The sequence below is a fragment of the Heterodontus francisci genome, chromosome 14, assembly GCF_036365525.1.
Source record: "Heterodontus francisci isolate sHetFra1 chromosome 14, sHetFra1.hap1, whole genome shotgun sequence".
NCBI classification, from domain to species: Eukaryota; Metazoa; Chordata; class Chondrichthyes; order Heterodontiformes; family Heterodontidae; genus Heterodontus; species Heterodontus francisci.
In genome coordinates, this window is record NC_090384.1 from 35,635,345 (window position 1) to 35,707,433 (window position 72,089).

Consider the following 72,089-nt stretch of genomic DNA (forward strand, 5'->3'; position numbering starts at 1 on the left):
TATCAATCTATTAGTCATTCTTTGCTGTTTTTCATATTCTATCCAATGTTCTGACCTGCCTCCCATCTTTCTGCAATTATATGCTTTTTCTTTAAGTTTGATACTATCTTTAACTGTTTTACTTAACCACGGATGGTGGGTCCCACCCTTGGAATTTTTCTTTCTCGTTGAAATGTATCTATTCTGAGTATTCTGAAATGTCCCGTTAAATGTCTGCAACTGCATCTCTATTGATCTATCCCTTAACCTAATTTGCCAATTCACTTTTGCTAGCTCTGCTTTGATGTGCTCATAATTGCACTTATTTAGGTTTAAAAATTTAGTCTTGGACCCACCCTTCTCTCCCTCAAACTGAATGTAAAATTTAATCATATTATGATCGCTACTACCTAGGGGCACCTTAACTATGAGGTCATTAATTAATCCTATCTCGTTGCAGTTTACCAGGTCTAGTATAGCCTGCTCACTGGTTGTCTCCAGAATGTACTGTTCCAAGAAATTATCCCAAAAACATTCTATGTACTCCTCATCTAGGCTACCTCTACCCATCTGATTTTTCCAGTCTATATGTAAGTTAAAATCCCCCATAATTATCATCATACCTTTCTGACAAGCTGCCATTATTTCTTCCTTTATACCCCATCCTACAGTGTAGTTAATGTTAGGTGGCCTGTACACCACTCCCAAAAGTGACTTCTTGCCTTTATGATTTCTCATCTCTACCCAAACTGCTTCTACATCCTGGTTTCCTGAACTTAGGTCATCCCTGTCTATTGCGCTAATATCATCATTAATTAAGAGAGCTACCCCTCCACCTTTTCCTAGCTTTCTGTCCTTCCTAAATGCCATGCACCCTATCAGATCATACTTATTTATTTCTATTTGCGCTCTCAGTTCATCTGTTTTGTTTTGAATGCTACGTGCATTCAGATACAGAGCCTATAGTTTTGTCCTTTTATTATTATTGTAGCCTCCAGCCATATCTGTTAATTTACTCTTAGATTTGTATGCTCTGTCCCTTCCTGCCACAGTCTGTTTGTAATTTACAATATTAATACCTTTCTCTCTTGGCTTGTCCCTACGCCTTGATTTACCATATCTTCCCAAATTTGATCCCTTGTCCCCACTATTCAGTTTAAAACCCTCTCTACTTCCCTAGTTACGCGGCTCGCTAGAACACCAGCCCCAGCATTGTTCAGGTGTAGACCGTCTCAACGGTACAGCCGCCACTTGCCCCAGTACTGGTGCCAGTGTCCCACGAACTGGAACCCACTTCTACCACACCAGTCTTTGAGTCACGCATTAATTTCTCTAATCTTATTTGCCCTATGCCAATTTGCACTTGGCTCAGGTAATCTTCTTTGGCCTCCTTGTCTCGAGAGACAATGGGTAAGCGCCTGGAGATGGTCATTGGTTTGTGAAGCAGCACCTAGAGTGGCTATAAAGGCCAATTCTAGAGTGACAGACTCTTCCACAGGCACTGCAGATAAATTTGGTTGGCTCTCGCCATGCGCTTCTGTCTTTCTTCCTGCCAACGGCTATGTCTCTTCAACTCGCCACACTTTAGCCCCGCCTTTATGGCTGTCCGCCAGCTCTGGCGATCGCTGGCAACTGACTCCCACGACTTGTGATCAATGTCACAGGACTTCATGTCGTGTTTGCAGACGTCTTTAAAGTAGAGACATGGATGGCCGGTGAGTCTGATACCAGTGATGAGCTCACTGTACAATGTGTCCTTGGGGATCCTGCCATCTTCCATGCGGCTCACATGGCCAAGCCATCTCAAGCGCCGCTGGCTCAGTAGGGTGTATATGCTGGGGATGTTGGCCGCCTCGAAGACTTCTGTGTTGGAGATAAGGTCCTGCCACCTGATGCCAAAGATTCTCCGGAGGCAACGAAGATGGAATGAATTGAGACGTCGCTCTTGGCTGACATACATTGTCCAGGCCTCGCTGCCATAGAGCAAGGTACTGAGGACACAGGCTTGATACATTCGGACTTTTGTGTTCCGTGTCAGTGCGCCATTTTCCCACACTCTCTTGGCCAGTCTGGACATCGCAGTGGAAGCCTTTCCCATGCGCTTGTTGATTTCTGCATCGAGAGACAGGTTACTGGTGATAGTTGAGCCTAGGTAGGTGAACTCTTGAACCACTTCCAGAGTGCGGTCGCTGATATTGATGGATGGAGCATTTCTGGCGTCCTGTCCCATGATGTTCATTTTCTTGAGGCTGATGTTTGTGCCAAATTCCTTGCAGGCAGCCGCAATCCTTTCAATGAGTCTCTGCAGGCACTCTTCAGTGTGGGATGTTAAGGCAGCATCATCAGCAAAGAGGAGTTCACTGATGAGGACTTTCCATACTTTGGTCTTCGCTCTTAAACGGGCAAGGTTGAATAACCTGATCTTGTGTGGAGGAAAATTCCTTCTTCTGAAGACTTGAACGCATGTGAGAGCAGCAGGGAGAAGAAGATCCCAAACAGTGTAGGTGTGAGAACACAGCCCTGTTTCATGCCACTCAGGATAGGAAAGGAGTCTGATGAGGCGCCGCTATGTTGAATTGTGCCTTTCATATTGTCATGGAATGAGGTGATGATACTTAGTAGCTTAGTAATAATCCAGAGATTATTATCTCTGAGGTTCTGCTTCTTAATTTGATGCCTGGTTCCTCATACTGACTATGCAGAACCTCTTTATTAGTCCTGCCTATGTCATTGGTACCTACATGGACCAGGATGACTGGATCCTCCCCCTCCCACTGTAAGTTCCTCTCCAGCCCTGAACAGATGTCCTGTACCCTGGCACCGGGCAGGCAAGACAGCTGTCTGGACTGCAGAGAGCAGTGTCAATCCCCCTAACTATACTGTCCCCTACTAACACTACATTCCTTTTTGTTCCCGCCACTTCAATGGCTTCCTGTACCATGGCGTTTGCGGCTCTGCACCCATGTTCTAAGAGTTACCCCATGGTGCGAGACCTCCTCCACTACCTCCATCCGGGCCGCCTTGGTGAGGTGGGAAGGTTTTCGCACTCCATCTACAGAGAAGCGGACCTCCTGCCTTACCCTGACGGCCTGGAGGAGAACCTGCAGGGAGACATCACTAAATCATGGGGCAGGACACTGCCTGCTGGCTGCCATGCCAATCACTTTGGCTGTAGGGAAAATAAATCAAATGAAGTTGGTGGTGAGTTTCACAAAATAAGGGAGGAAAAAACATATTGATTTAAGTGAAAGCTTCAACTACGTTATTCTGAAGAAACATGAAAGGAAGGCTGCTGCTTCTTGAGGCTGCAAGCACAGAATGTTTTATATCTGTGGCTATCATGGTGCTTGGGGCAGTGCCGGCCAGTTCCACCAATGAAAGGCTGCCCCTGCCGCATGATCCCACGTGTTCCCCGTGCACGTTGCCACATGGCTAATTTACATACAAAATCGCATGGGAAACGGGATTTGCAGCGGGAGCAGAAGTTACAATAACTTCCAGTCCCACTGTCGGGAACGCCATGGCAATGATAAGATTCCATGCATAGAGTACAAAAGGAAGTAAGTTATGCTAAACTTTTATAAAATACCTGTTAGGCCTCAGCTGAAGTATTGTGGCCAATTCTGAGCTCCTCACTTTAGTACAGATGTCGAGGCTTTGGAGAGGGTGCAAAGGAGATTTACTGGAATGGTACCAGGAACGAAGAACTTCAGTTATATTAAGAGACGAAAGAAACTAAGGTTGTTCTCCTTAGAGCAGAGACAGTTAAGTGGGGGGAGGGGGTGGTTGATGGAGGGATTCAAAGTCATGAAGGGTTTTGATAGAGTAAAGCAGGAGAAACTGTTTCCAGTGACAGAGTGTTTGGTTACCAGAGGTCACAGATTTAAAGTCATTGGCAAAGCAACCAGAGGCGACAAGGGAAAGTTTTTTTACATAGTGCATTGTTATAATCTGGGATGCACTGCCTTAAAGGGTGGTGGAAGCAGATTCAACAATAATATTCACAAGGTAATGGGATAAATAATTGAAGGGGCAAAGTTTACTGGTCTCAGAGAGAGATACAGCACTGAAACAGACCCTTCAGCCCACTGAGTCTGTGCCAAGCAACAACCACCCATTTATATAAAAGCAAAATACTGCGGATGCTGGAAATCTGAAATAAAAACAAGAAATGCTAGAACCACTCAGCAGGTCTGGCAGCATCTGTGGAAAGAGAAGCAGAGTTAACGTTTCGGGTCAGTGACCCTTCTTCGGAACTGACAAATATTAAAAATGTCACAGGTTATAAGCAAGTGAGGTGGGGGTGGGGCAAGACATAACAAAGGAGAAGGTGTAGATTGGTGAAGGCCACATAGCTGACCAAAAGGTCATGGAGCAAAGGCAAACAATATGTTAATGGTGTGGTGAAGAACAGTGGGTAAGCAAACTGAACAAACTAAGATGAAATGAAATAAATGCAAAAAAAAGGTTGTAAAAAATGTAAAAAAGAAAAAAATGAAGAAAAAAGAACGAACTAAAAATGAAAGTAAAATGGGGGGCTGTCATGCTCTGAAACCACCCATTTATACTAATCCTACATTAACCCCATATTCCCTACCACATCCCCTCAATTCTCCTACCATCTAACGACACTAGGGGCAATTTATAATGGCCAATTTACCTATCAACCTTTGGCTGTGGGAGGAAACCGGAGCACCCAGCAGAAACCCACATGGTCACAGGGAGAAGTTGCAAACTCCGCTCAGGCAGTACCCAGAACCAAACCCAGGCCGCTGGAGCTGTGAGGCTGTGGTGTTAACCACTGTGCCGCTGTGGGGAAAGAATAGGGGAGTGGGACAAATTAGATAGCTCTTTCAAAGAGTCAAAACAGGCATGATAGGCCTAATAGTCTCCTTCTGTGTTGTATTGTTCTATGCTTCTATGAATAGAGTGAGTTTAATAGTCTTATTTTTTCATCTCTCATGGTTTGTAGAAGTATTGCCAGGTGATGGCGCTATGACATTGCAGTGGTGTCCGGAAGTGCTTGGCAGTGCTGATTTGTTTTTATATTGATCTTGAACTTGTTTTGAACAGAATAATTGTTGTGAACTGATATGAATGAGAGAAAGAATAAAAACTCTTATATCTTCTTTGGAGTAGCGAGAGATGATCTATATTTTCGTTACTTTTTGTATTAAGGATAAAATGATGGATCTGGCACCATTTAACTGAGTCTATTACACCACCTTTCTCATTTCCTATGAAACTGTTCCAGACTTTTTAGAAGTGATTTTCCAGTGTAAGAATACCGTTTTATTGAGAACATTCTGGAAATTATTTCATGTACCATCATTTCCAGCAGCATTAGTTTTGTGTATATGAAAAAGTGTCTGCTAGGACAATCCTGCCAAATAAACATTCTGGATAGAGAAATGTCTTGCAGTACTCTAGTCACTGATCGACTTTTAAACCTTTGTAGCTTTTTTACTTTTTTCATTAAGAAATTTCAACTTCCTACACAATGCACAATTGAATACTGACAAAAACAGAGGGGTGTGGCTTCCTTGCCAGGGCAATTTTAACAGAATGTGGGAACCACACAATAGGGCTTGGTGATTTGCCAAATGTTAAACCAAACTTTAGTGCTGGGCACATAATTCACTCACTCATAGGACGGACTCACTCTGTATTTTATTTATCATTAAACCACTGAGTTTCACTGTGTATCATGGTTATATCTCAGATTAAATTAATTACTTTCTTTAATGTTGACTTCAAAAGTTTATATATGGAGTAATGGACACCCAGAGTGGGAATACAGGCTGGGATCTGGTTTGGATAGTTCAGATATAGAGTAAGGAACACACAGGAGTGAGTTACAGGCTGGAATCTAATCAAGGAGTTCAGACGGTTTATATATAGAACAGCAGATACCTGAGAGTGAATTACAGCTGGAATCTAATCAAAAAGTTCACATAGTTTATATATAGAATAGCAGACACCTGAAAGTGAGTTACAGGCTGGAATCTAATCAAGGAGTCCAGATGGTTTATGCATAGAATAGTAGATACTTGACAGTGAGTTATAGGCTGGAATCTAATTGAGAAGTTCACATAGTTTATATGTAGAATAATGGAATAAAGAGTGAGTCACAGGCAGGAATCGAATGGAGGGGTTCAAATAACAAAACATGCAATTATATAGCACCTTTACCAAAACAAAATCCTTGGGCATTTCACAGAATCAGATCAAAATTATCATCAGACAAAAACTGACACTAAGCCAGAGCGACTTACTCAGATGGGGTAAATGAAAGCTTGATCAAAGTGCTAGGTTTTAAGAAGGGTTTTAAAGGAGAAGAGTGGGGTAAAGAGGCATGCAGAGGAAATTCCTAAATTTAGGGCCTAGACAACTGAAGGCACTGCCACCAATAATGGGGCCAAAGTGGTTTTGAGATGCACAAGAGACCAGATTTCCTGGAAGGTTGTAGGCCTAGATAAGGATTTAGAGATAGGGAGGTGCTAGGTAATGGAAGGATTCGAACACAAGAATGAAAATTTTGAGGCATTTGTGGACTGGCAGCCAATGTAGGTCAGCGAACATGGGGTGATGGGTGAACAAAACCTGGTGCAGGATAGGGGCATCAGAGTTTTGGATGCTCTGAGGTTTCTGGAGAGTGACAGATGGGAGGCTGGCTAGGTAAGTATTGAAACAGTCGGGTCTGGAGATACAAAGACATGGATGAGGGTTTCAGCTGGCAGTAAATATTTACTGGTTATTGCGGCTGATTGATTGGGGTTGGCACATGGGGAAGGAGTGGACAATGTATTAACACTGGGGCAACCAGTGTATCTTTATGGATCGATTAAAAAGAGACTTTGAAAGCATTAACTTCTTTGCAAAGTTCACATTTGAAAAGCAAGGTGAATAACATGATTAGACAAGGTTGTGCATCAGTAATAACTACCCAAAGTAGTCAGGTGCTACTGAGGAGGCAGAGAGAAGTTGTTTCTGAAATTTCTTGAGAAGAAGCAAAGCAAAACCTCAAGTGGGAAAGAGAGAGAGCAAGGAAGAGAAGGTCAAAAGGTGGGATCCAGCAGCAGATGGGCTGAGACAGCGGTGAAAATAGGCGATGTTGCAAAAGTGGAAGTCTGTGATCTTTGTGATGGAGATGGAAACTCAGCTCGGGGTCAAATAGCACGCCAGGGCTGTAAACAGTCTGGTTAAGCCTAAAACCATGTTCAGCTACAAGGGTGGAATTGGTTGGAAAGACCATGGTCAGAATTTTACCAGCCCCTTGGTGACAGGCTGGGAGGCAGGAAGGCTGGCAAAATGGCACAGGAAGGTGTCGAGGGTGGGGGCGTGCCTGACGTCTTCCTGCTACCATGCCATTTCGCCAGCAGCAGGAAAGCTGGTAGAGGTCCCAGAGGGCTCTGTGGAGGCTCTCCTTTTTGGCTACTCCATGGCCCATGAAAGGGCCCCCTAGCGGCAATGGCTGTCCCACGGTAATGGTGCCCCCTGCCCTTAGTGCACCCCCTCCGGTCATCAGGACCTGCCTGTCTGGCCCCAGCATCTTCAGACACCTCTTCGAGAGTGCACTGACATTGACGTGCCCTCATACTGCAAATGCAGTCCCAGCAATGGCCACCGCCAGCAGTGGTGCTGCTGAGTCGGCTGAGCTGCTGGCTCAATCAGACAGCCGACAGCTCTTAGGTGGGGGCGATCCGCCATCCTTAATAGGAACGACTGCCCCGGCAATGGCCATATGCCTCCCGGGTCCTGCCACTGGTTGAAGCAAGTTTGCAACCCGCTTCCGGCTCCAGCACCTTCATAAAATTCAGCCCCATGGCTTCAGTCTTCCCATCGATTAGGTGGAGGAAATTGTGGTTCGTCAAGGACTGTTGAACAAGCAGTCTGACAGCATGGTGAGGGAGGACTGGGTGCTGTTGGTGACCATGTGGAACCTGACCCCATGTCTTTAGATAATTAACATGGGCAACATGTAGATGAGAAAGGGAACAGTTTAAATATGGAATATTGAATGCCTGGGACTGAGTTACAGATTTGGGTCTAACTGAGGTGTTCAGTTGTTTTACATCTGGGCAGAATTTGGTTGTAGGTGTCCAGGTGTACCTTATCCATCACCATTGTATATCAGAAAATCACAGGCAGTGTACCCTTGATTTTCTAATATGCACTCATAGTAAGGCTCCCCATTACCAGTATATGTTCAGAAAATTACTGCCATCGAGTAAAGGATTCCTGAGTCAATTACAAGCTATAATCTAGTCATGAGATCGGATGGTGTATATGTTGAACAATGGATACCTGGGAGTAGGTTACAGGCTGGAATCTCATAAAGATATTCAAATGGTTTATATAGAATAATAATTATCTGGGAGTGAGCTATAGGCTGTAATCTAACCAAATGTTTCCAATGGTTTCTGTAGCAAAGCTTACAGGCTGACTCTAGGGTATCCAACAGTGAAATTTACAGGCAGATGAAGGAGAGAAACTAAGAAAGGGACAAAAAACATGTAGGTTTTGGGTAATCCACATTAACTTGCCAATTCACATTATTTAGGGCCTGCACATGAAGCATAGCTACTTGTGTGAGGTTATGGAGGGCTGTCATTAATTTGATCATAGTCCAATACCTTCAGGTGAAAAGAGGGAGAAAATAGGAAATTAAATTGTACAGCTATTTGAGCTCAATGTGATAATGTTACACCAGGTCCTAAGCTCTGGAATTCCCTCCCTAACCCTCTTCACCTTTCGACCATTCTGTCCTCCTTTAATTTGCTCCTTAAAACATACCTGATAATACATATTATATTCCTATTCTGTATAGAAATTAAGTACAATTTTGTCCCATAGGATTGTAATTTCTTTTGATGACAATGAAATCTAACAATATTGCACCCTTATCCTGTTGGTCGCTTCCTCTCCTACCCAATACGTGTTTTGCCTTTTTCTTGGTTTCTCTCCATCAGCCTATCAATCGCACTACCAATAAATCTGCCTGGATTATGTGTCTGGAGTAAGACTTGAACCCACAGCCTTCTGATTTAGAGGTGACAAGGCAACGGCTGAGACAGAGTTGACACTTGGAGAGCAGTACTCATACCATAAAGCCATATCACTCAGTATTAGCACATTTCATATCATTTTCTCATACGTATGTAAATTTATCAAAAGATTGTTTGCCAATTTTCCCACCATGTAAATATAACTCTTGTAAAAAGATGCTAGCCGGAATAAATCAGTGCTTTAAAAACACTTTGATGCGGAGTCTTCAGTGTAGCATGAAGTTTAAATCTGGTTCTTGATAAGGCCACTTCTTCGAAACTATAACATTTAATCTGCTACACCATTGTGTGTCATTTATTTCGACTCGCCCACCAACTGGGCTTGTGTGAAGAAAAACGTATATACATATTTTAAGACTGAGATTATGTTATAAAGGAAAGACTTGTTACCTATGAATGGTGAATCTGAATGTGCTCGGTGTGCATTTTCATAGCGTGGGGCAGACTCCAGTATTGCAAAAACGATCGGAATGCGATGTGGTCTCTGGCATTTACATAACTATTATCAAAACTTTATCAAAGCATTTTCCATCAAGCCAGTTCTGTTGTAAAACAACAGTCACTCGGGGCCAATTCCATCATTTTAGAAATGGCTTATTCCATATTCGGTGCTCTGAATTCCTGGGACAATTTTAAAAAAAAAGAAATTGATAGCCTACAGTGGCCGCCCCCACACAGGCATGAATAAAATATTTTAGCGTTTTATTAATGAATGACTGAACACTTTTCTTTGTATTATCAAGTTTCAAGCTCACTTTAAATGTTTAAATCTGTACAACAGCTTCGAACAGTGTATGAGATTGTTGTACTTAAAGGCGCACACCCGTCTCTCTGCCCGTTCTGTCTGGCCAGTTTAACCAGTGTACCACTTTCACTGATCCCTGATGATACCGTTAGTAGTCATGAGGAACCAGACAGGGGATTAGTTCTGTAAAACCTCAATCCCATCCCTGATAGAATTCGACTCACTGATTATGACATAAAACTAGGAGCATCCCTTTGGATTGATGAGCAAAAATCTACCTTCCAAAATAAATTACATTTCAAAAGGCGAGAGAAGGTAGCTTTTAACGTCAAAGGGATGTTAATCCGCTGTCGTCTACTCCCACCTAGAACTGTTGTTAAGTTCTGCTTTAAATTTATAGTGATGTGTGAATCACAGGACCTTTTGAGATTGGAAATGTTTCCATGTCTGCGGGTATATTTTCTTTGGAGACGGGTGGGGGTCATGCTCTGTTTATTAATAGGGAGTAGCCAGGTATTTTTAGAGCAATTACTATACATTGCAAAGTTGCTGAGTGACAAGTTGAACTTTGTTACAAGACCGCGGGAGACATTGCGGTTTTAAATGACACATTGCGTAAGCAACGATTTCACTACGTTTGAACTGAAGGCTATGGACTAGTAATGAAGTCTGCCCAAGCGAGCGTGTGCGGCTAGTTTGTCTTTATGTGAATTAAGTAATGTCGCTGAAGCTGCTGTCTCCAGACCCCACTGGGTCAGATCTGTTATGAATGATATTCACATTTTTTTTACCTTTTAAAAGGGGGGCGGCGCTCACTGGGTTATTTGATGTATTTTTTAATAACCTATGTAACTTTACAAATCCTGTTTCTTTATTTCCGGATTCTATGGGGTTGTTGGGAATATTGCATCAGGCATGGAAATGTTACATTCGGGTGCTGGAGGAGGTGGGGTTAGATTCAGTGTAATTCGCCTTCTGGAGACAGGACAAAGACTGCGGGCAACGAGCGGGCGGGCGGGGTGCAGCCAATACCCAGCACCCAAAAGCCACATCACAGCAAACGGGTGTGTTTCAAGAATTAAAAAAAGACTCCAAAACAGATGCAAATCTGCGTTCAATTTCTTTGCAGCCGGAACAGTCTGTAAAACGATGATGTGAAACTGTCTGGAGCAGACAACGGAGATCGCTAATGTGCCGTTGGGAGGGGCGGGGTGTTCTAATGTGATAAAAGCAAAATACTGCAGATACTGGAAATCTGAAATAAAAACGGAAAGTGCTGGAAATACTCAGCAGGTCAGGCAGCATCTGTGGAGAGAGAAGCCGAGTTAACGTTTCAGGTCTGTGACCTTTCATCAGAACTAAATAAAAAGGACATGGTAAAAAAAAATGATAAAACAAAATAAAATAATAATTAAAAAGGGTCAGTCATGCTCTGAAATCATTGAACTTTATGTTCAGTCCAGTGGGCTGTCGAATACCTAATAGGAAAATAAGGTGCTGTTCCTTCAGCTGGCGTTGATGTTCACTGCTGTTCTAATGTGATTTAAGAAGAGCTTCTCCGTGTAAGGTGGTATTTTTGTCAGAAAGTCGTCAGCTAATGGGACTGAATGTTGTCGGTTTTCCCAGCGGGAAGATGCAATGGTTGTAAACAACCCCTAAGGTTTGTTGACAAAGTCAATTTCACTACGAGAGGGTGGAGAAGGACCGCAGCGGCTGAATATGTGCAATACTAAAAAAAAATAGTTGGAACAGTATTTTTGTGAAACAGAGGAACGCGCTTTCCCGGATTTGTGTTTACTTTAGCTGAAGGTCCATCTGCAATCAGACCCCACAGGAATAAAGTATTGTTTTGTCTGTCGAAACTAAAACTATAATTAACTAGAAACCTCAAATATGTTTGTATTAGCCCTGAAACTCGTAAACATTCTTTAAAAGTCCATATTTGAATTAAAAGTTCTTTAGTGGGCTCCACCGGGAGAAATACGATTCACAATGGGGTAATATAAGGGTTAAAAAAAACCTGCACGTTATAATACATTACCAAGTAATATTTTGTAGAGTATATCAAATGTGCATAAGATTAAATTGGAAATGGATTTTTACGGGTTTTACAACCAGATTATTACAAGGCAAAAAGCAACACATGCAATCTCTTATAATTGGTTTGATAACCTGGTTTGCAGCTGCGAAGTTGTTATTGTTCCTGGTGTGTAGTGATAGAGGTTTAAAAGGCCTTGCACATTGTCCACACTCAGCAAGTCTTTGCTGTAGTGTAGTAGATCCTGGCGTAAACAAAGAGAGCGCGGGGGCTGCCAATCAAGCAGGCGCTCTCGCCCCTCCCCCGTTGCTTCTTGATGATTGACGGGTACTAGGACCAATCACATATGAGAAGGTGTCAGGCGAACAGCGAATCACCGGGAGGCAATGCGTATGGTGAATGAAGATGTTAGCCAATGAGAGGGGGAAGAGGGCGGGATCTGAGTGCGCTGGTGTCCAACCCTCCTGGGCTGGTTAAATAGCATCGAGGAGGTGCTGCAGAGAAACATCGCAAACGCGACACGGTAGAAGTCAGATTAGGATCGTCCTCCTCCTTATAAAAAAATATTGCCCCAGGGCTCTGCTTCTTGTTGCAGTCACTTACCACTCCCTAACTGTTTGCAGAAGGAGCCCCCGTTGCTTCTGCATTTTCCTCCGCTCGCCTCTGTTGGCATTCATCAGCGAGCGCAATGTCCAGCGTGCAGCAGCTCTCCAGCGGCTGCCTAGAGAGGATGGCGGCCAGGAGAACCTACCCTCTCCACGCCAGGACGGCCGTCTGCAGAAGCCTCTTCGGACCCATCGACCACGACGAGCTGCGCCGGGAGACGAAGAGCAAACTGCGGGAGATCAGCGAGAGGGACCGACGGAAGTGGAATTTCAACTTCGCCACAGACACCCCGCTGGAAGGAGGGGAGTACGAGTGGGAAGAAGGCGAGGACGCGCCCGCTTTCTACCGGGAGAGCATCCAGAGGGGAAAGGTCCGAGTGCAGTGCTTGGCCCAAGAAGCCTGTAACTCGGACACCGACAGCAGCGGTTCCGCCGGCCTGGACAGCAGGGATTCGCCCGACGTCGTCAACCGGTTGTTAGGACTGGAAAGCAAAGAGACGAACCAAGAAAACCGATCGGATAACTTGCACTCAGGAATTAAAGTGGCCAGAGCGCCCTGCTTTCTCAAACGGGGCTCCACGGCGCGTATCACAGGTGAGGAGGAATTCCCGCTCCGATCTCCAATAGTCCGTCTGTTTTTTTTTGTTAAGAACGTTTTTTTTAGTGTGTTTTGGTTTGGAATCTGTTGCGATTGCACTCTATCCTGGTTGTTATTGTCGAGTTGATTTTATTTAGTGTAGTGTAGTAGCGATATCTCCCTCTGAGAAATGCTTGCACAGCAACTTTGTGCCTTGAGGGGAAAACAAGAGACCTGCGCTTACAATGCGATCTAACACAGACTGTTAGAGAAGACCTCTCACTAACATTTAAAAAGTACTGAAAGGGTATCCCTTTTTAAATATGTTTAGGTAGACATTGTTTAATTATATTTGAATGAGATTTGAAGAATTTAATTGGTGAAAGTTAAATGTCAATTTTTTTTTTAATTGTGTATAGATTTTTTCGCCAAGCGAAAGAAGACGATGGGATCTAAAGCTTCCAGTGAGAACGGGTCTCTTTCTGGGGTGCCGGGGGAACAGACTCCACGCAAGAGAATACGATAAAAAAAAAAGGAAGGGGAAAACCAAGAAGGTCAAACTAAAAGTGAGTAGATCACACGTTAAGGGACTGGAACTCATGAATTGGGAGGCATAAAAAAACAAACGGCTGTTGTGGGGCATGAGAAATGGCTCGTAGTAGTCTGTAGTAAACAACTCGCTCCGTCTTTTACGTCAGGGTTTTGGGGCGAGGTTAGAGCTGTCATTGTCCCGTGACTAATATTTTGAGAACTGCAGTAACCGAGCAGATTAACGGCTATCAGCTCAAAGTCTCAAATCATCGGCATCTTTTTCCTAGTTTCACTGCTCACTGCTGTTATGTAGATTTGTAGGAAAGCTGGGGAATTAAAATGGGGTTAGCAGCAAGTTATCTACATTGTAATGACTTGTGGATTTAAGTTGTGACTTTTTAATTTGTAACCTGATTCGCAATCCGTGACATTCGGAATTTTACAAACTTTCTTTTCCAAGCTGTTGTGAAATCGTCAATAACTCCCCAGGACACGGTGACGTCAGCCGGGGTGGGGGAGGGGTCGATGCCGACGTCACGGTGCGGTCAGATTGAGCTGACTCACCACTGGTGTGGGGGAGATCTGGTTTAGTCATATCATGAACAAATACTATTGTTTGTTTCAGGATCTGGCCGCTAATGGTGTTCTTTTTCCTCTCTTTCCTCCTCCACCCACCATCACAATCCTACAGATATTTGCACTCCACTCTTTTTTATTTTGGTTAATGAAAGAAGTGGCTGACAGCGACGATCACCATCTTGACTACTCCTAAGACTGAGCAAAAGAGAAAGGACACTCATCCGAAATTCAGAAGAACGAAGGATTGACCATCTTTCGAATATATGGAATGAACACACAGTAAATGTAGCAAACCAACCTCCAGTGGTCAAAGTGCCACTGCAGCAGTGTTAAGGAGCACAGCGTGCAATTTAAACCTAAACAGTTGTATTGTGTATCTACACTGGCCAAAAGTGTAATGATTCACAATGAATATATTACGGGGAAAATAAGTTCTAAATAGTGCTCTGCTGATGTCTCTCAGTACAACTCGAGCTGTATATTTGTAAAATATAAAAGCTTATACTAACTTATATTTCCTATTTATGTTAAGAATGGTTTTGATAGTTGTGGCACCCATAAGCTCCCTTTGTTGTGGGACAAAAGGGCACTCTTGCTTTATTTACAAAATATGTAAATATGTTTTTATTTTTTTAGTTTGTGTGCCTTGCGTTCACATCCTGTTTGTAGCTAAAATGTTTAGTATACTTGAAGGTGAGCATAGGGTTCCTTTTTTTTCGTTTCTGAGCCGTTCATGTACCACTGCCACTTTTGTGTGTTGGTAAAATTTGGAAAGACAAAAAACATTTTTTTCAGCTGAATAAATGAATACCGTTTAATTATATACAGTTCTGAGTCTCGTTTATCATCTTCCCCCTATTCTGAATGGTCTGTGACACAGTTAAGCTATGCAATGTCGTAGCAACATCTCAAACCATTTTCCAACACTATCCGTTGCCTCTTTGTTGATGGTGGATGCGCTCCGGTTATATGCTGAGGTATTTATAGCCCAGATTTATCACTTTGCGATACCGTGTTTATAGAAGTTATTCTCAATCCTCCCACTGGAATGACCGTGCAGTCTTGTGTAAACTAGAATTTTTAACAAATCATTGTGCCTTCAAAAGTACTTGCGTTAAGCAATTTGCCGAAATCAGCTAAATATGGCAAAACATACCATATTTGGCAAATAAAGTTGAGGGTGTGAATTGTTATTTTTTGTAACTCGACACTTAAGACGTTTTAAAGAGGCAAGGCTGAATGAGAATTCAGTTAACAAGCATTTAGTGCCAGAGCTGGACCCCAAATGAACCAGGCTACCTATCCAAAAACATGACAAATGATAGAACGATCTCCCTTCACCACCAGCTGAACCCCACTGACTAACGGGTCATACGCCTGCTTCGACCAACGGTGATTCCCCCAATCGTTACACTATATCTGCGCTGATTTCTTTTAAACACCTGCTTCTATTTGTTACGAGGCAAAAGCTGACCGAATTCCCGCCTTCTCCCTTTAATTCCTCAACAATAAAATGTACGGGGGCAGGGGGTGGGTGGTAGTCAGTCTTTTGAGATTGATAGTCTCTGTGTAACTTTCTCTTAACACGAATCAGGAAGGCAGCGCCTCCATTGTCCCCCTGTGGGTGAGTTAAGAAACGTGTCTCGGAGAGAATTCCCCTCAGTAAGTTATTCATTTTAATGTAATTCAATGACAACGAAAGAAATAACATTCGAATTCTGTTCAATGTGCGTTTTAAATGGGTTGAATAGAGACAATACTCAGTTCTTTTAAAATGACAACTGACTTTTTTCTTTGAGTTATATATGTTGAGGGGGGAGGGGGCCGTTTTTTCTGTCCAGTTGCCAATAATACAAAATAACAGATTGGCTTTCATCAGCCAATGTTCAGCACGACAGTCTAATCACTTGGGAGTCGTGAGTGGGTAGGGAGAAAGAAGGCTTCATACAACTAACTAAAATGTTTTAAGCTCTCCAGCCTCCGAGCATTGGTAGGGCTTCTCACTTTTAACCATCGGCCCATTACATAGCGGGACTTGCTGTCAGCCTCTTGATTTCTGGTCTTCGCCTAATTCTTGTCTACCTGAGGCGGGAATCGTGTACAGAGCGAAGGAACATAAAACATTAAAACAAACAAAACATACAAAACATTGGCTATCAGGAGCTGCATTTTTTTTTAAAAAGCACCGCACCTAACGGATGCGATATGCAGATTTCAGGGTTTCCCAGTACACGCTGTGATTGACTTTGTGAATCTGTGAAACGGAAAGTGCAAATGGGAAGAGCGATGCAATTTCTGTAAATCCCCAGCTCTGCGGTTCATATTTCGGTGTCACGCTGCCTTCCCGTGTCAGTATTTCACTGTCAAAAATGCAAAGAGAGCCCAAAGATGTAGTCAGAAGTTTTAACCATCGATTAACGCCCCCACAACACAATTATTTCAGCACGGGAAGAGCACAATATTAGCAACCTTACATTCACACAGAAAATACTAAAAACAGTCAGTAGGCCAGATAGCATCAGAATGGTATTCGATACTCAAATAATAAACGAATCGCCTATTTCAATATGACTGACAGTGAATGACAGAATTATCGCCTGTCTCCTCATTGAAGGTTTTGAGACCTGCACAATACAGAGTGTTAGCAATATCATTTTTATTTCTTGAAGAGGAGGGGGTAGTGGGGATGGGCTTTGTACTTCAGTGACCATGTTAAACAATATTAACAATGGACTCAGGAAAGGCAGCTGTATGGAGCCCGATTTATAGGCTCTCTCCTGCTAGAATGGAAGCAGGTGTCTTACGCACCATTGTGTAATCAGCCTGCAACTAAAATAGCCTCATCGAAATCACAATGACTCTCTGAGTGCCCTGCCCAAAATATATAAATTCGTTATCGAATTAATATACAGATGTGTGTGTGCACGATTATGTAATATGAACTGATATATCCCCTTCACCCCAGATTGTAGATGGTTGTTACACAGTTTTTTTTTTGTTGTCGCTACTTTTTGCAGTAACAGTGCAGGAGTCTTGTTCTCATTACAAACACAAAGCACACTGGGCCCCTATTATTCACGAGGTTTGTAGCCATATGGCAAATCCGTGTAGACATAGTCGAGATCCATTTATTCGGGGCGATAATGTCTTGCATCGGGAACAATTGGAACTTTGTTTGGCTGCTTTATATAGAAGCGAATAAGAGAGAGGGAGGGGAAATAATCTAACTATGAGAGATATCCAGCTAATTATAAACCAAGCCCATATGTGCCTATAGTTTTAGAGTAACTGAATGAACTGGACGAATTTTCAGGGTAAATAATTCACGTGTGGATATACATAACGCAGAGGAAAATGCAAACGTTTGATTAAATTATTTTAAAATATTGAATGAATAATTGAACAGGAACATATGTTTATAAACTCCAATCAAAGCTCCAAATGTTACCATTATCAACTTTCAGTAAGCCTACGGAGTCAAAGTATATTCGAAGCATATTTATTTGGGGCATACGAGTTCATTATAGTCGGGTCCTGATGGACATCATCCTAGAGTCTTAAAAGAAGTGGCTAGTGAGATAGTTGATGCATTGGTTTTGATTTTCCAAAATTCTCTAGATTCGGGGAAGATTCCATTAGATTGGAAAATAGCGAATGTAACTCCTTTATTCAAAATGGGAGGGATACAGAAAGTAGGAAACTATAGGCTGTCTTAGGGAAAATGTCAGAAGCTATTATTAAAGACGTTAGCAGGACACTTAGAAAAATTCAGGCAGAATCAACATGGTTTTGAGAAAGGGAAATCATGTGTAATCAATTTATTGGAGTTCTTTGAAGAGGTAGGGTGCAGTGGATAAGGGGGAACCAGTAGATGTACTGTAACTAGATTTCCAGAAGATGCCACATCAAGCTTATTGCAGAAAATAAAAGCTCATGGTGTACGGGGTAACATTTTGGCATGGATAGAAGATTGGCTAGCTAACAGGAAACAGAGGGTAGGCATAAATGGGTCATTTTCTGGTTGGCAAGATGTAATGAGTGGTGTGCTACAGGGATCAGTGCTGGGGCTTCAACTTTTTACAATTTATATAAATGACTTGGAAGAAGGGACCAAAGGTATGCTTGCTAAATTTGCTAACGACACAAAGATAGACAGGAAGGTAAGTTGTGAAGAGGATATAAGGAGGCTACAAAGGGATATAGATAGGTTAAGTGAGTGGGCAAAGATATGGCAAATGGATTATAATATGGGAAAATGTTAAATTGTCCATTTTTGCAGGAAGATTAATAAAGAAGCATATTATCTAAATAGTGAGAGATTGAGATGCAGAGGGATCTGGGTTTCCGAATGCATGAATTGCATAAGGTTAATATGCAGGTACAGCAAGTAATTAGGAAAGCAATTAGAATGTTATCGTTTATTGGGAGGGGAATTGAATACAAAAGTAGAGAGGTTTCTTTCTTCTTTCTTTCTTCTTTTGGGCCTCCTTACAGGGCATCAATGAGACCACATCTTGAGTAATGTGTACAGTATTGGTCTGCTTATTTAAGGAAGGATGTAAATGCATTGGAAGCAGTTCAGAGAAGGTTTACTAGACTAATGCCTGGAATGGATGGGTTGTCTTTTAAAGGAAAGATTGAACAGGCTAGGCTTGTAGCTGCTGGAGTTTAGAAGAGTAAGAGGCGACTTGATTGAAACATGTATGATCCTGAGGGGTCTTGATAGGCTGGATTTGTAAAGGATATTTCTGCTTGTGGGAGAATCTGGAACTAGGGGGAGGGGGGGTCACTGTTTAAAAATAGTCACCCATTTAAAACAGAGTTTAGGATAATTTTTTTTCTCAGTGGGTGGTGAGTCTTTGGAACTCTTTTCCTCAAAGGGCGATGGAAGCAGAGTCCTTGAATATTTTTAAGGCAGAGGTAGATAGATTCTTGATATGGAAGGGGGTGAAAGGTTATTGGGAGTAGGTGGAAATGTGGATTTGAGGTTACAATCAGAACAGCCATGATCTTATTGAATGGTGGAGCAGGCTCAAGGGGCCCAAGTAGCGTACTCCTGCTCCTAATTCGTATGTTAATATGTATGTTATTTTTCACACCTATTTTTGATAGATTCAGACACTCTGAAATACCTGGTAGCACATCTGAAAAAACTCAAGATTGCAATTCCGTTGCATCATGCAAAAACCACTCCAGCACATATACACGTCGGAGAATAATTCTCGCAACACAGGCCTTTCTTTTCTAATACACAGAATATCTCCGACAAATGGGTGAGGAAATTATCATTATTTGCTCTGTGGTTCTGTTAATGACTACCGTCAGCAGATTTGTATAAGTATGCAATGATGAAACCCGCCTTTGTGGACAGCTTTGCAGACAATGACGAATTTTTAAGGTGTAACCGAATCTTTCTACGTGACCAATGTGTACCTATCACCCATCAGTGTGAATGAACTCAGCGAGCGGTAGAAGAAACCCACACGGACTGTATTAGTTGGGGGAGACGAAGTGCCCTAATATTTATCGTAGCACATGAGAATCTATGATACAGGTAGAATTCGTACAACCACGGCAAGGGATGAAATTAAATCTACTGAGGGTGACTCCCTTTGATGGTTTCACTAGGTGGTTTTAGAATCCATATATGGTGCAATCAGAGGATCAGAATGAACATCACGCCAGACACATTGAGCAACCTTACCAGCCCAATGTAACTGTGCATCATGCATATATCATTAGTCATAGCTTCCGTTTGCTTATTACTCATTGACCTGTGCTGTGCCATCCTGACATACTCCTCGTGTTCATTTCGATTTAAGGAGGAGGGAATACGTTCATAAAAGCAAAATACTGCGGATGCTGGAAATCTGAAATAAAAACAAGAAATGCTGGAAATACTCAGCAGGTCTGGCAGCATCTGTGGAAAGAGAAGCAGAGTTACCGTTTCGGGTCACTGACCCTTCTTCGGAGTTCCGAAGAAGGGTCACTGACCCGAAACGTTAACTCGGGAATACGTTCATGTTGTTCGAAATCTCCGATCCTCAAAAAGACAAGTTCATATTGGTCATCAAACACATCATGAGAAATCGCACCCATTCAAGAAAGTGGCGGCCTTTCTATCTTGACCTGCACCCACTGTATTGGGCTGCTTTATGTAACCCCTTGTGATTTAAGTACTGCAAAAATTGATCTATTTCTGTTCTGCAGGCAGCCGTATCACACCCAAGCTGCTTCGTTCGTATAAAGGCGAAATCTTTAAATAACTGTGTGGTCTGCGTAACCCAATCTGCTGCTATTGTATGTGTAAAGATTTCAGCTCTTCCATAAGGCGATTATCACCACTGTTGCATAATACTTCTTGCGTTTGTAGTCCTGAAATAAATCCTTAGCTGTAAAAGAAAATGTTGCTTCTTCCATGAACCATTTATACCTTTTTAATTTGTAAAATGAATTGGAATCCAAAACTAAACCGATTCATTTGTGTTTTTCCAATAAAAACTGTACAGCTTTTCGGAGACCATTCAATGAAATTTAATTTCTGTCACATAATTGGAAACCGTTACGCGAGACCTTATGTTGTAAATCTATTGGATTAACAAAAAAAAATCAGCGCCTTCGGGAGTGAAGGGAAAAGGAGCAGAGAAAAAGAGAGGAAATCAACCAATATAGGATTTTTTGTTGCTTTTTCACAGGGAGATAGATTACAGCTCATTTAGTGTGAACAGAAACGGGATCTTCATTTTATTCAGACATCAGCGACCCTTCTTTCAGAAAACCTGTTAATCTCACCGGGAAACTGGATGGGTCTTGTTACAACGACGCACTTTCTTTAACAGCAGGAGATGCAAAACCCAGTAAACCACCCCGTCCCCTCCCCCATACACCTCGCCATGCTGATGCTCCAGGATTTGAGTCCGATCCCTTAGATACGGGCAATGTCAGGTAACCCGCGCCCTTACATTGAAAGTACGGTAAATAATGCAATTCCTATTTTGAGTCATCGCATAATAAACATATAAGCGCAGTTATACTGTTAAGCCGTTAAATTTGAACGTTGCCTCGTTTTATTTAACAGCCAATCCTGTTATATTCTGGTCTGAACCATCTCAGCCCACTCCACCTATTGCCCACAGCACGTTTCCACTGTAACAGACTGTTGATGTCTGCCCATCGCCTTATTTTTTAAATAGCATCGATAGCCAGTAAGCAGCAGAAAGTCAAATATTGTTTTTTGTGATAGGACTAAAGGTGACCCCAGCTTGAACTTACAGGCATTTTTCTTATACTCATAACGCGCCGAATATTGGTACTGAGAGTCAGATGGTGGACGAGGTGGCGAAATCAGATTTACACTAAACATTATAAAGCTGACTTATCAGATTCAGTACATTCGGGCTCTGGACGTGGAAACCTCTTCTCAACATAAATCCGCACACACACTCCTCGTCCCATCTGCAAAGCAATACAATTTAATTCCAGAGAGAGAGAAAAAGCTAAGACAATTAGCATTTTACAGGGCATCTGGCACTAGGGTTTGTTTCGAAGCAGACGACGTTTGGGGATGAATAACAAAAGGGAGCTTCATGGCGCGTTTAGGCTGAGGAGTGGAGTGAGCGTGCCACGCTATTGACCTGTAAATAAGCCATTGTCCCCGAATTAAAGCGCTACCGTCCCGGGGCTCGCAATCAGCCCGATCGGCCTCCATTTGAACGAAAACACTAATGAGTGCCGTCTGCCTTCTCACATACTCCCATTATGTACTCAGGGTCCCGATAACAAGAAGAAGGAACTGCGGGAGTTACTAGCGGTATCAGCAGCTTCTTGGGCACTCGGAGTATTTTGTTCATCTTTCAAAGCACCCTGAGCACAGTCGCTAGTTTCCTGGGGGACGAGGTCACCGTGTTAACAACCCGTTTCTTTCAATGAATTATATCAGCCAAGCCTCAAATGCTCTGCCGTTGTGACTGCTATCCTTATAGGTGTCATTGCAGTAATGCAAAGTGCGGTTTTATGAGTGAGACTTCTGGCTAAAAAAAACACGTAAGACTGGGAGAGAACATTTCCTTGTCTCGTCAAATTGTAACTTGAAGAAAACCAATAGTTCATTCCAAACATATTGGAAAGTCGTAGAGTCATTTACGGCACTGAAGACGGCCATTCGGCAAAAGGTTGGCAGCAAATTAAGTTGAGGAATATTGGTTTGACCGGGAGCCTGAGATACTAGCCCGGCAGCGTTTTAAAATTGGCACCAGCCTGGAGAGATTAGGTCTCATTTATTTCATGTCTTTTGAATTATGCTGTAGCAGATTCGACGTGAGACATCCTGCTGGGCTTCCTGCACCTTTAATGTTTTCATTTAAAGGGGATGGACGTATTTGGCGATTAGAAATTGTACCTGACCAGCCACACCTCTATTTCGCAATCATCTTTGCGCGGGAAAAAGTGGCTCGTTTTCTCGTTCCAGCTCCTCCAAAGAGCGGGATTGCGGAGAGCGTTCAGCAACCAGAGTGTCCTCCGAACGAATATAATTGACGATCGATCTATTGATCGATCAATCTTAGGGACGCCAATGAAATTCAGCACAGGGGAGCTAGTCAGTAACCAGCGAAAGCCATCAATCAAATCTCTTGGGGGCGCCAGAATGAAACTGACCCACTGTGTGGGACTGGAATAGGGCAATAGCCGAGGCAGTATAGAAGAGCCTTTAAAAATATATATATACACCTCCCGGGGGGCTGCACATAAACAGGAAGAATTTGCTTTTATACAAAAACTTTCTGCAGATCAATCCTTTTTTTTCCACACACAGACTTTAAAAACAGTCATGACTATTTCAAGACATGTCATAACACCGCATTGTGACCAGCACACATAACCAGTTATCTCCCTAGAAATTCTGCATATTGAATCAGCAGATATTCTTGGAAAATAAAGGACACTACACAGTTCTCTTAATTCCTCCTTTGGTTGATGTGGAGAACGAACATGTCTCCCCCCCCCCCCCAAAAAAATCCTCGAGTAGTTGAATAAAGGCACTCAAGGGGGTGACGTGACGTGACGGGGCGGCGGGGGAAATGAGTAATCAGAGATATCAACCCTTTCTGTTCCATAGTCGGCTCGGAAAATCTAATATTTGGTCGGAAGTAAAATACAAGCCAAAGGACTTGGCTATTTGGAAGTTCAAATCCCCTCCATAAGCCCTCAAGACCTTTAAGACGCTCCTTGAAATCTACCCTTTTGACCAAACCTTTGGCCACGGGCCCCTATTATCTACTTGAGTGGCTCGGTGTCAAATTTTCTTCTGATAATACCCCTGTGAAGCGCCTTGGGACGTCTTACTACTTTGAATAAATACAAGTTGTTGTTGTAGTACGCCCTTGTTGCTACAAACTGGGAGAATCTTACACAATCCATCCCAATCCTCCGAATAAAATGTAGAAGGCAGTTTAGCCACAACTGTAGCGGAAAGGACGGAGTTGATTCTCTCTCCCCCCTACTTGCCGACTGGCTAGTCGTTCCCAGGTGTTTGGAGCTGCTGCTTGTTTTCCATCTGCATTCATCTCCAGTGCAAACAATGGAGTGTTATTCAGGCAAAGCGGCCAGGCAGAAGGCTGAGTGACAAGAAACTCGTGGCCGTTTTTCCGATGGACGGCGAAACGCAACCTCGGCCCTGAAGTGATCCGATCCGATCAATTTCCGAACACATTCATTCCCACGAAGATTCATGTGTAAACTTGGAGAACTTCAGGGATGGTAGGGGTTTTCAACTTACTGGAATCTGCCTTGACAGTTTTACTTGCATTCTGCTTTCAGCTCACCCGTTTTGCTTTATCGGAGCAATGTGTTACTAAATAGCTATTTATTATACAGATAACTCGGCTAAAGAAGGTTTTTAATAAGTAATGGTTTTAATCTGGAAAGCGCAGTCATGTCACTGCAAGGAACTTGTGGAGACTGGATTTTAAAGTGACCGATAACACAGCATTGTGATAACAAGGGATAGAAAAACAGCTCCAAACAAAACATTCCTATTAAGAGCTGCCAACCGACCAGGGGAAACCCGTGCTTGCACTGACTGCATCATTGAAACTCTCGGAGCTGCTGTGGTTAATTTGATTGAGGGAGACGTGTGGATTTACACTGCCCACTCACCTGTTTAGAACCATGCTTACCCGCCAAAGCATAACTAGACTGCCAGTTGCACCTCGAATTGAAGTCAGTACACGTGGGAGAAGTGACTTTTTAATACGAGAGGGGCTGAGGCAACACGTGATCTCTCCCAACAATTAAAACACTCCATACAATGTTTAGAAATAACCAAGTTTGTCCAACTGCCAGTCTTCGTAACTTCGGTGCATGGTTTAAGGTGTCAACCATGGTTCACTGGTAGTCCTCTCGGCTGGACGTAAATGATCCCACGGCACAATTTGGAAGAAAAGCAGGCAAAGTTCTCCCAGTTTCCGGGCCAATAATTATCCTTCAACCACCAGCTAAAACAGTTTATCTGACCATTTATGTCATTGAGGTTTGTGGGAGCTTGCTGTATGCAAATTGGCTGCCACGTTTCCCTATTTTATAACAGTGACGACAGTTCAAAAGTATTTCATTGGCTGTAAAGTGCTTTGGGGGTGTCCTGAGGTCGTGAAAAACGCTGTATGAATGCAAGTTTTCTTTTTTTTAATGCTTATAGATGTAGGAAGCCAAGACATCATCAGACTGCCTGCTGGAGATGGTCTCACATCTAACTTCAGTGCAACAAGGAGTCGGATCAGAAGATATGGCCAACTTATAATCTTGCTGCAGGTCAGAGCATAAGCTACTTTGCGTTCACGTGGCAGCCTTAAAGGGCTGTGTCGAGTTCTACTCTCAAGCATCCAATCAATGGTTACATTTTTGTTTCCACAGATGCAAAAGAGCAGATTATTCAAACTATTCTTTTGCTGACATTAAGAATAATTAAATGGGCCCACTGAACTCTGTTGAACATTCTTTTCTCAAAATTCAGCATGGATTTAAATGCAGTGACAGTCCAAGCAGTGAGCAAGCTATGCACTGGAAGATCATCCACTGACACCATGAGAAAACTGGCAAGTCCACACAAGTTCTGGACAGTAGTGTTCCACTCTTTCTCAGAAAACCACTTTGTACCAATGCATGACGTGTAATGTAACATATTCCAAACCACATCCCAGTGTTTCTATAGAGGACAATAATAGGCCATATCTGCAAGACTGGACCTGCAGCAGGTGCTGAGAGAACCAACAAGAGGGAAAACCTACTTGACCTCGTCCTCACCAATCTACCTGTCACAGATGCTTCTGTCCATGACAGTATTGGTAGGAGTGACCAAAGCAAAGACCTTGTGGAGATGAAGTCCTGTCTTCACAAGAAGGACACCCTCCATCATGTTGTGTGGCACTACCACTGTGCTAAATGGGATAGACTTATATCAGATCTAGTAGCTCAAAACTGGGCAACCATGAGCCACCATGGGCCATCAGTGGCAGCAGAATTGTACTCAACCACAATCTGTAATCTCATGGCCTGGCATATCCTTCACTCTCCCCCGGTTCAATGAGAAGTGCAGGAGAGCATGCCAGGCGCAGCATCAGGCATATCTAAAAAATGTGATGCCAACCCGGTGAAGCTACAACACAGGACTGCCTGCATGCTGAACAGCAGAAGCAGCATGTGATAGACAGAGCTAAGTGATCCCACAACCAATGGATCAGATCAAAGCTCTGCAGTCTCCTGCCACATCCAATCTTGAATGGTGGCAAGAGGAGGAAGCTTCTCAAACATCCCCATCCTCAATGATGGGGGAGCCCAGCATGTCAGTGCAAAAGACAAGGCTGAAACATTTGAAACCATCTTCTGCCATAAGTGCCAAGTGGATGATCCATCTCAGCCTTCTACTGAGGTCCCCAGCATCACAGATGGCAGCCTTCAGACAATTCAATTCATTCCACATGATATCAAGAAACAGCTGAAGGCACTGCATACAGCAAAGACTATGGGCCCTGATAACAGCCTGGCTGTGTTATTGAAGACTTGTGCTCCGGAACTAATCACACCCTTAGCTAAGCTATTCCAGTACAGATACAACACTGACATCTGCCCAAAAATGTGGAAAGTTGCCAAGGTATATCCTGTCCCCCAAAAAGCAGGAAATATCCTATCTGGCTAATTACTGCCCTATCAGCAAAGTGATGGAAGGTCTTGTTGACAAGAGGCACTTACTCAGCAACAGCCTGCTCACCAACGTTCAAGTATGGGTTCTGCCAGGGTCATTCAGCTCCAGACATCATTACAGCCTTGGTTCAAACATGAACGAAAGAGCTGAATTCTAGAGGTCAGAAAAAAGTGACTGCCCTTGACATCAAGGTGGCATTTGACCAAGCATGGCATCAAGGAGCTCTGGCAAAACTGAAGTCAATGAGAATCACGGTGAAAACTCTCCACTGGTTGGAGTCATACCTTGTACAAAGGAAGATAGTTGTGGTTGTTGGAGGCCAATCATCTGAGCCTCAGGACATCACTACCGGAATTCCTCAGGGCAGTGTCCTAGGTTCAACCATCTACAGCTGCTTCATCAATGACCTTCCCTCCATCATAAGGTCAGAAGTGGGGAGGTTCACCGAAGATTTCACAGTATTCAGTAGCATCTGCAACTCCTCAGATACTGAAGCAGTCCATGTTGCATGCCACAAGACATGGACCACATTCAAGCTTGGGCTGATAAGTGGCAAGTAAAATTCCCGCCACACAAGTGCCAAGCAATGACCATCTCCAACAAGAGAGAATCTAACCTTTCCCATTGACATTCAATGGCATTACCATGCTGTATCCCCCACCATCAACATCCTGGGGTTACCACTAACCAGAACCTAATTGGACCAGCCTTATAAATACTGTGGCTACAAGAGCAGGTCAGAGGCTGGGAATTCTGCTTCACTTTCTTAGTCCCTAAAGCCTGTCCACCATCTAAAAGGCTCATGTTAGGACTGTGATGCAATACTCTCCACTTGTCTAGATGAATGCAGCTCCAACAATACTCAAGAAGCTTGATACCATCCAAGATAAAGCAGCCCACTTGATCAGCACCCCATCCACTACCTTCAACATTCACTCCCTTCACCACTGGTGCAGGGTAGCAGCAGAGTGTAACATCTACAAGATGTACTGCAGCAACTTGGCAAGCCTCCTTCAACAGCACTTTCCAAACCTGGGACCTCTATCACCTAGAAGGACAAGGACAGTAGGTGCATGGGACACCACCATCTGCAAGTTGAACTCAAGCCACGCACCTTCCTGACTTGGAACTATATCATTGTTCCTTTACAGTTGCTGGGTCAAAATCCTGGAAATCCCTCCCTAACAGCACTGTGGGTGTATCTACGCCACATGGACTGCAATGGTTCAAAAAGGCCACTCATCACCACCTTCTCAATGGGAATTAGTGCTGGGTAATAAATGCTGGCCCTGCTGGTGATGCTCACATCTCAAGGACGAATAAAAAAAAAGATACAAATCAGTTGTTGTGGAGGAGATAAAGAGGAGTGGGGAGAAGGAACCCAAAAATGATTTGTTAGCTTATATATGTCTACAAACCCATCCATTATTATTTTGTCTCTACCATCCTTTTGATTCCAAGCTTGTTCATGGTAGTTTTCATTTGTTAGTTACTGGTGCTATCGAACTAATTCAGGGAAAATGAAAGTTGCTCTGGATGACCTGGATAAAAAAAATTGATAGAGATGAGTGATATCAGAATTCATGTGGCTGATATAATTTTAGTAACAGTTAGTTATAGAATACTGGTAACTATAGTGCTATACAACATAACAATTTAAAGAAGACTTAGTTTAACTCAATTTCAAAGATGGCCTGTATACCAGATATAAATTAAGAGATTGTATTCGTCATTACCCATAGATCTGATTCATCCATGTGAGCCACATGGCCTAAACATCTCTCAGATTATGGTAGGCACCAAGGATTGATTCCTGCTGACTACTCCCCCTGCTTCTAGTCCAGCTATTTTTCTCCTTCACAGGATGCATGCCCCAGGCTGCCCACTCCCTCCAAGGCCACCTACTTTTTCCCAACAATTTGTATCATGTTGAGTGGGAGACAGCAATATCTTCGTATGACATGGCATGTGAATCTGGTGGTATGGATATTCCCTGATTAGCCATGGTACATATTGGCTGCTGGCTTGACTCAGGAGTCAATCCACTCTTTCCTCCCTAGGCAGTCAATATTACCCACGTGTACTATGATGGGTTTCAGTCATCTTGTTCCCCTCAACTCCCTTCTTCTATACCAATAGCAGGAGTGACTGTGGCTTTGGAGCTAGCATGACAATGTCAAGAAAACCCCATATGCCAAATGAGAAATATTAATTTCATCGGTTGGAAACTTACATTAGAATTTTAATGGAGAAAGTCTTGCAGCTAACTTTAAAAAAAAACTACCAGCCAAGATGGCCACCACAATTTGCATCTGAAACATATTTTTATATTCAAAAGATCCACCCGGAGTCAGAGGTTTGAGCAGCATTGACCTAGGACAATGGCTTGCTGTAAGTGATTGAATTACCTAAAATGGCTTTATTAGCAATCCTAACACATTGACTTTGAAAGAGAGCCCCCTCCAAGTGTAAATTGGCATCCTGGGGCCTGTGGAGCCAATTCCTAACCCTGAATTTCATTAGAAGTTTCCAGAAAACCTGAAGCAGTCATGTGACCGTTTGTCCATCTCGAGGGAAGCTGGTTTGGTTTTCTTTGGACAAAGAGACAAGTGTGTGCAGCAGCAGAAGGCTGCTTGCTTGCCTTTCTCTCTCTCTCCAGAAAACATCAAGTTTGAAAACCGTCTGTGACTGTGGACCCTCCAAGCCTATAGACTGTTACAGCCAGGGACCAGGGAAAGAGAGGCAAGTACAATTCTGCCTCCAAGAAAACCTTGAGTAAAGCGGGCCAACCACAAAGTGCACTTTGACCAGCGAAGGACTTCAGGAATACAGCTTCAGCCAGAAGACTACTGAATCATCGACTCCACAGACTGTGTATTTAAGTTTCATTTATTCTGGACTCTAATCCAACCACCAAACCTATTTTTTTCCTCTGTAATCTGTTTGTATGTGTGTGATTCTCATGTGAATGTGTGTGTAAATGTGTAGCATATTTTTAAAAATTATTTTTAAATTGGGGTTAGATTGTTAAGTATAATAAACTTACCTCTTTCTTTACACTCAAGAAAACCTGTCCGATTGGTTCTTTCACAATCACAGTCAAGGTAAAAGGTAAAACACTCATGGAGGTAAGTTTTTTACACAGAGGGTGGTGAGTGCCTGGAACTTGCTGCCAGGGGAGGTGGTGGAAGCAGATACGATAGCGACGTTTAAGAGACATCTTGACAAATATATGAATAAGAAGGGAATAGAGGGATATGGGCCCCGGAAGTGCAGAAGGTGTTAGTTTTGGCAGGCATCAAGATCGGCGCAGGCTTGGAGGGCTGAATGGCCTGTTCCTGTGCTGTACTGTTCTTTGTTCTTTGAGGTGGTAAGCACAATCACTGTTTAAAAAGGAATAAACCATGTTGCGGTCAAATAAGAGGAAGGGCAAGGGGGCGACCAAGACCCCCCTCCTCACTTGGCCATAACAACAATTAGAAGACTATTTGTTTTGGGGAATAGGTCATTACAGTGTATGACTAGGCCCTCTGCTGCTCCCTGCTCCATCCCAGCCCTTTACTTTGCTCCACTCCCTCCCAGACACCAGCCCAGGCTTTGGCTTACCAGTGCCTCCCAGCCTCTGGCCCTGTCCCTCAGGTTCTCTCTTATCTCAAGTTGTTGCAGTGGCGTTATAAGTTTTCCTGAAGGAAAGGTTTTACTTAGAGAAATTGGGATTGGGATGAAAACTGGGTTTCTCCTAGCCACTTGCCAGAAAAAAAACAGAAAACAAAGCAAGCAAGTGATGATGGAGGGGAGATCAGGAATACTTCCCAAGATAGTTCTGGAAGAGACATTCTACTCCATAATGTGACTGAAATATTTGTGCGGAGGTCAGACTTCTGAATGGTGTTTGAGGATTAGGGAGCTCACTGAGGGGAGAGACATAGCTATATACCAGGGAAAGATGAGATAATTTTCTGCAGTTACTAGAGGCCTCCAATTCTGCCTTCAATCTCAGCGAAAAGTGGAAAGAGAGCTATACAGAGAGAAAGGGAATGAAAGTGTACAAGAGGTTTAGAGAGAGTATAGGAGAGAGACAGATGCAAAATGGAAGACATACAGAACAGAGAAGACAGACTTACAAAAACAGAAAAAGTGAGAAAAAAATTGACAAAGAGAGATAAAGAAATGAAAATGACAGAAAGCTAAACGGAGAGATTGAGAGATACAGAGCTAATGGGAGACAAATAGAAAAATAGAATGGAAAACTATGGGAAACAATGGAGAGAGAGAGTTGTAGGAAGAGAGAAACATTTTAAAAAATGATCATGAGAAACATCAGAGGAGATTCATTGCTATATAAAAATCCTTACTTGGGTGTATAATTCATTTTTATTGGCCAACACAGGGAGAAAGCTAGGTACAAATTAATTTAAAACATTTTTAAAAATCGATCTGTATACCTCTCCACTTGGAAAAAAAGCTTCATAATGTAGAAAATACATAGCATTATTGGGGATTGCAACATTGGATGTTATAATTCCGACTTTTAAGACTGTTCCCCCTGTCAATAGTCATAATATGCTTCCTGCTAGTGACTCATGTCTCTCCTGATGCAGGTCTTTGGCCGCATAGCCCAGGATTATCAATTACTCTAATTACAGTAAAACTGCTAAGTGAACATTAATTAGTCTCCAATCAGTCCAAAAAGCAAAAATGTTGAATGGAAGACAAGTCTAATATGGGCTACAATTATGATATTTATTTACAAATTACAGAATACACTGCAATACACTGCAGACATTATGCTAAGATAAGGCAAAATACTATACAATCAGAAGGCAATACTGTTGCACATGCAGCCTAGGAAGCTCATCAAAGCACTAATATATTTTGACCACTCCCCTGCTGATTTTGCCAATTGAAAGCCCAAATTGATTAAAAGAAGAATTGGTCCAGAAACCAGCACAAAGTTTGTTTTAAAGATGCTCACCAAGGACTCCTGCTCAATCAGCAGTTCCTAAACATACTCTTTCTTTGATCTCCACTGGCATCAGATTAACAGAAGAAAATTCCTTTAACAAGGATGTAAAATAGCGGGAGTGGCCTGATGATATAAAGTGCAGGAAATGCTTGTCAATTGAGCTGTGAATGTTTAGGCAGTTTCAGGGAGCTAACTGCTCTGCACTTCAAACAGTTAATGGAAGGACACTAAACACACTTTCACCACAACACAGAAAATGTGCCAGATGGCACTATAAAAATTCAGTTCAGAAGCTTAGTCATCTACAACATCATCTTCAAGAATATACATTACATAATGTTTCTATGCAGAAATCAAAGCAGCTCAGCTTTGGATAAATGAATGCATATATTTGCAATTCAAGCCAATGCAGAGGTTCATTCCCAAAACAACAGAAAATGTCTAATGCCATTTTTGTCAGACTGACATATGTACCCGGGAGCTATAATGCTTGGAACAATGATATATCCTGAAACAGATATCTTTAAACAAAACTTAATCATTGGTTATATTTAAAATTTCTAACACACGGAGAATGTCTCCGTCTCCTAAAAAGGCTCATATCTGTAAAGCAAAGGGGTTTTGGAAGTGGTGTAAGTTTGGGATTTGAATTCAATTTTGGTCCAAACCAAGAACCTGAATCAAGTTCAGTGTTAAACCACTCTAGAAACATATTTGATGGCACTGCATGCTGGAACACCAATGTGGAGTTCTTCCTGGCATCCTGGCCAACATTTATCGCTCAACCAACATCACTTAAAAACAGATTATCTGGTCATTATCACATCACTGTTTGTGGGACCTTGCTGTGCGCAACTTGACTGCCAGGTTTCCTACATTAACACAGTGACTACACTTCAATAGTACTTCATTGATAGTAAAGCATTTTGGCATGTCCTGAGGTCATGAAATGTGCTATAAAAATGTATTGGGGAGACCAAACACAGATTGGGTGATTGCTTTGCTGAACAACTCTTTTTATTCTGCGTGACTCTGAGGTTCTGGCCACTTGCCATTTCAATTCTCTGTCCCACTCCCACTCTGACATCTGTTCTTAGCCTCCTACACTCTTCTATTGAAGCTCAATGGAAGCTTGAGCAACTGCACCTCATCTTTCAATTAGTCACTTTACAGCCTTCTGGACTCAACATTGAGTTCAGCGATTTCAGATCATTACCTCTGCTTCCATTTTTTCAGACAGCAGGTATTGGCAATGATTCTGCTGTTTCCATTTACATCTCCTAAAGGCCCATCTTGTTTTTTTACTTGTCCCATTACCATCCCTTTTGCCTTGCAACATCATCCATTTTGTCACTTAATCTCTACTGCCTTCCATCCTGTCACATACCTTCCCTTTTGTAAATTCCTCCCCTCCTTCCCTTACCATGCCTCTGTACTTGCTTAAAACCAGTCACATCTCAAACTTTTCCCAGTTCTGATGAAAGCTCAATGACCTGAAATATTATAAAAGCAAAATACTGCGGATGCTGGAAATCTGAAACAAAAACAAGAAATGCTGGATTCACTCAGCAGGTCTGGCAGTCCAAAGGACTGTCACTGACCTCATCTCCTCTGGAGATCTTCCCTCTACAGCTTCCAACCTCATAGTCCCGCAACCCCGGACAGCCCGCTTCTACCTCCTTCCCAAAATCCACAAACGGGACTGTCCCGGCAGACCCATTGTGTCAGCCTGCTCCTGCCCAACTGAACTCATTTCTTCCTATCTAGACTCTATCTTTTCTCCGCTGGTCCAGTCTCTTCCCACCTACATCCGTGACTCTTCTGACGCCCTACGTCATTTTTACAATTTCCAGTTTCCTGGTCCCAACCGCCTCCTCTTCACTATGGACGTCCAATCGCTCTACACCTCCATCCCCCACCAGGATGGTTTGAGGGCTCTCCGCTTCTTCCTGGAACAGAGGCCCAACCAGTCCCCATCCACCACCACCCTCCTCCGCCTGGCTGAACTTGTTCTCACATTGAACAACTTCTCCTTCAACTCCACGCACTTCCTTCAAGTAAAAGGTGTCGCTATGGGTACCCGCATGGGTCCTAGTTATGCCTGTCTTTTTGTGGGATATGTCGAGCATTCTTTGTCCCAGTCCTACTCAGGCCCCCTCCCCCAACTCTTTTTCCGGTACATTGATGACTGTATCGGTGCCGTTTCCTGCTCCTGCCCCGAACTAGAAAACTTTATCAACTTTGCTTCCAATTTCCACCCTTCTCTCACCTTTACATGATCCATCTCTGACACTTCCCTTCCCTTCCTCGACTTCTCTGTCTCCATCTCTGGGGATAGGTTGTCTACCAATATCCATTATAAGCCCACTGACTCCCACAGCTACCTCGACTACACTTCTTCACACCCTACCTCCTGTAAGGACTCCATTCCATTCTCCCAGTTTCTCCGTCTCCGACGCATCTGCTCTGATGATGCTACCTTCCATGACGGTGCTTCTGATATGACCTCCTTTTTCCTCAACCGAGGATTTCCCCCCACTGTGGTTGACAGGGCCCTCAACCGTGTCCGACCCATTCCCCGCACCTCTACCCTCACCCCTTCCCCTCCCTCCCAGAACCGTGACAGGGTTCCCCTTGTCCTCACTTTTCATCCCACCAGCCTCCATATCCAAAGGATCATCCTCCGCCATTTTCGCCACCTCCAGCGTGATGCCACTACCAGTCGCATCTTCCCCTCCCTTCCCCTGTCAGCATTCCGAAGGGATTGTTCCCTCCGCGACACCCTGGTCCACTCCTCCATTACCCCCACCACCTCGTCCCCGTCCCAGGGCACCTTCCCTTGCAATCGCAGGAGGTGTAATACCTGCCCATTTACCTCCTCTCTCCTCACTATCCCAGGCCCCAAACACTCCTTTCAGGTGAAGCAGCGATTTACTTGTACTTCTTTCAATGTAGTATACTGTATTCGCTGCTCACAGTGTGGTCTCCTCTACATTGGGGAGACCAAGCGCAGACTGGGTGACCGCTTTGCGGAACATCTCCGCTCAGTCCGCAAGCAGGACCCTGAGCTTCCGGTTGCTTGCCATTTCAACACTCCCCCCTGCTCTCATGCTCACATCTCTGTCCTGGGATTGCTGCAGTGTTCCAGTGAACATCAACGCAAGCTCGAGGAACAGCATCTCATCTACCGATTAGGCACACTACAGCCTGCCGGACTGAACATTGAGTTCAATAATTTCAGAGCATGACAGCCCTCCACTTTACTTTCATTTTTAGTCATTTTTAGTTATTTTTTCTTCCTTTTTTTTTTGCATTCCTTTTTACATTTTTTACAATCTTTTTTTGCATTTATTTCATTTCATCTTAGTTTGTTCAGTTTGCTTACCCACTGTTTTTTTCAGGTTGTTTTTCTTCAGGTTTGCACTTGCTGATGTTCAATATTCAGTAGATTCACACCTAATCTGTACTAATGCTTTGTCTTTCAACACACCATTAACATATTGTTTGCCTTTGCTTCGTGACCTTTTGGTCAGCTATGTGGCCTGGTCCAATCTGCACCTTCTCCTTTGTTATCTCTTGCCCAACCCCCACCTCACTTGTTTATAATCTGTGACTTTTCTAATATTTGTCAGTTCCGAAGAAGGGTCACTGACCCGAAACGTTAACTCTGCTTCTCTTTCCACAGATGCTGCCAGACCTGCTGAGTGAATCCAGCATTTCTTGTTTTTGGACCTGAAATATTAACTCTGTTGGGTAGAAATTCATCTCAGGTGGTGGTGCAAAACAAACGATATTGGATCGGCCACCCATTATATGCAGCTCTATTCAGTTCCATCCAGTCAATGGAATTAAATGTCAGGTGCTGTGTATAATGGGCAGCCAATCTGATACCATGTGCTTTGTGCCACCGCCCAAAATGAATTTCTGCTCTTGATTCTCTCCTCTCCTAGCCTACTGAGTACTTTCAGCAACTTTGTATTTTATTTCAGAAGTATTTGCAGTATTTTGCTTTTGGTATAGAAATGCAAGTTCTTTCTATCATTGCTGCAGCACCGTAGAAGCTGATCAATACTGTCAATGATACACTGGCCTTTGGGAAATCTGGAAATTCAGCCTCGTCACACTCAGCTGCCAGTTTTCCATGGGGAAAATGATAACGTTGTTTGCTCTGGTGATCAACAGATTAGTCACCTCTCTGATGCATCTGTGAGTTGCAGATCAACTGGTGGCCCCTGTGGGAGCTTGGTAGGAGACTAAAGCATGAAAGGTCAGAATGGTGATGACCCTACAGCCATTGGCAGTGCCGAAGGTTGGTTGGAGATTAGTTTTCAGGATATAACACAATTTTATCATTCCTATTTTGTCAGATATGCTATGATAGGTGAGGCTCTGGCTAACTAGGGATTTGTGGGTAAAGCCAGGTGTCTGTAGTCCATCTCAGGTGTCTGATGTCCTATCTTCCCCCCTCTACTTTTTCCAGCAAAAATAATGGCATTCATGAGGTAAAGTATGGTTGAGGCAATATTTTAACCAAAATTGATCCAAAATATGAGAAAAATAACTGGGGGAAGAAAAACAGTCAAAATAACCTACTCCAAATCTCCACAGAACATTGCAGTCTCCCTTTAAATTTCACTTCCCGTCAGCAGCAGCACAGCCTGGTTTCGATGGCTGAAAGTAATGCTCAGTGCATAGCATGTGTTCTCATTAGCATATAATTTCACTTCATTTTAATATATTGAGGCTCACATTCTCCTGGCAGTGCACATGGTGCATTATTGGCAAGATGCCCGGCAATGGGGATCTGTGCTTAATTTCCTCACTCTACCACCACCCGATCCATGCTGCTGTCACCAACAGTGGTGATACACCCTCAGTTATGCTGCGACGAGTAATGCTGATACACAACATCAGCTTTTTGCCAAAACGATATGTAATACTCACATTGAGGCATCAGTCCTCAGCAATTCAATCTTTCCACTAATTCTTGGTGAAATAAATGTGTTGGGACAGCCCTACAGGTCTAAGTTGGTCATTATTACATGGCTTGATCACAGGAAAAATAAACAATACAGAAAATAAACAAGGAGAAAGATGGAGGAGGAAAACATCCTCCCACAATCAGAAGTTAAGAGGAAGACATGGAGCAAGAGGATAGTTGTGCTGAACCAACTTTGCAGGCAGCTAGAGGCTTAGAGCACGCTGTCAGTAAGTCAATGGAAAAGGAAAATCAGGAGAGATGTATAATAGATGGCAGATTTGATATTGGCTGTTTAACACTATGCAAACTGGGGCCTGGGGCCCACTCTTACCTGGGAGAGTGCAAAAGGCAGGCTCAGACTCTGGCTCAGGCTCAGACTCTGGCTCGGGATCTGGCTCGGGCTCAGGCTCTGGCTCAGGCTCTGGCTCAGACTCTGGCTCGGGCTCGAGCTCTGGCTTGGGCTCTGGCTCGGGCTCTGGCTCTGGCTCTGGCTCAAGCTCAGACTCAGACTCTGGCTCTGGCTTGGGCTCTGTCTCGGGCTCTGGCTCTGGCTTGGTCTCTGGCTTGGGCTCGGGCTCTGGCTCTGGCTCGAGCTCTGGCAGGCTCTGGCAGACTCAGACTCTGGCTCTGGCTCGGGCTCGGGCTCTGGCTCGGGATCTGGCTCGGGCTCAGGCTCTGGCTCAGGCTCTGGCTTGGGCTCTGGCAGGCTCAGACTCTGGCTCTGGCTCGGGCTCGGGCTCGGGCTTGGGCTCGGGCTCGGGCTCGGGCTCTGGCTTGGGCTCTGGCTCGGGCTCGGGCTCTGGCTTGGGCTCTGGCAGGCTCAGACTCTGGCTCTGGCTCGGGCTCTGGCTCAGGCTCAAGCTCAGACTCAGACTCTGGCTCTGGCCTGGGCTCGGGCTTGGGCTCTGGCGGGCTCTGGCAGGCTCAGACTCTGGCTCTGGCTCGGGCTCGGGCTCAGGCTCTGGCTCGCTCAGACTCAGACTGGATCTGGCTCGGGCTCTGGCTCGGGCTCAGGCTCGGGCTCTGGCTTGGGCTCTGGCAGGCTCAGACTCTGGCTCTGGCTCGGGCTCTGGCTCGGGCTCGGGCTCGGGCTCGGGCTCAGGCTCTGGCTCAGGCTCAGACAGACTCTGGCTCTGGCTCGGACGGGCTCGGGTTCTGGCTCTGGCTCGGGCTCGGGCTCTGGCTCAGGCTCAGACTCAGACTCTGGCTCTGGCTCGGACTCGGGCTCGGGCTCTGGCTCAGGATCTGGCTCGGGCTCTGGCTCGGGCTCTGGCTCGGGCTCAGGCTCTGGCTTGGGCTCTGGCTCTGGTTCTGGCTTTGGCTCAGGCTCAGACTCAGACTCTGGCTCAGGCTCGGGCTCGGGCTCTGGCTCAGGCTCAGACTCAGACTCTGGCTCTGGCTCGGGCTCGGGCTCTGGCTCAGACTCTGGCTCGGGCTTGGGCTCTGGCTTGGGCTGTCACTTGGGCTGTGGCAGGCTCAGACTGGCTCTGGCTCGGGCTCTGGCTCAGGTTCTGGCTCTGGCTTGGGCTCTGGCTTGGGCTCAGACTCTGGCTCTGGCTCGGGCTCTGGCTCAGGTTCTGGCTCTGGCTTGGGCTCTGGCTCAGGCTCAAACTCTGACTTAGGCTCAGACTCTGGCTCTGGCTCTGGCTCTGGCTCAGACTCAGACTCAGACTCAGGCTCTGGTTCTGGCTCTGGTTCTGGCTCGGGCTCTGGCTCTGGCTTGGAATCAGGTTCTGGCTCTGGCTCGGGCTGGAGATCGGCGTGCGCTGGGTTTGAAGAAAGAGTGTGCAAAAAAAAAAGTCTAACAGTGACATCACAGGAAAGCGGTAAGTTGATTGGTTTGTGAGTGCTGTTAGAGAGTGCCTGTAAACAGCTGGAAAATCAGAAAAAAGTAGTTTTTTTTTAACCCTCAAATAGCTACTTTATAAGTGGTAAGGTTAGTATATATTAGTTTTAGTTAGTGTTCTTTGGCCTCCTGATCTCGAGAGACAATGGGTAAGCGCCTGGAGGTGGTCAGTGATGTGTGGAGCAGCGCCTGGAGTGGCTATAAAGGCCAATTCTAGAGTGACAGGCTCTTCCACAGGTGCTGCAGAAAAATTTGATTGTCGGGGCTGTTACACAGTTGGCTCTCCCCTTGTGCCTCTGTCTTTTTTCCTGCCAACTGCTAAGTCTCTTCGACTCGCCACACTTTAGCCCCGTCTTTATGGCTGTCCGCCAGCTCTGGCGAACGCTGGCAACTAACTCCCACGACTTGTGATCAATGTCACAGGATTTCATGTCGCGTTTGCAGACGTCTTTAAAGCGGAGACATGGACGGCCAATGGGTCTGATACCAGTGGTGAGCTCGCTGTACAATGTGTCTTTGGGGATCCTGCCATCTTCCATGCAGCTCACATGGCCAAGCCATCTCAAGTGCTGCTTACTCAGTAGTGTGTATAAGCTGGGGATGTTGGCCGCCTCGAGGTCTTCTGTGTTGGAGATACGGTTCTGCCACCTGATGCCAAGTATTTTCCGGAGGCAGCGAAGATGGAATGAATTGAGACGTCGCTCTTGGCTGACATAAGTTGTCCACACAGTTAGTGTGATGTTTTACTAATTAGAAAATGCTGCTTGGACAGAGTGTGAAGCTGTGAGTTTGGTGTGAGAGGGAGTTTAGTGAAGAGGGGAAGGAGGTGCTCCTTTGTCTCTTCCTTTTTCTGCCTTTTCAGCTTCCAGTATTTAGTTCTTACTTCAATACAGGTGAAGAAGCTGATTGGCAAGTAACTGGTAAGTTATTCTAGTTATTACATTTATTACACTAACAATAATTAGTTTGTAAAGCTAAGGTATGGCAGGGCAGCTTAGCCGAGTGGAATGTGCCTCCTGTGGTATGTGGGAACCCGTGGACACACCATGTGTCCTTGACAACCACATCTGCAGGAAGTGCCACCAGTTGCAGAAGCTTGAGCTCCGGGTTATGGAACTTGAGCGGTGGCTAGAGATACTGTGGTGTATCCGCGAGATGGAGAACTATGTGGATAGCACGTTTAGGGAGGTGGTCACACCGCAGGTTAAGGGTGCAGGCAGAGAGGGAATAGGTGACTGCCAGGCAGTTTAAGAGAACCAGAAAGGTAGTGCAGGAATCCCCTGAGTTGATGTCGCTTACTAACCGGTTTTCCATTTTGGATACTGGTGAGGGCCATGGTTCCTCAGAGGAGTGCAGTAAAATCCAAGTCTGTGGCACCACGGGTGGTTCAGTTGCACAGGAGGGGAGGAAGAAGAGTGGAAGGGCAATAGTGATAAGGGTTTCGTTAGTTAGAGGAACAGACAGATGTTTCTGTGGCTGCAGATGTGATATCAGGATGGTATATTGCCTTCCTGGTTCCAGGGTCAAGGATGTCACAGAGTAGCTGTAGGACATTCTTCTGGGGGAGGGTGAACAGCCAGAGGTAGTGGTCCATATTGGTATCAACGATACAGGTAAGAAGAGGGATGAGGTCCTGAAAACAGAGTTTAAGGAGTTAGGAAAGAAATTAAAAAGACGGACCTCAAAAGCAGTAATCTCAGGATTATTCCCAGTGCCACGTGCTAGTGAGCATAGGATTAGGAGGATTAAGCAACACGTGGCTGGAGAATTGGTACAGAAGGGAGGGCATCAGAATTCTAAAGCATTGGGACCTGTTCTGGGGTGGGACCTGTACAAGATGGACGGGTTGCACCTTAGCAGGTGTGGGACTAATATCCTCACAGAGAGATTTGCTAGTGCTGTTGGGGAGGGTTTAAACTAAATTGGCAGAGGGTTAGGAACCTGAGAGGGAGCTCAGATTGGAGGGAAGCAAAACTCCAAACAGGAAGTAGAAAAGTAGTAAGCGAAATTGGAAGGCAGATGACACGAAGGCAAACATCAAATAGGATCGGAATGAGGAATAATGTTAAGACAAAGCTAAGGGCACTCTATCTGAATGCACGCAGCATTCACAACAAGGTAGAGGAGTTGAAGGCACAAATAGAGATAAATACATATGATTTACTTGCCATTACAGAGACATGGTTACAGGGTGACCAGGACTGGGAACTGAATATTCAGGGATATTCGTCATTTAGGAGGGATAGGCAGAGAGGAAAGGGAGGTGGGGTAGTGCTGTTAATAAGGAATGAGATCAGTACATTAGTGAGACAGGATCTTAGATCGAAGGAGCAAGATGTAGAATCAGTTTGGGTGGAGCTACGAAACTGCAAGGGGCAGCAAACATTGGTGGGAATTGTTTACAGGCGACCAAACTATAGTTGTAATGTTGGGCATGGTGTAAATCAGGAAATTAGAGCTGCATGTAGCATGGGCAATACAGTAATAATGGGCGATTTCAATTTACATATAGATTGAGTAAACCGAATTCCTGGAGTGTGTACAAGATGGGTTTCTGGAGCAGTATGTTGAAGAACCAACTAGGGATCGGGGTATTTTAGATTCAGTATTATGTAATTAGAAAGGGCTAATTAATAACCTTGCTGTAAAGCAGCCATTAGGAAATGCTAACCACAATATGATAGAATTTTACGTTAAGTTTGAAAAAGATATAGTTCATTCGGAAGCTAGGATCTTAAATCTGAACAAATTAAAGTATGAAGGTATGAGAGCAAGTTGGTTATAGTGGATTGGGAAAGTACATTAAAAGATTTGATGATAAACAAGCAATGGATAGTATTTAAAGAAGTATTACATGGTTTACAACAAATATACATTCCTCTAAGACACAAAAACCCAACCGTAGCTAGCAATAGAAGTTAAAGATTACATTAGGTCAAAAGAAGTGGCTTATAAGGTCGCCAGAAAAAGTGGTAAGCTCAAAGATTGGAGCAATTTAGAGTCCAACAAAGGAGGAACAAGAAACTGATAATGAAAGGGAAAAGAGATTATGAATGCAAGATAGCTAGAAACATAAAGGCGGACTGTAAAAGTTTCTTTAGGTATGTGAAAAGGAAGAGATCAGTAAGTATGAATGTGGGTCCATTGCAGGCAGAGACAGTTGAGTTTGTGGTGGAGAATGAGGACATGGCAGAGAGACTAAACAATTACTTTGTGTCTGTCTTCACAGAAGAAGACACAGAAAATCTCACTGAAATACAAGGGAACCAAGGGACGTAAAAATGAGGAACTGAAAGTAATTAGTATCAATAAAGAGGCAGTACTCAAAAAATTAATTGGATTGAAAGTTGATAAATCCCCTGGACCAGATGAGCTACATCCCAGAGTATTGCAGGAAGTGGCTATAGAGATAGTGGATGCATTGGTGATTATCTTTCAAAATGCTATAGATTCTGGAAAGGTTCCTGCAGACTGGAAAGTAGCAAATGTAACCCCACTATTTAAGAAGGGCGCGAGAGAGAAAACGGAGAACTACAGACCTGCTATTTTGACGTCAGTAGTAGGGAAAATGTAAGAATCTATTACAAAGGATGAGGTAACTGGACACTTGGAAAATAATAATATGATTGGGCAGAGTCAACATGGATTTGTGAAAGGGAAATCATGTTTGACAAAGCTATTGGAGTATTTTGAGAATGTTACTTGTAGCATAGATAAAGGAGAAACGGTGGACGTGGTGTATTTGGATTTTCAGAAGGCTTTTGATCAGGTTCCACACGGGAGGTTATTAAACTAAATTGGAGCACATGGGATTGAGGGTAATATACTGCTATGGATTGTGAATTGGTTAACAGACAGAAAGCAGAGAGTAGGAATAAATGGGTCATTCTCAGCATGGCAGGCTGTTACTAGTGGGGTACCGCAAGGATCAGTGCTTGGGCCACAGCTGTTCACAATCTATATAAATGATTTGGATGTGGGGATCAATTGTAATATTTCCAAATTTGCTGATGACACAAAACTAGGTGGGAATGTAAGTTGTGAGGAGGATGCAAGGAGGCTTCAAGGAGATTTAGACATGCTAAGTGAATGGGCAAGAACATGGCAGACTATAATGTGAATGAGTGTGAAGTGATCCACCTTGGTAGAAAAAAACAGAAATGCAGAGTATTTCTTAAATAGTGAGAGGTTGGGATGTGTTGATGTCCAAAGAGACCTGGGTGTCCTTGTTCATGGGTCACTAAGAGCTAGTATGCAGGTGCAATAAGTAATTAGGAAGACAGATGGTAGGTTGGCCTTCATTGCAAGGGGATTTGAGTACAGGAGTAAAGATGTCTTTTTTTATTATTTGTTCATGGGATGTGGGCATCATTGGCTAGGCCAGCATTCATTGCCCATCCCTAATTGCCCTTGAGAAGCTGATGGTGAGCTGCCTTCTTGAACCGTTGCAGTCCATGTGGGGTGGGTACACCAACAGTGCTGTTAGGAAGGGAGTTCCAGGATTTTGACCCAGCGACAGTGAAGGAACAGTGATATAGTTCCAAGTCAGAATGGCGTGCGGCTTGGAGGAGAACTTGCAGGTGGTGGCGTTCCCATGCATCTGCTGCCCTTTGCCTTCTATGTGGTAGAGGTTGTGGGTTTGGAAGGTGCTGTCTAAGGAGCCTTGGTGCATTGCTGCAGTGCATCTTGTGGTACACACTGCTGCCACCATGAGTCGGTGGTGGAGACAGTGAATGTTTGTGGATGGGGTACCAATCAAGTGGGCTGCTTTGTCCTGGATGGTGTCGAACTCTTTGAGTGTTGTTGGAGCTGCACCCATCCAGGCCAGTGGACAGTATGCCATCACACTCCTGACATGTGCCTTGTAGCTGGTGGAAAGGCTTTGGGGAGTCTGGAGGTGAGTTATTCGCTGCAAGATTCCTAGCTTCTGACCGACTGTTGCAGCCACGGTATTTATATGGCTGCTCCAGTTCAATTTCTGGTCAATGGTAACCCCCAGGATGTTGATAGTGGGGGATTCAGCCATTGAATATCAAGGGGAAATGGTTAGATTCTCTCGTGTTGGTGATAGTCATTGCCTGACACTTATGTGGTGCGAATGTTACTTGCCGCTTGCAATTATCAGCCCAAGCTTGGATATTGCTCCAATTCTACACGGACTGCATCAGTTTCTGAGGAGTCGTGAATGGTGCTGAACATTGTGCAATCATCAGTGAACATCCCCACTTCTGACGTTATGATTGAAAGAAGGTCATTGATGAAGCAGCTGGAGATGGTTAGGCCTAGGACACTACCCTGAGGAACTCCTGCAGTGATGTCCTCGAGCTCAGATGATTGACCTCCAACAACTACAACTATCGTCCTTTGCGCTAGGTATGACTTCAACCAGCAGAGAGTTTCCCCCTGATTCTCATTGACTCCTCCAGTTTTGCTAGGGCTCCTTGATGCCATATTCGGTCAAATGCTGCCTTGATGTCAAGGGCAGTCACTCTCCCCTCACTTCTTGAGTTCAGCTCTTTTTCCATGTTTGAACCAAGGTTGTAATGAGGTTAGGAGCAGAGTGACCCTGGCAGAACCCAAACTGAGCATTACTGAGCAGGTTATTGCTAAGCAAGTGCTGCTTGATAGCACTGTCAACGACACCTTCCATCACTTTACTGATGATTAAGGGTAGACTGGTGGGGCAGTAATTGGCTGGGTTGGACTGACTTTTGAGTACAGGACATACCTGGGCAATTTTTCACATTGCCAGGTAGATGCCAATGTTGTAACTGTACTGGAACAGCCTGGATAGAGGCGCGGCATGTTCTGAAGCACAGGTCTTCAGTACTATTGCAATTGTATAAAGTCTTGGTGAGACTGCACCTGGAGTACAGTTTTGGTTTATTTATCTAAGGAACGATATACTTTCCATAGCGGGAGTGCAGTGGAGGTTCACCATACTAATCCCTGGGATGGCAGCATTGACATATGAGGAGAGAGTGCAGAAAATGGGCCTGTATTTTCTCGAGTTTCGAAAAATGAGAAGTGATCTCATTGAAACTTACAAAATTATTACAGGGCATGATAGGACAGATGTGGATAGGATGTTTCCTCTGGCTGGTGAGTCTAGAACCAGGGGACATAGTCTTAGAATAAGGGGCAGACCATTTAAGACTGAGATGAGGAGGAATTTCTTTACTCAGAGGGTGGTGAATCTGTGGAATTCTCTACCCCAGAGGGCTGTGGATGCTCAATCATTGAACATGTTCAAGACAGAATTCGACAGATTTCTGGATACTAATGACAACAAGGGATATGGGGATAGTGGGGGAAAATGGCGTAAAGGTAGATGGTCAGCCATGATCTGTTTGAATGGCAGAGCAGGTTCGAAGGGCCGAATGGCCTACCCTGTTCCTATTTCCTATGACCCTATGATCACCAAAAGTTAAAATTAGCCCCCGAGTATGTTGAAAGTTTTGTGTGTTTGTATCAAATTCCTTTGCCTGCTATTTTAACAGAAGTGTTAACCCAGTGAATGCACCAACATCGCATAGCTTCATTTCAGGGTTAAAGTGTATTCAGGACTTATCTGTTCAATCATTGCTTCCAGTTTGTTTTCTTAGTTATGGCAGACATGGTACTGGAACAGGTGTCTCCCTGAAATAAGGAGCCTGTGGACATTATTGTGACAGCCAAGTGCAGAAGAGGTCACTAATTTCTTTTAGTGAAGATACGCCGGCTTTCGCCTGTTAAAAACATACTACGTTTTTCTTTTGAAGCGTAAAGACTGCATGCAGATGGATAGATGAGGACTTGTAATTTGATCCTTAACTCACAACTCAAGGTCACCCTAAGGTCACTGTCCATGCAAGCAAATCTATTGAAAGCTTTGTTGTTGGTCTGGGATGTTTAGTTAGGCAGAGATGATATTGGGACAAAGCATGACCACATCTACCCAGGTGCATAAGAGAATTGGCAAACGGCAATAACAGGAGCTTACTATAACATACCACAAAGAGAGAACAGGATTTACGTTTAGGCCTATTTTTCTTTAGCATGGCAAAATAAAACAAATTCAAATCAAATGTTTTAAATTTACTTCCAATAGGCACTACGCAGGCCTACCTTGCTTCACCAGGGGCAGGCATTGTCGTGCGCCACTATCTGCATGGTCCAGGTGACATTCTTCATTGATCTTCATTCATCCTAGGATCTTAAAAGCAGTGGTTAGTGAGATAGTTGATGCGTTGATTTTAATTTTCCAAAATGTTTTCTAGATTCAGGGAAGGTTCCATTAGATTGAAAAATTGGAAAACTGTGGTGCGGCACAGTGGTTAGCACCGCAGCCTCACAGCTCCAGCGACCCGGGTTCAATTCTGGGTACTGCCTGTGTGGAGTTTGCAAGTTCGCCCTGTGTCTGCGTGGGTTTCCTCCGGGTGCTCCGGTTTCCTCCCACATGCCAAAGACTTGCAGGTTGATAGGTTAATTGGCCATTATAAATTGCCCCTAGTATAGGTAGGTGGTAGGGAAATATAGGGATAGGTGGGGATGTGGTAGGAATATGGAATTAGTGTAGGATTAGTATAAATGGGTGGTTGATGGTCGGCACAGACTCGGTGGGCCGAAGGGCCTATTTCAGTGCTGTAACTCTAAACTAAACCTCATTTATTCAAAAAGGGAGGGAGACAGAAAGCAGGAAACTACAAGCCAGTTAGTTTAACATCTGTCTTAGAGAAAATGTTAGAAGCTATTATTAAAGACGTTATAGCACAGCACATAGAAAATGTCAAGTAATCAGGCAAAGGCAACATGGTTTTGTGAAAGGGAAATCATGCTTAACCAATATATTGGAGTTCTTTGAAGAAGTAACATGTGCTGTGGATAAAGGAGAACTAGTGGATGATCTGGACTTAGATTCCCAGAAGGCATTTGATAAGGTGCCACATCACAGGTTATTGCGGAAAATAAAAGCTCATGGTGTCGGGGGTAACAGATTGGCTAGCTAACAGGAAACAGAGAATAGGCATAAATGGGTCATTTTCTGGTTGACAAGATGTAACGACTGGTGTGCCACAGGGATCAGTGCTGGGACCTCAACTTTTTACAATTTATATAAGTGAATTGAATGAAGGGACCAAAGGTATGCTTGCTAAATTTGCTGATGACACAAAGATAGACAGGAAAGTAAGTTGTGAAGAGGACATAAGGAGCCTACAAAGGGATATAGATAGGTTAAGAGAGTGGGAAAAGATCTGGAAAATGGAGTATGATGTGGGAAAATGTGAAATTGTCCATTTTGGCAGGAAGAATAAAAAAGAAGCATATTATCTAAATGGTGAGAAATTGCAGAGCTCTGAGATGCAGAGGGATCTGGGTGTCCGAATGTATGAATCACATAAAGTTAGTATACAGGTACAGCAAGTAATTAGGAAAGCTAATAGAATGTTATCATTTATTGCAAAGGGAATTGAATACAAAAGTAGAGAGGTTATGCGTCAGTTACACAGGGCATTGGTGAGACCACATCTGGAGTAATGTGTACAGTATTGGTCTGCTTATTTAAGGAAGGATGTAAATGTATTGGAAACAGTTCAGAGAAGATTTAGACTAATACCTGGAATGGGTGGGTTGTCTAACGAGGAAAGGTTGGACAGGCTAGGCTTGTATCCACTGGAGTTTAGAAGAATAAGAGGTGACTTGATTGAAACATATAAGATTCTGAGGTGTCTTGACAGGGTGGATGTGGAAAGGATGTTTCCTCTTGTGGGAGAATCTAGAACTAGGGGTCACCATTTAAAAATAAGGGGATGCCCATTCAAGACAGTGATGAGAATTTTTTTCTTTCAGAGGGTCACGAGTCTTTGGAACTCTCTTCCTCAAAAGGCGGCGGAAGCAGAGCCTTTGAATATATTTAAGGCAGAGGTAGATAGATTCTTGATAAGCAAGTGGGTGAAAGGTTATTGGGGGTAGGCTGATATGTGGAGTTGAGGTTACAATCAGATCAGCCATGATATTATTGAATGGCGGAGCAGGCTTGAGGGGTCGAGTGGCCTACTCCTGCTCCTAATTCGTATGTTCGTATATGAGCATGTGCAGCTGCGTCCCCTGCATGTGCCTGAAAATGTTGAATTGGAGCTATCCTGTCATCACACAGACAAACCGGTTGATGTGACCCCTGGATTCCAAATTTGGACAACGCAGGTCCTGGTAACAGCTGCGCTGTCCACTCCTGAAAACAGAAACATGAAGCAGCAAGGCGGGCCCTGCAGTAACTTCATTTAAATTGCAGGTAAGTAAAATTTATGTAACTTTTGCTATTGGAAGGTAACTGAAGTGTTTGCAGATATGTTTTGGTGCATTTGTCAGTGAATGTTGCGGCATTCTCAGCAGGGATGGCAGAGGAATAGGTGACCTGCCCACACAAAGGCTGCAACAGTTAAGTGGGCAGCAGCGGCAGTGCCTCTGGTTCTACAGCATGACTGTGAGATGGAGCAAAGGCCACAGAGAGGACAAGCTCTGTATAATGCCCTCTGCCAACTTGGACCCACCATGTTCCTTGATAGTGCCAGAAGGCTGTTCGGCAGACCAGTCAATGCACCCAGTATGTTGGTATCCATGCCCATTCAGCATTCTTCTGCATACTACCGCATCAAAATCCTCATTTGAGTCATCTGTTGAGTTGGCAAATGAACCATCCTTTATCCCTGGCCTGGTTGCAGTAGTGGTAGTGTGGAGCATGGTATTAATCAGGAGATTAGAGAAGCATGTAGCATGGGTAATACAGTAATTATGGGTGACTTCAATCTGCAAATAGACTGGGTAAACCTAATGAGCACTAATGCTGTGTAGGACGAGTTTCTGGAGTGTGGTAGGGATGGTTTTCTGGAGCAGTATGTTGAAGAACCAACAAGAGAAGAGATTATTTTAGATCTAGTATTATGTAATGAGAATGGGCTAATTAATATTTTGTAAAAACAACCTTTAGGGATGAGTGACCACAAGATGAAAGTGAGGTAGTTCAATCTGAAGCCAGGGTGTTAAATTTGAACAAAGAAAATCATGAAGGTATGGGGGGCAAATTGGCTGAGGTGAATTGAGAAAATACATTCAAAGGTATGACAGGACATAGACAATGGACAAGTCTTTAAAGAATTATTACATAGTTTACAGCAACTACACATTCCTTCAAGGCACAAAAATGCCAAAAGTAAAGGCAGTCAACCATGGCTAACAAAGGAAGTTAAGGATTGTATAACATTAAAAGAAAAGGCCTATAAGGTTGCCAGAAATATTAGTAAACCTGAGGATTGGGAGGATTTTAGAATACAGCAAAGGAGGACCAAGAAACTGATAAAGAAAGGGGAGAATAGAATATGAATGTAAACTAGCAAAAAACATAAAAACAGACTGTAAAACCTTCTATAGGTACGTAAAAAGGAAACGTTTGGCTAAGACAAATGTAAGTCCATTACAGGCAGAGTCCGGAGAATTTATAATGGGGCACAGAGAAATGTCAGAGAAGCTAAATGATTACTTTATGTCTGTCTTCACTGAGGAAGAAACAAGAAATTTCCCAGAATTAGAGATTCAAGGGACTAGGGAGAATGAGGAATTGAAAGAAATTAGTATTAGTAAGAAGGTTGTATTGGAGAAATTAATGGGGCTGAAGGTTAATAAGTTCTCAGGACCTGATATTCTACATCCCAGAGTGTTGAAAGAGGTAGCTCTGGAGATAGTGGATACATTGCTGATCATCTTCCAAAATTCTATAGATTCTGGAACAGTTCCTGTAGATTGGAAGGTAGCAAATGTCACCCCACTTTAAGAAGGGAGAGAAAGAGAAAACAGGGAACTACAGACCTGTTAGCCTTACATCAGTCATTGGGAAAATGCTAGAATCTATTCTAAAGGATGTGATAAACGGATACTTGGATAATAATGATCTGATTGGCATATAGTCAACATGGATTTATGAATGGGAAATCATGTTTGATGAACCTGTTGGGAGTTTTTTGAGGATATTACTAACAGAATTGATAAAGGGAAGTCAGTGGATACAGTATACTTGGATTTTCAGAAGGTTTTTGATAAAGTCCCCTACTGGAGGTTGGTTAGCAAAATTAAAGCACATGGGATAGGCGGTAATATACTGGCATGGATTAAGGATTGGTTAACAAGCAGAAAACAGAGAGTAGGAATAAACAGATATTCTCGCAATGGTAGGCAGTGAGGAACAGTACTTGGGCCCCAGCTGTTCACGATATATATCAATGATTTGGATGTGGGGACCAAATGTAATATTTCCAAGTTTGCAGATGGCACAAAACTAGATGGGAATATGTGTTGTGAGAAAGATGCAAAGCGGCTTCAAGGAGACTTTGACAGACTTAGTGAGTGGGCAAGAATGTGGCAGATGGAATATAATGTGGAAAAATGTGAGGTTAATCATTTTGGTAGAAGGAATAAATGTGCAGAGTATTTCTTAAATGGTAAGAGATTAGAAAATGTAGATGTACAAAGGGACCTGGGTGGCCTTGTCAATACGTCACTGAAAGCTAACATGCAGGTGCAGCAAGCAATTAGGAAGGTTAATGGTATGTTAACCTTTATTGCAAGAGGATTTGAGTACAGGAGTAGTGAAGTCTTGCTTCAATTGTATAGAACCTTGGTTAGACCACACCTGGAGTACTGTGTGCAGTTTTGGTCCCCTTACCTTAGGAAGGATATTATTGCCATAGAGGGAGTGCAACGAAGGTTCACCAGACTTGTTTCCAGAATGGCAGGGCTATCCTATGAAGAGAGATTGGGGAAAGTGGACCTGTATTCTCTAGAGTTTCGAAGAATGAGAGGTGATCTCATTAAAACCTACAAAATACTTAAAGGGATAGACAGGATAGATGCAGGTAAGATGTTTCCCCTGGTTGGGGAGTCGAGAACCAGGGGACACAATTTCAAAATAAGGAGGAAGCCACTTAGGATAGAGATGAGGAGAAAGCTCTTTACTCAGAGGGTTGTGGATCTTTGGAATTCTCTACTGCAGAGGGAAGCTCAGTCATTGAGTATGTTTAAAGTAGAGATTGACAGATTTCTAAATACCAATGATATAAGGGGGAAATGGGGATAGTGTGGGAAAAAGGCATTGAAGTGGATGATGAGCCATGATCGTATTGAATGGCGAAGCAGGCTCGATGGGCTGAATGACCTACTCTTGTTTCTGTGTTCCTATGTTCCACTCGTGCCTGGTGACTCACCATGTGCTGATCCCAACTCTATGTTAGCCTCAAGGTAAGTGCAGTGCTAGTATCTGGGCCGGTGGCTGTGAATGCTAGATCAAGTGACGGAGCCACTTCGTCACTGCTGTACTGTTGCTCTCCCCATGCCTCCTTGGGCTGTTATGGTTGGACAGGTGGCAGTTCTTGGGTGCCCGAAAACAGGAACTCAGTAGATGAAGTTTCTAGTAGGGGAAGTGGGTTGGGGTGGGAAGCAAGAGTTCCATGGTCACACCTTCAGCAGCTTGCTCATCATGCGGGATAGCAGGATGAGGGTGAGCTGGGAGTTGATAAGGGGCATAAGGCAGGAACATGCTGTTATCCTCAATTTCTTTCAGCAACATCGGATGCTGTGGGCTTTGTTACTGTTGGGCCCATGATGCCGATAGCCATCTCTTCCATAGGTTCTCCCTTGTCCCTCGCTCTGCCCCCTTCTACTGTCTGCCACCTTGTCCTGCAAGAGAAAGGGCAAGATGTCAGTGGTTGTGTATCACTGTGTTTGGGTGATGTGCCTGCCATAGCTGAATAGCTGCAGGTATGTGGAGGCAGTGAGAGGTGGGTGTGAGGCTGGCAACATTGGTAGATGTGTGAGGGTAAGGTGGAGCATTTAGACATTAGGTGTGAGTCTTGAATGCCAGGTAGTGCTGCTGGGTGAGTGATAGGGGTGTGGTGCATTGAGTAGTGTGAGAACATAAGAACTAGGAGCAGGAGTAGACAATTCAGCCCCTCAAGCCTGCTCTGCCAGTTAATACGATCATGGCTGATCTCATCTTGGCCTCAACTTCACTTCCCTGCCTGTTCTCCATAACCCTTCAACCCATTACTAATTAAAAATCTGTCTATCTCCTCCTTGAATTTACTCAATGTCCCAACATCCACCGCACACTGGGGTCGTGAATTCCCCAGACTCACGTCCCTTTGAGAGAAGTAATTTCTCCTCATCTCTGTTTTAAATCTGCTACCCCTTATCCTAAAACTATGACCTCTCATTCTAGATTGCCCTACCAGAGGAAACATCCTCCCTACATCTACTTTGTCAATCCCCTTAATCATCTTATATACCTCAATTCGATTTCATCTCATTCTTCTAAACTCGAAAGAGTAAAGGCCTAAACTGCTCAATCTCTCTTCGTAAGACAAACCCCTCATCTCTGGAATCAATCTAGTGACCCTCCTCTGAACTGCCTCCAATGCAACTACATCCCTCCTCAAGTAAGGGGGCCAAAACTCCAGGCGCGGTCTCACTAATGCCTTGTACAGTTGCAGCAACACTTCCTTACTTTCATACTCTATTCCTTTAGCAATAAATGCCAAAATTCCATTTGCCTTCCTTATTACCTGCTGCACCTGCATTCTAGTTTTCTGTGATTCATGCACGAGGACACCCAGATCCCTCTGCACCGAAGCACTCTGATGTTTCTCTCCATTTAGATAATAATTTGCCTTTTTGTTCTTCCGACCAAAATGGATACCTCACACTTATCCACATTAAACCCCATCTGCCAAATTTTGGCCCATTCACCTAACCTATCCATATCCATTTGTAAATTTCTTATTTATTTATTGCAACTTACTATCCCACCTATTTTAGTGTCATCTGCAAATTTGGCTACAGTACCTTCTATCCCTGCATCCAAGTCATTAATATAGATTGTAAATAGCTGGTGCCCGAGGACTGAACCCTGTGGCACACCATTTTGCCAACCAGAAAAGGACCCATTTATCCAGACTCTCTGTTTTCTGTTGGTTGGCCAATCCTCTATCCAAGCTAATAAATTGCCCCTAACCCCATGTGATCTTACCTTGTGTATTAACCTTTTGTACGGCACTTTATCAAATGCCTTCTGGAAGTCCAGATATACGACATCTACAGGATCCCCATTATCCATTTTGCTTGTTACATCTTCGAAGAACTCTAGCAAATTAGTCAAATATGATTTACCCTTCATAAAACCATGCTGACTCTGATGGATTGCGTTTTGACTTTCTAAATGTCCTGCTATTACTTCCTTAATAATGGATTCTAACAATTTCCTAATGACAGATGTTAAACTAACTGGTCTGTAGTTTCTTACTTTCTGCCTTCCTCCCTTTTTGAATAAGGGCATTATATTAGCATTTTTCCAATCCACTGGAACCTTTCCCACATCCAGGGAATTTTGGAATATTATAACCAATGGATCCACTATCTCCGCTGCCACTTCCTTTAAGACCCTAGGATGTAGGCCACCAGGCGCGGGGGGCTTGTGTTGGGTAGGCGATTTCATGTGAAGATGGATTTACTGACATTGACCACTCCCGTGAGGTCATTACCCTTCTTGTGGCACTTCTGCCAGATCCTCAGGTCCAGACTCTGGGAGTTGACCATCCTGGCCACTTGATCCCACTCCCTGCAGTGGGTGGTCCTTCAGGGTCTCCAGGCAGCAACCTCCATCCCCGAGGGACCATGGCATCTCCACTCCTACCCACCTATACCACCAATGCCTCCAAAACCACATTCAGCAGTCTTGATCCCCCTGTGTGCCCCAGTATTCAGTTTGTGAGAATTTGCATTTCAGCAACTTTTTTTCCACCTTCCCTTTAAGAGGCAGCCTGACTTTAAGAAAAAGCAGGCTGCCTGTGCCAAGCGGAGGCTAGCAACATTGTGCAGAGCATGCCAGCAGCATTCAGAAGAGGAGACCAGCGCTGGAGATACAGGAACTTGGCTACAATCAGATGAGGTGGGCATATGAATTTTGTGTCTTCCCCACCTCCATCTGAATGGGCATGGGCACGCTATGAATTGTGACCCCTGTGGCCAAAAGTCAGGACGGATGAATTTCATGTCTGTAATGTTTTTTTCTATTTCCAGATTCTCAGCATTTGCAGTTTTTTCTTTCCATCCCCACTGTGGAGGTGTAATTTGGGGCAAAGCCCAATCTGACCATTTTCTGCCCTATTCGAATAACATCAGAAATCTTAAGTCAGGGGAAAGGAGGTGGTGGGCACCTCTTCCAGTCACTCCCACTATATCCTGGCAGTAGTTTTGGGGCATGCCATTTGCTATTCCCAGGCCACCCTAATAATTCCACCAATCATGCCCCTCATCAGCCTGCTGGATCTGCTGCCTGCTGATAACAGGTATGGTTGTCTTGTGGGCCTTGTAGAGGCTCTGAAGATGCTCAATCCATTGATTTCTTTCACAATGCAGGTCTTCAGTTCCTTGCAACTTTAAAGGGGTGCAGGGATAGAGACGCCTGGGGATATATGTCCACAAGTCTTTAAAGATGGCAGAACAAGTTGCGAAGGCTGTTAAAAACACATACAGGATGATTAACTTTATAAAAAAAGAGTACCAAAGCAAAGAAGTTATGCTAAACACTAATAAAATACCAGTTAGGTCCAAGCTGGAGTATTGAGGCCAATTCTGGGCACCTCACTTTCGGAAGGATGTCAAATGCCTTAGAGATGGTGCAGGGGAGATTTAATAGAATGACATCAGTTATGTGGAGAGACTATAGAAGCTGGGGTTGTTCTCCTTCTAGCAGAGAAGGTTGAGAGAACATTTATTAGAGGTGTTCAAAATCATGAAGGGTTTTGACAGAGTAAATAAGGAGAAACTGTTTGCTGTTTCAGAAGTGTCAGTAACCAGAGGACCCAGATTCTGTGTTACACCATTTTATAATACAGGCTGCCCCATTTAAAGTGGCCGGTGACACTCTGATTTTCCACTGCACATGAGGCGAGTGCCTCTGTTGTGCCTCGCCCCACCCTGAATATTAAAGTGACCTCAGGATTTTGGCATGGAGTCACTGGCCTGGATAATTGGTAGCTGGAATCTCCTTTTACAAACCACTACCAGTGGCACAGCATGATCCCAGTAATGCAAGGCTCCCTAGGGAGGTAAACAAAAACATTATGAGCTTTTCTTCCTCTCTGCTTCATGGGAAATTTCAGCTCCACAAACATCATCCTCAGATTGAAAGGTACCCTACTCCCATGAGCCTGTCAATGAGGTTTTGAGAGATTTGTCAGAATAGCCTGACTTGACTTATCCCCTGGTTTTCCTACCTATCCTCTATTTTTGGAAGTTCATTTGTTGTCTCCCCAGTGGCCCAGCTGAGGTTATGAACTCAGTCTTGAGCAATCATTAGGACCAATTTTCCACTGCCACACACCCCTGGAGAACAAAGCTGAGGGATAAAAAAAGAGCTCTGTCCCATCCCTTTTGCATTCCCCAAAGATTTCTGAGGAGGGTGGAATGGTGAGGCACATTTCAGGTGGAAGCATGGCCATCCCATGCAAATGGGATGCGAGGGATTGTAAGAGAAACTGCCTTTACATGTTTTGGTCAGAATGCCAGGTGAGTCCAATTAGAGGAGGATCCAGAAGAAGTGAGTCTTAGGCCAGGTGGCCAACCCCAATCAGAGGAATTAAGTGGGGTCTAGGTTCCACCTTTAGAAGCCTTGGGGAAGATGAGCTCCTACGTTTGAAGGTGGAGGAGGAAGAGGGTCAGGATTGGAGGCTTTCAGGATGCTGTTTTTAGACAACAGCTTGAAGGTTCTGTTATTGGGGGACATTGTTGCTGAAAGGCTCAAAAGATGGGCCAGCATTTGAGGAACATTTGGCCTATGTAAAGCAGATGAACCGGGAAATACAGATGAGTTCCGGTAATGTCAGACAGAGGGTCAGAGTGTGCTGCATGTCTAGCACCAACTGGGGCTGCAGTGGGGTGGAGTAGGGTGTGGAAAGGACATGGGGGAATGAATTTAGCCCATATTATACGCTCCTACTCACTGTTGGTCCACCAAAGTGTTTTGCTACTTCACTCATTTCCTTTAAAGCAAAGACCATGAAGGTGGCCTTTTATTTCATTCATAAATATATATTTAGTGAAGGCAGGCGCAGTTTGATGAGAGAGCAGAGTGTGCAATAAATTACCAAGTCTAAAATGCTTAACATATAATCAGGAGAAGCTATTGTCCTTAGTAGATCAAATAACTTCAGCACAGAATTCTACCATATCCTGAAGTTATTTTTAATTGCTTACGTTTTGACTGTTGATGCTTTGTCCTCTATTGCATAAATGTAATCATGTCCTTCCTGTAAAAGCATAATACAGTGCACTTTCTATAAAGCAACAACCCACCAGCTGTAAGGTGCCCGTACTACGATGTGCTTTGCTATAGTGCCAACACTATGATACACCTCATCTAAAACAGCTGCACAAAGTTCTTGAAACAGAAACACACAGTGCTTATTACCAGTGACCAGTGCAGAGCTGAACCTCATGTCCAAACTAAGATTCTGTAGAATGGAGTTGCAGGATTTTATTTGGTTTCAAGCAATTTTACCCTTCACCTTAAGTTTTTGGGTGACATTTAACCTTATGTCTTAATGCAAATATATCTCAGCTACTATTTATTAAACAGGTATCAAAATCAATCAGGGATGCAAGAAAGATGTGCATTTATATAGCACCTTTCATTGACATCAGAATGCCTCAAGGTGCTTTACAGCCAATGAGATACTTTTAAATTGCAGTCACTGTGGTAATATATGAAACATAGCAGTCAACTTGTGCACAACAAGCTCCCACAAACAGCAATATGATAATGGTCAGATGTTTTTGTGGTATTGGTTGAAGGATAAATATTGACTGGGATACCAGGGAAAACTCCCCTGCTCTCCTTTGAAATAGCCATGGGATTTTTTTTACATCCACTGAGAGGACTGTTTAACATCTCATCCAAAGGACGGTACCTCTGACAGTGCAGCATTCCCTCAGTGCTGTGCAGAAGTGTCAGCCTAGATTTGCGTTCAAATCACTAGTGAGCCTCAAACCCACAACTTTCTCACTCAGACGTGAGAGTGCTACCCACAGCTAACACCCTAACAAGAAGAATAAAACTACAATAATTTGTGAAGTTTACATAAAAAGTCCCAAAATAGATGCTACTTCTCATTGAATTCCCACATTTGTATCGCTCACCTCACAATCTAGATCTTATATTTGAGGGGTGAGAGTGATTTATGAAAAAAAACCTGTATGTTTCGACTGGCACTTTGGAGCTTTGACATAAGCTGAGGTACATTTTGAATGGAGTAAATGCATCAAATGACTACTGTAGAATAGCCAAATGCGAAGTGTAGCTGCTGCAAAGCACTTTGATAGTAATCGTACCGTGCTCACGCTCCATAATCTCAGCCAGCAGATGGGCCGAAACATTTGTTCCCTGAGGGATAGTCTTCCAGCAGCCAAGAATAACAGAAGGAGCTTAAATGAAACTGGTTCATTAAAATGCAATTAATACAATTCTAAAGAGCTATAAAGAAGTGTTCATGGTATGCGGAGACTGTGTTGACATAAGTGTACAGTACATTAAGAGTAAGTGGAGTAAATTACCTGATCCTTCGGCTCATTTTAAGGGAAATGTTTCAGATAGTTCAGGCATTCAGGACTTCTACGAGAATGTTTAGCTAACCTGCAAAACTTTATCTTAATTTTCCACTGACAGAGAGAGGAAATAACTGAAGATTTTAAAATACTGTGGTTCCTTTTGATGAGTGTACAGGATTGTATTCACCTGCTGTTTTTACTAAACCGGTGATATTTAACAGATTTGATCTGGTTAATTTTACAAGGTACACAACAATCTTCTGAGGCACCAATTGCAAGTATATAATATTACCCAGAACGAGATTGTCGGATTACATTTACTAATCGATTCCATCCACAACCGGTACATCTGAGGCAAATTAGCCGGAAAACTCTCAGTTTACTGAGTGGAGACTCAGGTTCTGAACGGCTCTAGATCACAACTAGAACCGCAAGACCTTGCACCAACCCACGTTCTGTCCACTCACCATCTATATTATTTATATTCGTTGGGTTCTTGCTTTCTGCTTAGTTTTCCCTGCTCGTTTTTTTAGTTCATTCTCTCTCCCCATTACTTCCTTATGAACGTTAGGAGTTCAGGTTTGCCGTAGATACCTTCTGGGTTTCAGTGGCATCAATCATTCCTGTAAACAGTCTGTGCATTTTACTTGTCCGGGAGCTGACTCACCTTGCTCCATACTTATGCGGTAGTCGGATCTGCGGAATTAACAATGAAGCACCATTGTAACCTGGAGTGCATCTGTTTCATTGGTGTTTCTTCAGCCTTTCTGAGGGTAAAATTAACATTAGATGAGGTGAGGGTTGGATTGAATCTTTTGTTCCACAGTAAAGTAAGTGAACAGAGCAATACTGATAAGATTCATTTAATTCAACTTCTCACTGTTTGACTCAAACAGACTGGGTCTAGATTCATCATGGTTGGTATGTCAATAGAAAAGCAAACTGGACGGCGTGTAGAATGGTAGATCGATTTGCTGTAGCCTATTTTGTTTTTTGGCTCAAGACAAATTTATATCCTACTAACTTCTTTGCATTCTGCCTTTTGGAACCTATCTTTCCTGGGGCCTTTTTGTCTCAGCTGCAACCTTTATTGCAAAAACTAAACTAATGTTTAGGTGCTTTATTCCTGACTGCCCACAATCAGAAGTGCATCAAAAAACCTTCCAATGAAGTGGATATGAGGTATTTACCAAGTGACTTGGTTTATGTAGATGGTGGCTCAGTGGTAGCACTCTCACCTCTGAGTCGGCAGGTTTTGGGTTCAAGTCTTTCTCTAGAGACTAGTGCAAAAGCTAGTCTGGCATACAGTGGAGTGCTGCAGTGTTGAGGTGTTGTCTTGCAGATGAGATATCAAACCAAGGTCTGCATGCTGTCTCAGGCAGACATAAAAGATCCCATGACATTATTTTGAACAAGTGTGGGGAGGGTTCTCACTGATATCCTGGTCTGATATTTATCCCTCAGCCAATATCACTAAAATAAATTATCTGGTCAATATCACATTGCTCTTAGTGGGACCTTGCTGTGTGTAAATTGGCTGCTGCGATCCCTATGTTGCAACAGTGACTTCAAAAGTACTTCAATAGCTGTCAAGCACTTTGAGATGCCCTGACTCCCCTTGTCCACCATCTACAAGCCACAAGTCAGGAGTGTGATGGAATACTCTCCGCTTACCTAGATGAGTGCAGCTCCAACAACACTCAAAAAGCTTGATACCATCCAGGACAAAGCAGCCTATTTGATTGGCACCCAATCCACAAACATTCACTCCCTCCACCACCGATGCACAGTGGCAGCAGTGTGTACCATCTACAAGATGTACTGCAGCAATGCACCAAGGCTCCTTAGACAGCACCTTCCAAACCCGTGACCTCTACGAGCTAGAAGGCCAAGGGCAGCAGATGCATGGGAACACCACCACCTGCAAGTTCCCCTCCAAGCCACACACCATCCTGACTTGGAACGATATCACTGTTCCTTCACTGTCGCTGGGTCAAAATCCTGGAACTCCCTTCCTAACAGTGCTGTGGGTGCTGTTACATACACCTGTATCTACACCCCAAGGACTGCAAGAGTTCAAGAAGGCAGCTCACCAACACCTTCTCAAGTGCAATTAGGGATGGGCAATAAATGTTGACCACATCCCATGAATGAATAAAAAAAAGTAAGTATTTATTTCTGAATTGTTTATTACTTATAGCCTATAAGGAAATAATGTGCTCATTCACATCTTACTTCTTTACTGTCTTAGACTCTCTTTTTTTAGTTGTAGAGATAGATTTTGCTTATCTGAAACCTTCCCAATGTCCTGCCCAGTCGTTCACTAGTGTGGTTGGGGAGGGTTTAAATGAAATTGGCAGGAGGTGGGTAGGTACCAGCATCTTGAAGTACAAAAGAAGACTAAGGTGCATAAAGAAGTGAGAGTGTTGGATAGTACTAGTGAAGGAAGTAGTACCATATTAGATAGGAGCAGACTAAGAAAGACTACAAGGAATACAAAGGCAGATTTAGAATGCATATATGCAAACACATAAAATGTGGTGAATAAGGTTGGTGAGCTACAAGTGAAAATCGCCTTGTGGGAATATGATGTTGTGGCAATATTGGAAATATGGCTTAAAAATGGTGAAACTGGGCGCTTAATATTCATAGATACAAAGTGTTCAGAAAAAGATAGGGAAGGAAAAAAGGGAGGTGGGGTGGTAGTGCTGATTAGGGAAGACATTGCACTGCTGGAAAGAGGGGATGTCCTTGAGGAGGCAAGGTCAGAATCCATTGGGTTAGAGTTGAGAAGCAAAAAGAGTATGATCACATTACTGAGGGTATTCTATATGCCTCCAAATATGAGAGAGAAGTAGGGAGAAAATCTGCAGGGAAATCACAGAGATGTGAAAGAACAGAGTGGTGAAACTGGGAGACCTTAATTACCCAAATATCGATTGGGATAATATTAGAGTAAAGGGAAAGGAGGGGGAGGAATTTCTGAAATGTGTTCAGGAAAGCTTCTTGACTAGTATGTTTTCAATCCAACTAGGAGGCTGGCTGGCACCCAGGGAACTGCACACGAGCACCTTCAGGATAGGAAGAGAAAAAAAGAGGGTGAAAGAAATGGAGTGAGTTGAGGCCGTAGAAGAAGCTTTGCAAGAGCAGGGGGAACAGTAGACATAGGTGCCCGATGGAATTAGTCAGATATGTTCATTGCGAGATCTTGCCCATTCTCTGACTACACTGTCTGTTATGTATTTGGCTATCACTGCTTGATCAATGCTGATTGCTGGTTATTTAATTCATTGCACCACTGAAAGTTGAGAATGCACCTCACAATGGCTACCTCTAAAGCCCAAGGCTAAATCTGTCACAGCTCCCTCACTGATCCAGTGTATACTTTCAGTGCATCAGTAAAGCCTTCTTTGAGTAGGAGGCAACATAAGGTCCCCTGTTTATAAGGAAATTATAGGGGAGAAAAAAACCAAAGAGAAAGAGGAGTAGGAGAGCTAAATCAGTGGAGGCAGCATGTATGTTGCCAATAGCAGTCTGGGGCCTGGAAATCGATTGGTGTAGCAGCAAATGGGAAAAATACATTCAAGATCTTGCTTCAGAAGTACTAAAGGAAACCTGAAAACGTAGAGTTTGGAAGAATCCTCCCTTCTGTACCTTGAACAAAACACTGAATGATAACACAGAACCAGAAACAGTATTAGCAAAGCCTGGCCAAAATAAAAAAAGATTGAACCCTGCTACAAACAGAGTCATTCAGCGTACTCACTGAAGCATGTCAATGAGCAAGAGTAGTCAAGGCCCAAGAGTTAAAGTGAACTTGCTGCGTCAAACCAGAGCAGATGCTCCAGTCAGCCATTGGATATTGAAAGTACAAATAATGGAGTAAAGTTTGCAGACAATGGCAACTGGACCAAGGACAAAACCTTCACGGATATTGTCAGCAGCTGAGTAGCCATGCAGCTAAGAACCTACCGACAACAATGGCAAAGGAAGAAAAAGGAAGAAGCGAGGAGGCTTGTGCCTGAATAAGGCCTGGAGCTGCACATGCTGCTGTCGCCATAGAGACTAACCTCTCCCCTGAGAAGGTTTGATGGAGTATTGTCTGGAAGACATAAGATGTGTCATACACCAGATGGTCGTGTGCTGTATAACTCAGTTATCTGTCAGCATCAAGTGATGGAATGTAGGTTGCAAATCGCTTCAGAAGACAGAACAGGACACCATCTGTTCCTTTAGACCGAAGGCACTCATAAAATATATGGGGAGGATTTACATGAACAATACCTGATCAAGAACAAAATGAAAAGTGTGCATGAGCTTGGCAGGGAGTGTGGGATGTGGGTGTTGGGGGAGAGGAGAGAGAATGTATGTTGGATAGGAAAATACAAGAAATATTATCCTGATAAAGGGAAGCATTGATTTGATACCTTTACCCTTTCAAAATAGGCAACTAATGTACTGAATTGTAACGAATGATGGTTTTGGTGAAAGAAGATCAGTATTTCACAATAAAGTATTAATATTAAACCACGTGTCATTCAGTGAGTTGAAACTAATTCTCGCCATGTGACGACACATGTTAGAAGTATTGAAACTAAACTTTTTGGAAGGGGAACAAATCAATAATATGCATAAGTGAATGTGACAGTGACTGTGACAGTGGACTGTGGCAGTGAATGTGGCAGTGACAGCGACTGTGACAGTGACTGTGACAGTGACTGTGATAGTGACTGTGACAGTGGCTGTGGCAGTGAAAGTGACAGTGGACTATGGCAGTGAATGTGGCAGTGACAGCGACTGTGACAGTGACTGTGACAGTGACTGTGATAGTGACTGTGACAGTGGCTGTGGCAGTGACAGTGACAGTGGACTATGGCAGTGAATGTGGCAGTGACAGCGACTGTGGCAGTGACTGTGATAGTGACTGTGACAGTGGCTGTGGCAGTGACTGTGACAGTGGACTATGGCAGTGAATGTGACAGTGACAGCGACTGTGACAGTGACTGTGATAGTGACTGTGACAGTGGCTGTGGCAGTGACTGTGACAGTGGACTATGGCAGTGAATGTGACAGTGGACTATGGCAGTGAATGTGGCAGTGACAGCGACTGTGACAGCAACTGTGACAGTGACTGTGACAGTGACTGTGATAGTGACTGTGACAGTGGCTGTGGCAGTGACTGTGACAGTGACTGTGACATTGATTGTGACAGTGACTGTGGCAGTGAATGTGGCAGTGGACTGTGGCAGTGAATGTGGCAGTGACAGTGACTGTGACAGTGAATGTGGCAGTGACAGCGACTGTGACAGTGACTGTGGCAGTGAATGTGGCAGTGACAGCGACTGTGACAGTGACTGTGGCAGTGACTGCAACAGTGACAGTGACTGTGATAGTGATTGTGACAGTGACTGTGGCAGTGACTGTGACAGTGACTGTGTCAGTGACTGTGCCAGTTACTGTGACTGGACATGAAAGCTAAGTGCCTCAGTGGGGAGCTCATGGCCAACCTACATCAGTTAGTGGGATAGTATTGCTCGCTGATTGTGCAACTCAGTCACACAGGTCTTACATTATTGCTAGGTGCAGCAGCACTCACACTGTATGTGCTGAATTTTGCCATGGGCTTCGGGACCTTGGCGCCAGGGTGAAAAATGGGTCCCGAGCCCACACTTGCCGGCAGAGGGACTGGCTCGGTGATTTTACTGGTGGTGGCCTCCTAATTGGCTGCCTGTGGGACTGCTGTCCGATTAAGGACTGCCGGCATGCTCTGGATGCTGTCGGAGGGCTGGTGGCTCTGAAGCCTCAGCAGCCATATTGGGAGAGGTGCACGCTGCTGAGGCAGGTTGGAGACCTCAGAGTGCCTCAAAATGGAGGCACCTTTGGACAGTTATTTGCCAATTAAAATTTAGGGGGCCTACGTGTTAGGTCCTGTGGGATAGAGGGGAAAACCTTCTGGGAGGATTGTTGGGGCCATGGGTGCTGCCTTTCATACCCATGGACCCTCTTTGGGCCATGGAGCCTCTGGCTCCGTGTCTCCCCGGTATGCCAAGGGAGGCCACCTCCATGAAGTTGGTGCTGCCCCCTCCCCAAAACATGTCAGGGGGCCGCTCCGCCGTCGGTAAAATTCCAGCAGCCTCGTAAAATAGCCCATAATTAGGCCCTTAATTGTGCATAGCACTGCCCACCTCTGTGGAGCACAGAACCTATCTGCCTCCTGTCTACCACTAGGAAACCTCCTGTCGATGGGACAGTGATGAGGAACCGTACCAGCGTGGCTTCTCGATATTTTACCGGCCTCCTTGCCTCTGTTGCTGCCACTTGGGGGATTGCAAAATTCAGCGTATTACTCAGCGTCAATAATACTATTACTCAGCATCACAAACACTATTACTCAGCATCACAAACACTATTACTTAGCGTCACAAACACTATTACTCTGTGTCACAAAAACTATTACTCAGTGCCACAAACACTATTAGTCCATGTCACAAACACTATTACTCAGCATCACAAATGCTATTACTCAGTGTCACAAACACTATTACTCAGTGTCACAAACGCTATTACTCAGTGTCACAAATGCTATTACTCAGTGTCACAAACACTGTTACTCAGCGTCACAAACACTATCACTCAGTGTCACAAACACTATTACTCAGCGTCACAAACACTATCATTCACTGTCACAAACACTATTACTCAGTGCCACAAACACTATTCGTCCATGTCACAAACACTATTATTCAGTGTCACAAATGCTATTACACAGTGCCACCAACACTATTTGTCCGTGTCACAAACACTATTAATCAGCATCACAAATGCTATTACTCAGTGTCACAAACACTTTTGCTCAGTGTTGTAGTATAAACACTATGGTCTGGATTTTATGGGCCCCCCCAAGGTAGGGTCAGAGGTGGATGGGCCCAGAGAATTGTGACAGGTGGCAGAGGGTGGAGGGCCCATAGACGCCCTGTTGCCAAGCGATGTTGCCGGGGGTGAGATAGGCCAATGATGGCCTTCACGTCCAGAGGCCAATTGTGGCCCTTAAGTGGCCATTAACTGCCACTTAAAGGCCTTTTCACGCTGCCACTGGGATCTAAACATTGGCGGGTGGTGGGGGGGTGGGGGGAGGGGTGGGGGCCTCCACCAGGCAGGGAAGGCGCTTTTTAAAATGAGGTGCACACCCTAAGGGCTTGGAGGTATTCCTCCTCCATGGGAAATCTGTGGCCCATGGAGAATTCCTGCTGGCAAAATCACCTCCATAGACCCCCTCCCGCTGGACTCCACACCCACACCCCCACCCCTCTTGCCAGGGCCTTCCAGACTAGCCAAGCGACCCCGCCTTACTTAACGAGGTCTAGGGTTCCAGTGCCGGGCCTGGGTCCAAGGCCTCTGCAGTACCAGCAGTGGCCACTGCTCGCAGTGGCGCTGCCAATACTGCTGAGCTGCCGACCCTGTGATTAGCTGGCAGCTCTTGAAGGCGTGTTCCCCCATCTTTAAAGGGACGGAGATCCCAGCACCAGAAACTTCGCCTCCAGAAAACGGAGGATCACTCTGGGAGGTGGGGAGGGGTGAGGCACGACAAGGCCGAGGTGGGGATGCTGGCATATTATTCAGTGTCAGTACAAAAATTATTACTCACTGTGACAAACGCTATTATTCAGTGTCATAATATAAAAACTATAGGCGGAAACTTGCTGCCTAAGTTTTTGCTCAGTTGGTGGAGTTATTTGCGGGTCCGCAAACGAGACGCACGGGTAGTGGGCTTTCCAGTTCAATTTTCCGAAGGCGTCCAATTAGGAAGCTACCTCCAGAATCATTATCCAATTAGGGATGGCGGGTGGGATGACCAGTCCGGAGCGCAAATGAGGGCTCAAGATTTAAAGGCCAGACGGCAGCCTTCACAGCGGATTAATTAGCTGCCCACCTACGGTAGGCAGATGGACAAGCCGCTGCAGTTTCTATTTCTGTGAATATCCTGTGGCGGTGGCAAAATATCAGGATGCTCTCCCGATACCTACTACTGGCATTTTACCAGCCCTCTTGACACCCAGCCCATCTCCAGAGGGCTGGCAAAATCCCAGCCATTGTTTCTCAGCATCACAATACAACGCTATTATTCAGTATCGCAGTACAAACAAAATTACACCGCGTAACAGTACAAACACCATTACTTAGTGTCATAAACACTTTCTTATCAATGTCATGGTATAAACACTATTACTCAGTATCACAGTGTCACAGCAGAAATGTAATTATTCATTGACACAGCACAGGCATTCTTACTCAATGTCACAAACACGATGGTCGGGATTTTACACCCCCCATCCCCCCCAGGAGTGGGCTAGTAGCGGGGGTGTGGGGATGGGGCCATAAAAGTGAATGGGTGGCGGGGGTGCCATTCCTGGCGCCTTCCCTCCCCCGCTGCAATTTTATGAGGGGTGGTGGTGAGAAACGGCTTGTCCGCTCCAGGCCAATCAAGGCTCCTAAGTGGCCAATTAACTGCCACAGAGGCCTCATCCTGCCGCCGCTGGAAAACTTGGGCATACTGTGCCCCATGGAGGTCCCATGGAGTGGGCTGATTGGCCGGCAGCTCATTAGGTGGGACTTGCTGCCTCAAAGAGGTAGAAGTCCTATTCAAGGCCAATTAAGGGCCTGGGGAGCGTAAAATCCCAGCATAGCTTCCCAGGCCTGATGGAGGTGGGCTCGTCACCAACCTTTTGGCCAGTGCCTCCTGCCCACCATAAAATTCCAGCTGATCACTCAGTGTCACAGTGCAAACACAATTACCCAGTGTCACAAACACTATTACTTGGTGTCACAGTACAAACAGTATTTCTCAGCATTACAGCACAAGCACTATTATTCAGGCTAGTTATTCAGTGTAACAGTAAAAGCACAGCATCTCTGTACCAACAATATTACTCAGCGACACAGTACAAACACAGAGTAATATTGTTTGTACTGTGACACTAAGTAACAGTGGTTGTACAGTGACATTGAGTAATAATTTTTGTGACACTGAGTAATAATGTTTGCACTGTGACACTGAGTAATTTTTATTGTGACACTGAGTAATAGTGCCTGTGATAATGAGTAGTAGTGTTTGTGTTGTCACACTGAATAATAGTGTCTGTGCTGTGACACTGAGTCATAGGCTGGGATTTTATTGGGGTGAGGAGGGTCTCGACCTCCGGAAAAGCGCCACTGGGAATCCTGCATGGCCCCTTATGTGGGAAGCCCGCCGAACAAAGTGCCAATAAGACGCTTTATTGGACAGCAGCAGGCCTTCCATGGATCAAGGACCACGGAGACATAAGTCCCGCCCTCTGAGAACTGCAGGCCAATAAGAGGCCAGCAGCTCTTTAACTGAGCAGCACCACTGCCAAGGCAATGGTTGCTGCCGGTGGAGCACCCACCAGAGGCCCTGGAATGATGCTGGATCCAGGTTACATGTAAGACAGGGTGGGAGTGGTCTCACAGGGTGGGGGCTGTCTGGGAAGGTGGTGTAGGGGGGTCGGCAGCAAGGGCAGGGGAATGGCTCTCAGTGGTCCCCCCTCTCCCGATGCCAGGTCCCTCATTCAGGCACTGTGCCTTTTAATGAGAGACACACTCCCCCTACCAGAGCCAGCAAGCAACCCACATGGTTTTTCTTGCTGTGCTTCCTGTGTGTCGACTGACCCACCTGCCGCTCAGCTAATTGCGGCAGCTGCGAGATGAGGCCCTTAATTGGCATTGATTGCCCACTTAAGGACCTCAATTGGCAGCGGGGCAGGAAGGTCATTCACAGGCCTTCCTGCCCCAGATTTAACCTCAGCGGAGGCGGGAAGGTGGCGTGCTCCTCCCCCGCCACCATCCCACCTGATTATATGCTCTCCCCACCTCCAGGAAGTACAGCATAAAATTCCTCCCATAGTGTTTGTGGAACAGATTAAGAGGCGGGAATTTTTCTGAGGCGGTAGAAGTGTGGCACTGAAAGTGGCAGGTGACCCTGCTTTTGTGGGTGGTAGGATCCAGGGCCGCATTTTGCCCATGGCAGCCAATTAAATGGCTGCTGCCAGATCTGCCGTTCTATTAAGGATGATACAAAAATAGGTGGAAGGCATTTTGTGATGAGGACACAAAGAATCTGCAAAGGGATATAGATAGGTTAAGTGAGTGGGCAAAAACTTGGCAGATGGAGTTCAATGTGGGTAAGAGTGAGGTCATCCACTTTGATAGGAAAAATAAAAAGACAGATTATTATTTAGATGGAGAAAGACTACAAAATACTGAAGTACAGAGGGATCTGGGTGTTCTTGTACATGAAACACAAAAAGTTAGCATGCAGGTGCAGCAAGTAATTAGGAAGGCAAATGGAATTTTGGCCTTTATTGCTAGGGGGTTAGAGTTTAAAAATAGGGAAGTCTTGTTACAACTGTAGAGGGTGTTGGTGAGGCCATACCTGGAGTACTGTGTACCATTTTGGTCCCCGTATTTAAGGAAGGATATACTAGCATTGGAGGCAGTTCAGAAAAGGTTCACTAGGCTGATTTCTGGGATGAAGGGGTTGTCTTACCAAGAACGGCTAAACAGGTTAGGCCTTTATTCATTGGAGTTTGAAAGAATGAGAGGTGATCTGATTGAAACATATAAGATTCTAAGGGGGCTTGACATGGTAGATGTTGAGGATATGTTTCCACTAGTGGAGGAATCTCAAACTAGGGAACATTTTTACAGAATAAGGGGTCACACATTTAAAACTGAGATGCAAAGGAATTTCTTCTCTCAAAGGGTGGTGAATCTCTGGAATTCTCTACCTCAGAGAGTTGTGGAGGCTGGGTCACTAAATGTATTTAAGGAAGAGGTAGATAGATTTTTGAAATCTCGGGGAGTCAAGGGTTATGCGGATGAGTTGAGGGCTGGGACAGATCAGCCGATCTTATTGAATGGCAGGGCAGGCTTGAGGGGCTGAATGGCCTACTCCTGCTCCTATTTCTTATGTTCTTATGATAGCCCGCCACCAAGAGCAGCTGGCCTAACCATAGTGTCGGCTGCTCAGCAACCTCAGCAGCACCACCGCTGGCAGTGGCTGTTGCTGAGGCTGTGACTGCAGGATGAGGGGGCTTCAATGGCCAGGCGCCCTCAAAGAGGGGTAAGTGGGATTGGGGGTGGCCGGGGTCTGGGAGGCAGGCCCTGGCAATCTCGGGGGGGTGGGGGGGAATCATGAGGGAAGGTGACGCTGTTGCCACAGGGGCAGCCATAGTCATTGGAGAGCCCCTCCATAGGGCATGGAGGGTCCCTAAAGGTGTCTCCAGAGTCCGCTGGGAGGCCGCCAGGTTTCACTGGGTGGTCTCCCCACGCAGTGTTGGGCCCTTCCGACGTGGGCAAAATGCCCATGGAAGTGCTTCCAGGCGGGTGGCCGATCTGCCAGCTTTCCCACCGCTGGCATTATGGCATGGTGGCAGGAAGATGTCGGACAACACCGCAGGCACCTTCTCCTGACAATTTGCAGCTCCCAGACCATTCCCAAAGGGCTAGTAAAATTCAGCAAATAGTGTTTGTCCTGTGGCACTTAGGACTGAATTTTGAAAGCTTGCTGCCGATCTTAGTGGCGAGCATCAAAAAAGGTGCGGCACACGCGTGACTTGTGCACCACTGAGCTGCTGCGATATTTCATGTGGAGGCTCATTTACATGGAGGGAACATAATGACCGCCTCCTGATGGCGTAGAGAGGGTGGCTGCTCCGTCCCCGGCAACGGCGTCCGGCGCCACTGCCTAGGTGCTGGCACCACTTTTAAAGGGCTTCAAGCCCTTACCGGCAATTTGAATATTTAAACCATCATGGAGGGAAGATTTAAAGTTTTAACTTTAATAATAGATCAAAGCCCCTCTCCCACCCCTGCAATGACCATTTAATGTCTTTTCCACACTGAAAAAACTTTTCTTCCCATCACCAACTTTGCCCCCCGTACTTTGTTACATTTGCCCTTCAACCCCTTCCCACCATCCCCTCAGCCAATAGAAGGAGTTTTCCCCACTACCCACCACTACCCTGAAAATTTCAGTCCTCCTGTCTCCCTACCAGTGTTATGCCTCGGATCTCTGAATGGAAATCTGAAGGCATGGGACTTCCAGCAACTGGCCAGAATATCAGCATGGGACGGCCATCGCTACAAGGCAAGTCAGTATTCATTAATTTTAATGCAATTAACATGTTTAAATAAAGTCTCCATTGCCCTGCCATGGGGAAGCTGCCACGAGGCTTCACTGCTGCTGGTAAAATGTGGCGGGTCCCAGCGTCGAGGCCCATGGTGAGCCTCTCCCGGAATTATTTACCGACATCGGGGGGCTTATAAAATTCAGTCCTTAATCTTTGTACTGTGACACTGAGTAACAGAGTTTGGCACACTGAGTAATAGTATTTGGGAAAGTGAGCAGTAGTGTTTGGGATACTGAGTAACAGTGTTTGGGACACTGAGTAATAGTGTTTGGGACACTGAGTAATAGTATTTGGCATACTGAGTAATTGTGTTTGGGACACTGAGTAATAGCATTTGGGATACTGAGAAATTATGTTTGGGACACTGAGTAATTATGTTTGGGATACTGAGTAATTATGTTTGGGATACTGAGTAATAGCGTTTGAGACACTGTTATAGTACTTGGTATAATGAGTAATAATGCTTGGGACACTGAATAATTGTGTTTGGGATACTGAGAAATAGAATTTAGAATACTGAGTAATAATGTTTGGGATACTGAGCAATAGTGTTTGGGACACTGAGCAATAATGTTTGGGACACTGAGTAATTGTGTTTGGGACACTGAGTAATAGTGTTTTGGATACTAAGTAATAATGTTTGGAACACTGAGTAATAGTATTTGGGACACAGAGTAATAGTGTTTGGGATACTGAGTAATAGTGTTTGGAACACTGAGTAATAGTATTTGGTATACTGATAGTAGTTGGGACACTGAGTAATAATGTTTGGGTCAGTGAGTTAAAGTATTTGGGACATTGAGTAATAGTGTTTGGGAAAGTGAGCAGTAGTATTTGGGTACTGAGTAATTGTGTTTGGGACTGAGTAATTATGTTTGGGATACTGAGTAATAGCGTTTAAGACACTGCGTAATAGCAATTGGTATACTGAGTAATAATGTTTGGGACACTAAGTAATAGTATTTGGGACACAGAGTAATTGTGTTTGCAATACTGAGAAATAGAATTTAGAATACTGAGTAATTATGTTTGAGATACTGAGCAATAGTGTTTGGAACACTGAGTAATAGTATTTGGTATACTGAGTAATAGTGTTTGGGACACTTAGTAATAATATTTGGATACTGAGTAATTGTGTTTGGGACACTGAGTAATAGTGTTTGGGATACTAAGTAATAGTGTTTAGGACACTGAGTAATAGTGTTTGGGAAAGTGAGCGGTAGTGTTTGAGATACTAAGTAATAGTGTTTGGGACGCAGTGTAATAGTGTTTGAGACACTGAGTAATTATGTTTGGGATACAGAGTAATAAAATTTAGGACACTGAGTAATAGTGTTTGGGATACTGAGTAATAGTATTTGGGGCATTGAGTAATTGTGTTTGGGATACTGAGAAATAGAATTTAGAATACTGAGTAATGGTGTTTGGAACACTGAGTAATATTGTTTCTATGGTGACACTGAGTAATATTGGGCTGGATTTTACAGCCCCCTCCCCTGACGTTGATGGTCGTGGCAGCGGGGATGGGGTGGGCGGAAAGTGTCTCTGGCAGAGGCCTGCCATGGGCCTCGACGCCGGGAAGGCCTGGCCTGATATTGACGGCGGTGGCGAGGCATTGTGGTAGCTTTCCCGCCGCTCAGCAACGGGAGCCAAATCTGCATATATAAAAAATGCAAATGACAGAATAAATTACTTACCTGCTCCTGCCATACATTCCAGTGCCATATTGGTGCCACTGGCTGGCACTACCGTGCCTTCGGATTTCGCCCACAGATCCGAGGCGGAACACTAGTGGGGAGGTGGGAGCAGGTAAGTTTCTCTGGGCGGGAGGTGGGGGAACGGCGTCTGAGTAATTTAATTGGCCTAGGGGATGGTGGGAAGGGGTAACATCGAAAGTTTATGAACTTTAGGGGGAAAGCCAGGGGCACCAGGTAAGTGTTTTGGGTGGGGGGAGAGGGCAGGTACTTAATTCTATGGTTATTGGGGGGGGGGTTGTGGGAGAAGGTCAGGATCAAGTGATTTAATTTTTTAAAAACAGCGTCCCTTTAAATTTTAAATTGCAATGTAGGCCTCGAAGCCCTTTAAAAACATCAATGGCACCTGTGCAGTGGTGCTTGACGCCATTGCCAGGGACGAACCGCCCGCCCCCCTCAACGTCATCGGTGGGGGATGGGGGGGGGTGCAGTCCACCCAACCATTTAAATGAGCCACCACATCTGATATTGTGGCGGCTCCATGAAGTTCTGACCGCGCATGCAGGCCACCATTGTTTACGGTCGCCACTGGTAAAGGTTTCTATGGTAACACTGAGTAATTTTGTTTCTATGGTGACACTGAGTAATATTGTTTGTACTGTGACACTGAGTAATGTTGTTTGCATAGTGACACTGAGTAATATTTTCGTATGATAACAACGAGTAATATTGTTTGTACTGTGACACTGTGTAATATTGTTTGTACCGCTACGCTGAGTATTATTGCTTCTATGGTGGCACTAAGTAATATTGTTTCCATGGTGACACTGAGTAATATTGTTTGTACGGCGACGTTGAATATTATTGTTTCTATTGGGGCACTGAGTAATATTGTTTGTACAGTGACACTGAGTAATATTGTTTCTATGGTGACACTGTGTCATTTATTTCTATGGTGACACTGAATAATACTGTTGCTATGGTGAGAATGAGTAATATTGTTTGTACGGCAACACTGAATATAGTTTGTACAGCGACACTGAGTAATATTGTTTCTATGGCGACACTGATTAACATTGTACGGCAACACTGAGTAATGGTGTTTGGACTGTGACACTGAGTAACATTGTTTGTACGGTGACACTGAGTAATATTGTTTCTATGGTAACACTGAGTAATATTGTTTTTATAGTGACAGTGTTCATACCATTTCAGTGAGTAATAGTGTTTGTGACACTTAGTAATAATATTTGTCATATGACCTCAAGTAATAATGTTCATCTAGTATCACACTTAGTGCCACACTGTCACATTGCAAAATAATGCTTGTACGGCGACACTAAGTAATTGTTTCTGGTACTGTTTAATAGTGTTTGCACTGTGCCATGAAATAATATTGCTTGTACTGTTTCATTGATTAATAGTGTTTGTACAATGAAACTGAGTTT

General features: G+C 44.3%; 2 protein-coding genes and 1 long non-coding RNA gene across 3 annotated transcripts; all 3 read left to right on the top strand.

Annotated features, from left to right (window-relative positions):
- Positions 1-12,310: 12,310 nt before the first annotated feature.
- cdkn1cb (cyclin dependent kinase inhibitor 1Cb) lies at positions 12,311-14,945 on the top strand. The gene is made up of 3 exons (XM_068045988.1): positions 12,311-13,029; positions 13,432-13,578; positions 14,235-14,945. The coding sequence occupies exons 1-2, from the start codon at positions 12,519-12,521 to the stop codon at positions 13,536-13,538; spliced, it is 618 nt and encodes a 205-aa protein (XP_067902089.1). The 5' UTR covers positions 12,311-12,518; the 3' UTR covers positions 13,539-13,578; positions 14,235-14,945.
- An 8,512-nt stretch (positions 14,946-23,457) lies between these two features.
- Positions 23,458-29,330, top strand: LOC137376968 (uncharacterized). The gene is made up of 3 exons (XR_010976336.1): positions 23,458-23,878; positions 24,816-24,928; positions 25,031-29,330. It is a non-coding gene; the product is annotated as an uncharacterized lncRNA (long non-coding RNA).
- Positions 29,331-36,565: 7,235 nt separating this feature from the next.
- LOC137376897 (putative per-hexamer repeat protein 5) lies at positions 36,566-45,303 on the top strand. The gene is made up of 4 exons (XM_068045854.1): positions 36,566-37,693; positions 37,740-38,035; positions 39,185-39,314; positions 45,202-45,303. Exons 1-4 carry the CDS (start codon positions 36,566-36,568, stop codon positions 45,301-45,303), a joined length of 1,656 nt encoding a protein of 551 aa, XP_067901955.1.
- The last annotated feature ends 26,786 nt before the right edge of the window (positions 45,304-72,089 follow it).

Bases quoted from the DNA above. Each gene is read 5' to 3' on its own strand.
- cdkn1cb (XM_068045988.1), top strand. From the start codon at position 12,519: ATGTCCAGCGTGCAGCAGCTCTCCAGCGGCTGCCTAGAGAGGATGGCG. The intron at 13,030-13,431 runs GTGAGGAGGAAT...AATTGTGTATAG, and splicing joins CTCCACGGCGCGTATCACAG to ATTTTTTCGCCAAGCGAAAG.
- LOC137376897 (XM_068045854.1), top strand. From the start codon at position 36,566: ATGCAAACTGGGGCCTGGGGCCCACTCTTACCTGGGAGAGTGCAAAAG. The intron at 38,036-39,184 runs GTTTGAAGAAAG...CCACATCTGCAG, and splicing joins TGGAGATCGGCGTGCGCTGG to GAAGTGCCACCAGTTGCAGA. The intron at 39,315-45,201 runs GTTAAGGGTGCA...TACTTCCAATAG, and splicing joins GGGAGGTGGTCACACCGCAG to GCACTACGCAGGCCTACCTT.